The sequence below is a fragment of the Mus caroli genome, unplaced genomic scaffold (assembly GCF_978045245.1).
Source record: "Mus caroli unplaced genomic scaffold, Mus_caroli_1 scaffold_8, whole genome shotgun sequence".
Taxonomy (NCBI): domain Eukaryota; kingdom Metazoa; phylum Chordata; class Mammalia; order Rodentia; family Muridae; genus Mus; species Mus caroli.
The window spans coordinates 113,196,269-113,268,357 of NW_028227263.1; the positions used below are offsets into that span (position 1 = coordinate 113,196,269).

General features: G+C 41.5%; 2 protein-coding genes and 1 pseudogene across 2 annotated transcripts; 1 reads left to right on the forward strand and 2 right to left on the reverse strand.

Moving 5' to 3' along the window:
* Positions 1–11,242: 11,242 nt before the first annotated feature.
* LOC147003337 (glyceraldehyde-3-phosphate dehydrogenase pseudogene) lies at positions 11,243–12,251 on the reverse strand (annotated as a pseudogene).
* A 21,444-nt stretch (positions 12,252–33,695) lies between these two features.
* Positions 33,696–34,883, reverse strand: LOC147003338 (major allergen I polypeptide chain 1-like). Its single transcript, XM_085840944.1, has 3 exons — positions 34,820–34,883; positions 34,512–34,699; positions 33,696–33,725 (listed from the first exon to the last, which is right to left on the reverse strand). The coding sequence occupies exons 1-3, from the start codon at positions 34,881–34,883 to the stop codon at positions 33,696–33,698; spliced, it is 282 nt and encodes a 93-aa protein (XP_085697070.1).
* Positions 34,884–41,788: 6,905 nt separating this feature from the next.
* On the forward strand, positions 41,789–43,577 carry LOC147003339 (secretoglobin family 2B member 20-like). Its single transcript, XM_085842463.1, has 3 exons — positions 41,789–41,849; positions 42,312–42,493; positions 43,485–43,577. Exons 1-3 carry the CDS (start codon positions 41,789–41,791, stop codon positions 43,575–43,577), a joined length of 336 nt encoding a protein of 111 aa, XP_085698589.1.
* Positions 43,578–72,089: the final 28,512 nt, after the last annotated feature.

Below are 72,089 nucleotides of genomic sequence, written 5' to 3' on the forward strand. Positions count from 1 at the left end.
TGAGTTTCTGTCTTATGTTTCCGGAAACGAAATTGTGCTCGTTGTGTTGGTTTGTTGTCTGTGTTTCATCCTGTATCTCTGAAACATGGCACAGTATGAGCTTAGATCTGCCTGAGTTTGGTTTCTCTGGTGTTTATAAATGATGGGGTTTTCTGAAATGTGTGCTTGTAATAAAAAGTTAGCTTAAAATTGATAACTCAGAGTTGGAGTCATTCTAAACAATATGTGGCAGGAGCAAACACAGGAAAACAGGTCTTTAAAGATACTTCAAAAGATGGATAATCTTTGGGCCAGGACTCTGGCAGAGTGGTCAGATTGAGAAATGTTTGAGCTTGGGTAGAGGTGGAGCTCAGCTTGGAGCAACCTCAGGGAGGTTTGTGTGGCATTTCTTTTGTCTTGCAAACTGTGACTGTGGAAGTTCCTGGGACCTAACCTCTCCCTGCCTTCAGGGAAGATTCCTTAAGATTCAGAGGCATTATCTTTTAATACTTAGGTTTTTAGATATACTAGAAAATCATGGTCTAAGAAAGAAAATCTAAGAAAGAAAAATTGATTTGCTTCAAAATCTTCCAGGAGATGTTAATTGGCTAAGACCTCACCTTAAACTTGCCACAGGAGAACTTAAGCCTTTGTCAGGTGCTATTAAGTGAGACACAAATTAACTGCCAAAGAACAAAAGACCTTGCAGAAATTAAAGAAAGCTTTTATTCTTGTTATCAATTACAATCAATGGTAATTAAATATTAGCTGCCTATTTTAGTTATTGGTTATTAAATGTGCCCACAACAATTCCTTGCCTAGAGAAAATATTGTTGTAAAAATCATCCATCTTTACCTCGAAGTAAAGTTTCAGCATCCTATTGAGGCTTCTGTGATGCTAACAAAGAATTGTAAGATAAATTCATATATTTTAGAATAACTATAACAAAAATTGCATCTTAAAAACCTGACTAAGTGCCTGTTCCTTGTTCCAAAGGGCAATTAATTTGGTTGTTACAGAATATTAATATTTGATCTATTGCATATCATCATTTTAAATAAAATTCACAATCATTATCCCAAAGATAAGTTAAATATTGTCTTTAATGTATGCTTTTGTATCTTCTATAAATTCATGCATGCATGCATCCCATTTACTGTGTTTAAAAACAGCCCTCTTGTGGGAGGAAAGTATATGTGAATTGGATCACATGCTTATTCTTTTGAGCTTCCCCCTGCTTCAACACAGATAATTAAATTGTGTGCTGTAGATGATGTTATAAAATGTTGAATAATCAAGCTTAATTTGTATCTTTATTAACATATATATCTCAGAGCTTACAATTGCTTAAAGTTGTTCATCACTCAAATGCTACTAATTCTCAAGCTTGCAATTACTTATGCTACTCATAAGAACAAATACTGTTCCTTTAAAAGAACTCTTTTTGGACAGTTAAGAAATTGTCCTCGGTTGCCTGGAAATGATCCCCAGGATTTGCCTTTGCGTTATACAGATATACAAAAAGCTGTAGCTGAAAAAGGATTGCAGGTAGCTCCTGAAAAGATACAAACTCAGCATCCTTATAATTATTTGGGCTTTAGGCTTACTGATCAAACTGTTTCTATCCAGAAGATAGTTATTCGCAGACACAACATAAGGACTTTGAATGATTTTAAAAAATTATTAGGTGATATTAATTGGCTTTGCCCCTATTTAAAGCTCACGACAGGGGAGTTGAAACCTTTCTTTGATATTCTAAAAGGGAGTTGTGATCCTACCTTCCCTAGACCCCTAACCTCAGCAGGATTGTTGGCCTTACAACAAGTGGAAAAAGCTATTGAAGAGCAATTTGTCACTTATATAGATTACTCTTTGCCATTACTTCTGTTAATTTTTAATACGATTCATGTGCCTATAGGATTGTTATGGCAAAAGTCTCCTCTAATGTGGATACATTCAAGGATTTCTCCTAAATGGAATATCTTGCCATATTATGAAGCAATAGCCCAGATGATTATCATTGGAAGGAAACAGGCACTAACTTATTTCAGCAAAGAGCCAGATATTATTGTTCAGCCTTACATCGTAAGTCAAGACACTTGGCTGAAACAGCATAGTACAGATTGGTTGCTTGCTCAAATAGGGTTTAACGAAACTATACAGCCACTACCCTCAAGATAGGTTGATCAAAATTTTAAATGTACATGAGGTGATATTTCCTAAAATGACTTCCTTACAGCCTTTATATAATGCTCTATTGATTTTTACTGATGGCTCCTGTAAAGGGCGAGCTGGATATCTTATAAATAATGAACAGGTAATCATAAAGACTCCTAGCCTCTCAGTTCAATTAGCAGAATTAACAGGAGTACTGAATATCTTTGAGTCTGTGCATGAGGCTTTTAATATTTTTATTGATAGTTTATATGTTGCACAATCGGTACCCCTATTGGAGACCTGTGGTACGTTTAAGTTTAATACGCCAGCAGGATCCCTGTTTTCACAATTACAAAACATCATTCTTGCCCGAAAACACCAGTTCTATATTGGTCACATACGATCTCATTCTGGTCTTTCTGGACCTTTAGCTGAAGGCAATGATTGCATCGACAGAGCTCTAATAGGAGAAGCCTTAATTTCAGATCCTGTTGCTTTGGCCAAACATGATCATGAAAAATTTCATCTCTCTAGCCAGACCTTAAGGCTCCGACTTAAGATCACTAAGGAGCAGGCAAGAATGATTGTAAAACAATGTCCTGAATGTATTAAATTATCTCTAGTACCACATTTAGGAGTCAATCCACGAGGTCTTATGCCTAATCATATTTGACAAATGGATGTAGCTCATTATGCAGAATTTGTAAAATTAAAATATATACATGTTTGTATTGATACTGGTTCAGGATATTTTTAGCTTCTTTGCATACTGGAGAAGCCTCCAAAAATGTAATTAATCATTGCCTACAAGCCTTTAATGCCATGGGATTGCCTAAACTTTTTAAGACAGATAACAGGCCATCCTATTCTAGCAAAAATTTTACTTCATTTTGTAAAGAATTTGGCATCAAACATAAAATGGAATTCCTTATAACTCCATGGGACAAGAAATAGTTAAATGTGCTCATCACACTTTAAAAATTTGGCTTTAAAAAACAAAACAGGGGCAGTTATATCCCCCAATGTCACCAAAGGCACATCTTGCTTTTACTTTATTTGTTCTAAATTTTTTGCAAACTGATGTTAAAGGTCAGTCTGCAGTGGATCGCCACTGGCATCCAGATACTTCTAGTTCTTATGCCATGGTAAAGTGGCAGGACCCATTTACTAATGAATGGAAGGGTCCAGACCCAGTCCTAATCGGGGAAAGGGGCTTGGTCTGTGTTTCCCCCCCCCCACACACACACACACAAAGATGGAGTGTGATGGCCTCCTGAGAGATTTGTTCCACAAGTAGACACAGATCCTGAATCTTCTAGTAAGTAGGACTCTAACCTTGATTATGGCTAAAAATCTTCTTTAGCCAAAAAGTTAAATTAGAGCACAGCTATCCGGAGTTTTTGCCCATGCCGGCAAGAACACACTCAGGACAACCGGAATCTTCTGCGGCAAAGCTTTATTGCTTACTTCTCAGGAAGATCCCGACCCCAGAAAATGGAGTCCCTTATATAGCACTCAGCCATGTCGTTTCAGCACCTGATGTGGCGTGACAGCTCTTGATTCATTGCTCGCCCATCACACCACTATTACACCCCGAGAATGGGCAGTGACTAGGAGTGAGTTCACTCTCGCACTTGCGCACAAGGCTTATTTACTAGTTAGTCACAGCGGAGGCCAGCGCCATCTTATAATGGTGATTGCTCGCAGCACGGGCGGCTCTCCATAGCGATTGCTCGCTGCACGGCTTTCCACACACAGCCTCCACTCCCAGGGAAGCTGTAAGCATTTCTACAATTCTCAAAGTCACCTCTCCCAAACCGGGAGCTCTAAGTCTAGCCTGATCTTTGCTAATTGAATGGAGTACCTGGACTTCCCCAAAAGAAGCTTTGTCCTGTGCCTTTCACTGTCTTGACTTTGTTTTTCAAGCAGGTCAGTCAACGCCCTTCAGCCTGACTGCAGCAGGCATGCATCCCAGCCCACAACAGCACACAGGTGGCAGTTATTAATTTTTATCAAGAAGAATTCTAAGTACATATTGTGACTTTGGTCTGATTTGGGAATAAGTTGCACTATGAGGGCCGGTTAGTCAATGATGGGCAACCAGATCCCAGATCATACCAATCTAAGACAGGGGTACATGCCAAAAGGCCGTGGCTGTTAATAATACACCACAAAGCCATGCAGAATTATAGAGCATAAATAAATTTTATGCATCAGTCCAACTTTTATTAAATATTAATAACAGGGAGGCGATGTAGCCTCCCACAAGCCTGAAGCAGGCTGAGACAGAACTTGACATTCCTGCCACTAAGGAGGTTATCTAGGGTGGAGCCTTCCTCCCTAGATCCCTCTATTGTTCAGACACTGTCCCTGTTCCTCTTCAAGATACTGCTACATGCTGAGGGGCCCCAGAGCTATTCCGGAGGCTACACCCTTTTCTGCATGTCATCACCTGCAGCTGGTTCAGGGTCCAAGGATGAATTGGCAGCAATGGACTTTCCCCCCTCTTTTACAAAGTGTGTCTGCCTTTAAACATTTGAACCTTGAGCAGACTAGTTGTCTTGGTTTCATTATTTATCAACCTGCCTAGGCTCCCTCTTTTCTTTCAGTTCCAAGATGCCTTCCAGTCTCAAACCCGGACATGAGAGCCACAGGCCGACCTCAACAGTTTGGTAGGCTCAACTTCATCCTAACTTAGAATCACACATGCCAAATTTGTATTTTTGTCCTAGTCCTCCCACCCCTAACACAGCTTCAAGGAAATCTACAGAGCTAAGAAACCAGTTCTCCTGACCACCTAATCTTAAGATGACAGTGTATGTTTTCCATTTGGCAATCTGACACTAATTTTTTAAGTGAATTTTTGATAGATATTGATGTTCCAATATGTTATAGAAAAATTTAATCTCAACCTGGGGTTTCCACCCAAGCTTTGATTCTTTAGTTCTTAGATAAAACACACACAGAAACTTTATATTTCACTAAGCTTTAATCAACATAAGAACTGGATAGATAACTCTATGCTATTAGAATATATGTCCCTGAATTATTAACTAATATTTATTGTGTTTCATTTGAATCACCAATTGGCCAGCCGTCAAGACCACATTTTTTCTGGTTCACTTATGCCATGGTGGTTTCTCCTTCTTCCTCCTGTACCTTCTTCTCATGGTCCTCTTCTAACCCCAAGCCTGAGAAACCTATACTCCATCTATGTCTGTTATGTTCAGCTATTGGCTGTTGGTATCTTTATATACCAATCAGAAAGCACTTGGTGCAGAGTCATAGGTCTAAGTGCAGATTCCAGGTCTTGGGGGACCACATTTAGCATTAAAATAGACAGGAAGGCCAAACCTCAACAAAACCCCCACATTTAAACCAAGGTAGAAGCCTCCTGAAATATACAGTCCTACAATATCTGATCACACAATTTATCCTAGAGGGTGTATTTCCATGTACTTTTGAAAGCACATTTACCATGCACCTCAATTTGCTTTATCAGAGTAAAACACAGAACCTATGAGGGGCAAGTTTCTCTCAATGGAGCTCAGAACTGACTTGTAGACTGTCCCTCAGTGTAAGTTATGACATCTACAGTTGAATCATAATTTAGTGCAGTCCAACCAAGGAATGGGGTCATAAAACATGAATTCATGTGGTCTGGCATAGTAAGAAAGATCCTTTTACTTTTAACCAGTAACTCAGAAGATAAACTCAAAAGTTGTGTTTTATTTTTATTCAAATGGTTATTTTACTATTAGTAATAGGTATAAAGATGGATGGGTTATGTACTTGAGAAGGTAGGTTCTCTGAGAGGCCAGAAGAGATCATGTTTTACAATCATAGCTATCCAGTGTTCACCCTTATGCCAACAACTTTTCTTGCACTTTTTCTATATCAGAGCCCCTTGATTGCAGTATGGAGATTGTAGATTTTTATACATTTCACCAATAATGTTGTCTCAGGACCAATTTGGGCATAATTGAATGAATAACTGTGTTTCTAGTTTCTTTGTATTGCACAACTGATTTTCTTAGATAAGCTTTATTCCTGATATAGATTTTTTCAACCACAATTGCCAGTGAATGTAGAGTCACTTACTAGTGGGGAAAATATCCTGGTATGCAAAAATGCATCAGTGGTTAAGAGCTCTACCAGAAGACAAGGATTCTCAGTACCTACTACAGCTATATGTCCAGTTCCAGAGGATCCAAGGAGACCCTCTTCTGGTCTCTATCTCAAAGAGACAGTCTCATGGTAACCAGACATTCATGCAAACATGATAATAGAGAATTAAAATAAATATACTTTTTAAATAGCATTTAACACAACCCTACACTCTCACAGTAACAACTTACTGCTTTGCACACATTCTGCATCAGCAACTCCTATGAATACCTGTTACTTTGAAAATGACTGACTACAGAGATATGTTTTCTTTGGGAATCTAAGATTGCTTAGAGTTGGTGTCTCCATCTACTCAACTCAACAGCATTTGCCCAATCTTTCCAATCATGAAATCATGATCCTACTTGGAATTTTTTTCATTGCCCTAACATAAATGACCCTACACAACTGCCTTTAATTTCTCTCTCTGTCTCTCTCTCTCTCTCTCTCTCTCTCTCTCTCTCTCTCTCTCTCTCTCTCTCTCTCTCTCTCCATCTCTCCCTCACATCCCCCTCTCTCCCTTTCTTTCTCTTTCTCTGTCTTTCTCTCCTCCCCCTCCCCATCCCCCTCTCTCCCTCTTTTTCTCTTTCTCTGTTTTTCTTTCCTTCCTTCCTTCCTTCCTTCCTTCCTTCCTTCCTTCCTTCCTTCCTTCCTTCCTTCCCTCCCTCCCTCCCTCCCTCCCTCCCTCTCTCTCTCTCTCTCTCTCTCTCTCTCTCTCTCTCTCTCTCCCCCCTCTCTCTTTCTTTCTTTTTTTCTTTCTTTCATGTTTATGAGTCAAGAACAAATGACAACCTATAGGAGTAGGTTGGTCCTCTTCTACCATGTAGGTCTTGGAGTTTAAACTCAGGTTGCCACGCTGGGGAACAAATGCCTTTAGCTATTGAGCAACAGTACCAGCCCCATAGCTGACATATTAAAAGGTCAGCCCACATGCATCTGAATAGAAATAATGGAATAATAATAATTCCAACGTCATTAGGTGAACATATGGTTTCCTTTGTCATCTGGTTTTGTAGCATTAAAAATATCAGAAATAAGGTTTCCTGTGCAATGTTACAGTCCTTTCTATGGTAATCTCTGTACACCACTGTAGCAAGAGAAGGAGCAGAACTTTGGAACACCAGCAAGTATGGCCACCAAGGATCTGTATGTGTCTGTTGTGCAACATGGTGATGTTCATGCCTATGAAGGGTCATGCCTTGAGAACGTCATTACCCATAATACTCAGCTTGGTGTCCGAGGGTGAAACTTCCAGCTTTTGTCAGGCTGAGGCTTTGTCTGTATGGGATTTGAAGAATCTGAGTTTGGGCTACTGCAGTGAGTTAAAGAACTCAGAAACTCAAGAAAACTATGTAAGCCAGGCTCAGGAGGATGCTGCTTAAGTGATTGTGGTACAGGCTGACAGGGCTTCGGTTGGGACATAGCCTGGAACTACCTTGCTCAGCCCCTGGTGTGCAGGTGGCTGCCACGTGGACACCCTACCTGGGAAGGTGCTGTGGCCCCAGGAAGCACTTGAGTGCAGCCAAGTGCACATTAGAAGTCAGAGCTGTGCCTGCCCAGGTCTTTTCAACCAGGCCCAGATGATCAGGACCAGGGAGACTCCCTGAGTAAGTTTCTCTGTTTCTCTCACCAAGTGCAAATAGGGCCTGAGAAGTTTTCTCTGCATGTGGAGAGGCTTGAAGATTCTTGTGAGGAGTGATGGAAACTGCACTTTTGAGCAGAGGGACTTTAATTCTGAGGGAGCTGGTGCCATCACGATGAGCTGAGGAGACTCCTTCCTAGACAGGATTAGAAATGTCTCTAGAGTTTGCTCAGAGGGAAAAAGGACTTGGAGTTGAGTGTGAGGGAGGGCTACAGTGTGGAAGTAGTTTTGTGAACTTTAGTTGTAAATTTATTATTATTATTATTCTAGTTATGAGATTTTTATGGGCATATGGTTGTATATGTTTTGTTCATATATGTATTGATGTATATGTAAAACACAGAAACTAGGCTACTGTGCTGCAGGTCAGGGATGGAGGTACATGCGGGATTTTGTTGCCCCTCACCTTGTGATTGTACTCTCACAATCTCTCTTCTACCATAGATTTTTATAAAATTCCAAATTTTCTGACTTAGGAGCCAGACACTGTGGTGGAAACCTGCTAGCTAGTAGCAGAGAAAGCAGCTAGTTGACCTTCCTACTCCACTGATGTCCCAGAAGGAAAACTCACCATCTCTTTCCCCATGCTCTCTTAAATCTCCTTCAATTCAAAGATGCTCCTTCATCTTTCCTGAGTTTTCCTATGTTTACTCCCTGACAACTTGTTGCTCTTACTGCCTCTTGACCTATCGTTGACATAATTTACCTCTTGCTTACAGAAAGCCCTTGGTTTAAAGATGTGTGCTAGAGCTGAGCCATGCCACAACAAGAATTTTTTTTTTTTTAAATTCAGTCTTGTTGTTCACAGTGTGATCAGATATACTGCAACAACTATGGGTTCTCTCAAAATGTCACTCCATCACAGGTCTCTATAGCTTCAGAGACACTCATGAGCTAAGCAGATATAATGAGAGTGTATCTCATGCTATCTTGCCATAAATATCCCACTCATTTGTTAACTAGAAATTAGTCTTGAAATAACTTGCCTTTATCTCTGATTATTAGACCTGTATTCTGATCAGACATAGATTCTCAGTCCAGAACAGCAGATGTATGGACACATCCCAGTTTCTGACTACCAGTAGCATGTACTTTAGAAAGTATAACAGGTACGTGAATTGATGTGTGCACATCCTGAAGTGAGACAGCTGGCAGTCGGTTGTAGTTCAGCATCATGTCTTGAAGGATTAGAGAGCTAAGATACAGGATCCAGGACTAGAATGACAGCTGAGTATCTGAGGCCTTGTTTGTGGGGTATTAGTGACTGTGGAAGCTTTATAGTTTGTGGGGAAGTTCTTCAGAATCAGGTTTTATTGGACATCTGTGGGACCAATGGAACTCTGGAGATGTGAGAAGCAAACCTGGAGCAAGAGTGGGTTCGAGGCATGTCCAAATCCTGGAAATATTGTCCTGAGATGAGCAGGACTAGGACTGCATGTCCTAGACTGCTTAGAACTGGGCCCCCACATTTGCCCCACCGGTGAAAGTCACATAGCCCAGTAGCCAGGTTAGACGTCGTTTGTTTCCTCTTACAAGGTCATGTTCAACTGCAAACGAGGCATTTCCAGTACCATGGCTCCAACCACTGATATACACTCACCGTCGAAGCCACATCTCACACCCAAAGGTTTAAATACCTATTTTTCCACCCAATTAAATAGGCTGTCTCAGTGAATCATGTCTTCCAAGACTGTTCTCAATGCACTCACTGCTGCTTGAGATTTCTCTCACTTTCTTCCTCTCCTTCCCTCCTCTCTCACACACATACACACATCAGCCATTCCCACCACTATAAGTGAACAGAGTGGGAACATCATATACACTGGCACAGGAGTGGAGAGCAGAAGATAGGCTTAACACAGTTCCTTTTGGGAAAGTGCCAGTGAAGGCCAAAGTCCAGGGCTCTGGATGGATCACCATTGTAATTTCAGGTTCAGAGAAAAGGAATATCTTCTGTTGGTCTGGGAGAGTCCAATGGGATTAGAGGCAAAGAGGGGACACAAGGCCACCTGAGGCTTTTGATGTCTATAGGTAAACAGAAGAAAATGTTGTCTGCTGATATGGACAGATTAGTTGAATCATTTTTTATAAGGAATGTTAAGAAGTAGGTTTGGAGCTTTGTTGAATCTGAGCTGTCCTAGAGAAGTCTGTGTGAAGGCCTTGAGTGTATGTCTGCACACAAGTCTGGAGAAATTCAGGACCAAGTTTCCAAATGAAGACCAACTACGTATTTTGGTGATGTATATGAGGATGGAAGTAGAAGTTGGTTATTCTTAGGGAAGGAAACATTCATAGGATTGTGGCAGTGGTGCTAAGTGTAAGGAATGGGGTGGTCCAATTAATAACACTGGACTTATCTCTCAGACTGACATGGCTGTAACAATGACAGATGAGGTTTTACCAAGTATATGGGTTAGAACGATGTTTGGCAAGGGACCACGGCTGCCAAGAGACACACATTGGGTTGAGTATGAATCAGAACAGTCATAAAGGTCGGTGGCAATGATGCAGGTGACTAACTGGGAGGCAGGTAACTAACTGTGAGGAAGGTGACTAAATGTGAGGAAGGTGACTAAATGTGAGGCAAGTGACAGGGACTGTGATGAAGATAACTGTGAGGTTGATGACAGTGAGTCTGAGGGAGGTGACTAACTGTGAGGAAGGTGACTGTGAGGCAGGTGACAGGGGCTGTGAGGTAGGTGACTGTGAGACAGGTGAATGGGAGGCAGGTGACAGTGACTGTGAAGCAGGTGACTGTGAGGCAGGACCCCATACCTGTGAATATTCCTCTACTTTTATGGTGTCCCTGGGTGGAATGTGGAGATCTGCACTTGGGCTAGTAGAGAAGTTCATGGGTAAATAAAAAAATTACTGAATTCTTCAGAACCAAGGAAGCTGGGCTTTTTGTTAATGCAATTTTAAAAGGAGCTATTTCTTGTATATCTTGACTATCTTCCAAATAAATGAGACAGAGGCCATTCTATTTATTTAATCAAGCATTATAGCAGAAAAAGTGGGCAGCCATTGATCCACTCTATTTCTTTAAGCTAAACTGCCTATCTTCCAATAACATTCCCCAAGATACTTACTTTTTGGGGGAGTGCAGCAAACTTTATTGATAGTATTCAAGAGAGTAGGGAGGGCTCCCTAGGCCCCTCCTGTTATGGGGGCTTTGGGTGAAAATTGTGAGGGAGATGCTCAGTGTTGGGGACCAAGTTGGGATAGGGACTCCTCAGCAACCAAGGGCCTCTCTCTTGCTCTCAGTGCCCTTGCTGGGGTGGGTGGTCCAGTGTCTCCTACTCCTTGGAGGCCATGTAGTCCATGAGGTCCACCACCCTGTTGCTGTTGCCATATTCATTGTCATACCAGGAAATGAGCTTGACAAAGTTGTCATTGAGAGCAATGCCAGCCCTGGCATCGAAGGTGGAAGAGTGGGAGTTGCTATTGAAGTTGGAGGAGACAAGCTGGTCCTCAGTGTAGCCCAAGATGCCCTTCAGTGGGCCCTCAGATGCCTGCCTCACCATCTTCTTGATGTCATCATATTTGGCAGGTTTCTCCAGGCAGCACATCAGATCCAGGATGGACACCTTGGGGGTAGGAACACGGAAGGCCATGCTAGTGAGCTTCCTGTTCAGCTCTGGGATGACCTTACCCACATCCTTGGCAGCACCAGGGGATGCAGGGATGATGTTCCCTGCAGCCCCACGGCCATCACGCCACAGCTTTCCAGAGGGGCAATCTACAGTCTTCTGAGTGGCAGTGATGGCTAGGACTGTGGTCATGAGCTCTTCCATGATGCCAAAATTGTCATGGATGACCTTGGCCAGGGAGGCTAAGCAGTTGGTGGTGCAGGATGCATTGCTGACAATCTTGAGTGAGTTGTCATATTTCTCATGGTTCACAACCATCACAAACATGGGGGCATCAGAAGAAAAGGCATAGATGATGAACCTTTTGGCTCCACCCTTCAAGTGGGCTCTGGCCTTCTCCATGGTGGTGACTCCATAGAGAAGACTCCATAACATACTCGGCACCGACCACACCCTATTTGATGTTAGTTGGGTCTCGCTCCCGGAAGATGGTGATGGGCTTCCCATTGATGACAAGCTTCTCATTCTCGGCCTTGGCTGTTCAGTTGAATTTGCCGTGGGTGGAGTCATACTGGAACATATAGACCATGTAGTTGAGGTCAATGAAGGGGTCGTTGATGGCAAAAGTCTCCACTTTGCCATTTGGAGAGCAGATGGCAGCCCTGGTGCCCAGGCAACCAATATGGCCAAATCTGTTCACACTGACCTTCACCATTTTGTATACGGGACAAGGCTGGAACTACACTAGAAGATGCAGCTGTCTCTGGAATAGGGAGGAGCAGAGAGCCGATACTTCCATGTTACTATTAATCTGGCTATCTCTGCTCCAAGTGTTTTCCCGTGGTGTCTCCTTAAGACCCTTTCCTGGTAACTGAATTCTGTTTTTCTTTTTCCTCCTTTCCCCTGGCTGATGGAAGTGCATCTCTGTTTTCTCTTCTACCCAGCCTTTGGTACATCAATTTTTATTAACAAATCAGAGTATAAATTGTTCAATAAGAGACCTGTTCTCAAATAATTAGTTGAAGACTGTTGAGATAGCTCAGTGATTAAAGGTGCACTGATTGAAGGTGAACACCTGAGTTCAAATTTCAGAACCCACCTGGTAGAAGAAGAGAAGTAACTTTTCTAAATTGTCGTTTGACCTTCCACATACACACACACACATACACACACACACACACGCACACGCACACGCACACACACACACACCCCTTGATACCTCTGTCCATACACAGGCACACACACACAAGCACACAAACACATGAACACACACCTACAAATGTCTGTGAAAACTGGCATTAGTAAGCATTAAGAAGCTCCTAATGGAAAAATATGAAACAATTTGACAAACAAACTAAATAACACATTAGATTGTACTATAATGGTGAAATAACCTATAAACCCATGCTGGTGTGAATGGTTGCATGGCAGGCAAATGAACATTACTGAACCGGGCGGGACCTGCGAGACCCAGAGGTCTCTCCACTCCGCAGGACTCCTAGAAACCCAGGACCTCAGAATCATGGGTGAGTGGAACAGAACAACAGCACCAAAGAATCCCAGAGGGTCTTGTGCCAGCAGAAAGAACTACCAGAGGCTGGGATTCATTCTGGTTGGGGCCGCCCTGTCATCTTCTTCCTGAACCCAGCAGAGGGAGCCAAGGACCCATAGGATTCTCCACAATGGAGGACCCCTAGCACACCCAAAACCTAGGCATTATGGGACTCAGGAAGTAGATCGGAGCTCCAGACTTCTGGACACCTGCATTGCAAGAGGAGAGCTTGCCTGCAGAGAGTGATCTGACCACTATGACTCAGGTGAGAGTTGGAATCCCAGGATTGCTGACAGAGGCTAACAGAATCAAAGGAGGAACAAGCTTCAGTCAGAGACAGCTAGATCTTCTAACACCAGAGATTACAATATGGTGAAAGGCAAGCGTAAGAATATTACTAACAGAAATCGAGAACAGTGGGTATCATCAGAACCCAGTACCCCACTACAGTGAGTCCTGGATACTCCAATATACATGAAAAGCAAGACTAGGACTTAAAATCATATCTCCTGACAGTGGTAGAGGATTTTAAGAAGGGCATTATTAACTCACTTAAAGATTACAGGAGAATACTGTGAAACAGGTGTACGGTCTTTAAAAATTACAGGAATTCACTGCTAAACAAGTAGAAGTACTTAAAGAGGAAACACAAAAATCCCTTAAAGTATTATAGGAAAACACAACGAAACAGGTAATGGAATTGAACCAAACCACACAAGATCTAAAAATGGAAGTAGGAACAATTAAGAAAACCCAAAGGGAGACAACTCTGTAGATAGAAATTCTAGGAATGAAATCAGGAACCATAGATGCTGGCATCAGCAACAGAATACAAGAGATGGAAGAGAGAATCTCAGGTGCAGAAGATTCCATGGAAAGCATGGACAAAACAAAGAAAATGCAAAATCCAAAAAGACCCTAACTCAAAACATCCAGGAAATCAAGGACACAATGAGAAGACCAAACCTACGGAAAATAGGTATAGATGATACCTACTCTGATAATAGAACCACATATAGACCCAACAAAGAAAGAGAACTTCAGACCAATTTCCATTATGAACAGCGATGCAAAAACACTCAATAAAATCCTCAAAAACTTAATCCAAAAAGACATCAAAATGATCATCCATCATGATCAAGAAGTCTTCATCCCAGGCATGCAAGGATGGTTTAATATATATAGAAACCAATCAATATAATCCACTATACAAACAGACTCAAAGACAAAAACCACTTGATCACCTTGTTAGATGCTGAGAAAGAATTTGACGACATCCAAAACAACTTTATGATAAAAGTTTTGGGAAGTTCAGGAATTCAAGGCCCTTACCTAAACATAATAAAAGCAATATACAGCAAGCGAATAGCTAACATCAAACTAAATGGAGAGAAACTCGAAGCAATCTCACTAAAACCAGGGGCTAGAGAAGGCTGCCCACTTTCTCCCTACCTATTTAATATAGTACTTGAAGTCCTAGCCAGAACAATTCGACAACAACAGGAGATCAAGGGGATACAAATTGGAAAAGAAGAAGTCAAAATATCACTCTTTGCAGATGATACGTTAGTATATATAAGTGACCCTAAAAATTATACCACAGTACTCCTAACCTGATAAAGAGCTTCAGTGCAGTAGCTGGATATAAAATTAACTCAAACAAATCAATGGCCTTTCTCTACACAAAGGACAAACAGGATGAGAAAAAAATTAGGGAAACAACGCCATTCACAATAGTCACAAATAATATAAAATACATTTGAGTGACTCTAAGGAGGTGAAAGATCTGTAAGATAAAAACTTCAGGTCTCCATCTTGTGTCTGGGGTCCCTCAGAGACCACTCTGCTCAGGGGAGAGTACAGACTTCAGAAGTGACACAGCTTCTGGTACAGGCAGAAGCATACAGCTTCTGGGACAGACCATGTTTTGCACTCCAGATATCTGGGCACCTTCCCTGCCAGAGGAGAGCTGTCTGGCTGGGAGGTTTCTGACTGCCTTAGCAGGTGAGGGGCCATCTTGGGTCCTGGGTTCCTTGGAGACCAGTATGCCCAGGTCAGCTCTCGGACTAAGGAGGATGATTGAGTGGTCTGCAGGAGTGATACAGCTTCTGGGACAGATCCCATTTCAGGCTCAAGATATCCGGTAACCTTCCCTGCCAGAGGAAAGCTGTCTGACAAGGAGGGCACGGACTTCCTGAGCAGGTGAGGGAGCCACCTTTTGCCCTGGGTCACTCAGAGACTTGTCTGCACAGGTGACAGTGCAGACTGCAGAAGTGACACAACTTTTGGACAGGCAGAAGCAACACAGTTTCTGGTACAGACCCCCATTTCAGGCTAGAGACATCTGGGCACCTTCCCTGCCAGAGGAGAGTTGCCCTCCTGGTAGGCTTCTGAATGCAGGAGCAGGTGAGGGAGCCATCTTGTGTCCCTGGTCCCTTGGAGAACAGTCTGGGCAGATCAGCTGGCAGACTGCTTTGGCAACACATCTTCTGATACAGGCCCTGTTTCAGGCATTCATCTGCAGCCAGAAGGCAGGTCAGAATGCCAGACCTCTGTTCACCTTCCCGGCAAGAGGATAGCTTGCCTGCAGAGAGTACTCTGACCACTGAGACTCAGGAGAGAGCTGAGCTCCCAGGACTGCTGACAGAGGCTAACAGAATCACAGGAGGAACAAGCTCCAACCAGAGACAATTCTAACAACTAATGCCAGAGATTACCAGATGCCGAAAGGCAAATGTAAGCATCTTACTAACAGAAACCAAGACCACTCACCATCATCAGAACCCAGCACTCCCACCTCAGCCAGTCCTGCATACCATAACACACCTGAAAAGCAAGACTCAGATACAAAATCATATCTCATGATCCTGATAGAAGACTTTAATAAGGGCATTAATAATTCACTTAAAGAAATACAGGAGAGCACTGCTAAAGAGTTAGAAGTCCTTAAAGAATTACAAGAAAACACAATCAAACAGGACATGGAATTGAACAAAACCATCCAAGACCTAAAAAGGGAAATAGAAAAAATAAAGAAACCCAAAAGTGAGACAACTCTGGAGATAGAAACCCAAGAAAAGAAATCAGGAACCATAGATGCGAGGATCAGCAACAGAATACAAGAGATGGAAGAGAGAATCTCAGGTGCAGAAGATTCCATAGAGAACATGGGCAAAACAATCAAGGAAGATGCAAAATGCAAAAAGATCCTAACTCAAAACATCCAGGAATTCTAGGTCACAATGACAAAACAAAACCTATGGATAATAGGAGTAGATGAGAATGAAGATTTTCAACTTAAAGGGCCAGCAAATCTTCAAAAAGATTATAGAAGGAAACTTCCCAAACCTAAAGAAAGAGATGCCCATGAACATACAAGAAGCCTACAGAACTCCAAATAGACTGGAACAGAAGAGAAATTCCTCTTGACACCTAATAATCAGAACAACAAATGCAGTAAATAAAGACAGAGTATTACAAACAGTAAGGGAAAAGGGTCAAGTAACATTTAAAGGAAAACCTATTAGAATTACACCAGACTTCTCATCAGAGACTACAAAAGCCAGATGATCCTGGACAGATGTTATGCAGACACTAAGAGAACACAAATGCGAACCCAGGCTACTATACCCATCAAAACTCTCAATTACCATAGATGGGGAAACCAACGTGTTCCATGCCAAAACCAAATTCACACAATATCTTTCCACTAATCCAGCCCTTCAAAGGGTAATACAGGGAAAACTGTAACACAAAGATGGAAATTACACCCTAGAAAAAGCAAGAATATAATCCTTCAATGATCCTAAAAGAAGACAGCCCAACTGTCTTCTAATGATCCTAAAAGAAGAACAGAACCCCAACTCTAATAACAAAAATAAAAAGAAGCAATAAACTTTTCCTTAATATCTCTTAATATCAGTGGACTCAGTTCCCCAATAATAAGATATAGACTAATAGATTGGCTATATAAACAGGACCCAACATTATGATGCATCCGGGAAACCCATCTCAGGGTCAAATACACATACTACCTAAAAGTAAAAGGCTGGAAAACAATTTTCCTAGGAAATTGTCTGAATCAAAAACCTGGAGTAGCCATTCTAACATCGAATAAAATCAACTTCCAACCCAAAGTTATCAAAAAAGACAAGGAGGGGCACTTTATACTCATCAAAGTTAAAATATTCCTAGATGAAGTCTCAATTCTGAATGTCTGTGCTCCAAACGCAAGGGCAGCACATTCACTATGGAAACTTTAGTAAAGCTCAAAGCACACATTGCACCTCACACAATAATAGTGGGAGACCTCAACACTGCACTCTCAACATTGGGCAGATCCTGGAAACAGAAACTAGACAGAGACACATGGAAACTAACAGGATTCATGAAAGACATGGATTTAACAGATATTTAGACCATTTTATCCTACAACAAACGGATATACCTTATTCTCAACACCTCATGGTACCTCCTCCAATATTGACCATAATTGGTCACAAAACAGGCCTCAACTGATACAAAAATATTGAAATTATCCCATGCACCCTATCAGATTACCATGGACTAAGGCTGATCTCCAATAACAACATAAATAATAGAATGCCAACGTGGAAGCTGAATAACACTCTACTCAATGATACCTTGGTCCAGGAAAAAGTAAAGAAAGAGATTAAAGACTTTTTAGAGTCAAATGAAAATGAGGCCCCATAATAAGGAATCTAATGGGAAACAATGAAAGCCGTCCTAAGAGGAAAATTCATAGCTGTGAGGTTTGCCAAAAAGAAAATGGAGAGAGCATATGCTAAAATCTTGACAGTACAGCAAAAAGTTCTAGCATGAAAGGAAAAATATTCACCCAAGAGGGATAGATGTCAGGAAGTAATCAAACTCAGGGTTGATATCAAACAGGTGAAAACAAAAAGAACTATTCAAAGAATCATCCAAATCAAGAGCTGGTTCTTCGACAAAATCAACAAGATCGATAAACTCTTAGCCAGACTAACTAGAGGGCACAGGGACAGTATCCTAATTTAAAAAATCAGAAATGAAAAGGGAGACATAACAACAGAACCTGAGGAAATTCAAAACATCATCAGGTCCTACTACAAAAGGTATACTCAACAAAATTAGAAAACCTGGATGAAATGAACAATTTTCTAGACAGATACCAAGTACCAAAGTTAAATCAGGATCAGATTAATGATCTTAAAGGTCTCACATCCCCTAAAGAAATAAAAGCACTCATTATTAGTCTCCCAACCAAAAAAAAAAAAAAAAAAAAAAAACAACCCAGGACCAGATGGATTTGGTGCAGAGTTCTATCACACCTTCAAGGAAGACCTAATCCCAATTGTCCTCAAACTGTTCCCCAAAGAGAAACAGAAAGTACTCTACCCAATTCATTCTATGAAGCCACAATTACTATGATAATTAAACCACATATAGACCCAACAAAGAAAGAAAACTTCAGAACAATTTCCCTTATGAGAAGCGATGCACAAACACTCAATAAAATCCTCGGGAAACAAAATCCAAAAAGACATCAAAATGATCATCCAACATGATCAAGAAGGGTTCAACCCATTGATGTAGGGATGGTTTAATATATGGAAATCCATCAACGTAATCCACTACATAAACAAACTAAAAACAAAAATCACATGATCATCTCATAACATGCTGAGAAAGCATTTGACTAAATATAACACAACTTCTTGATATAAAGTCTTCGGAAGTTCAGGAATTCAAGGCCTATACCTCACCATAATAAAAGTAATATACAACAAACCAGTAACCAACATCCAACTAAATGGAGAGAAACTTAAAGCAATCCCACTAAAATCAGTGATTAGAGAAGGCTGCCCACTCTCTTTCTACCTCTTCAATATAGTACTTGAAGTCCCGGCCAGAGCAATTAATCAAGAACAGGAGATCAAGGGGATACAAATTGGAAAGGAAGAAGTGAAAATATCATTCTTTGCAGATGATATAATAGTTTATGTATGTGACCCTAAAATTTCCACAAGAGAACTTCTAAATCTGATAAACAGCTTCAGTGAAGTAGCTGGATATAAAATTAACTCAAACAAATCAATGACTTTTCTCTACACAAAGGATAAAGAGACTGAGAAAAAAAATTAGAGAAACAACACCCTTCACAATAGTCACAAATAATATAAAATACTTTGGTGTGACTCTAACTAAGGAAGTGAAAGATCTGTACGATAACAACTTCAAATTTCTGAAGAAAGAAATTGAAGAAGATCTCAAAAGATGGAAAGATCTCCTATGCTCATGGATTGGTAGGATTAATATAGTCAAAATGGCTATCCTGCCGAAAGCAATCTACACATTTAATGCACTCCCCATCAAAACTGCAACTCAATTCTTCACTGAGTTAGAAAGGGCAATTTGAAAATTCATCTGGAATAATAAAAAACCTAGGATAGCAAAAACCAGTCTCAACAATAAAAGAACCTGTGGTGGGATAACCACGCCTGATATTAGCAGTACTACAGAGCAACTGTAATAATAACTGCATAGTACTGGTCCAGCGACAGATAGGTAGATCAATGGAATACAATTGAAGACCCAGAAATGAATCCACACACTTATGGTAACTTGATCTTTGACAAGGGAACTAAAACCATCCAGTGGAAAAAAAGACAACATTTTCAACAAATGGTGCTGGTACAACTAGTCGTTATCATGTAGAAGAATTTGAATTGATCCATTCTTGTCTTATTGTACAAAGTTCAAGTCTAAGTGGATCAAAGACGTCCACATAAAACCAGACACACTGAAATTTATAGAGGAAAAAGTCGGGAAAAGCCTCAAAGATATGAGCACAGGAGAAAATTTCCTGAACAGAAAATCAATGTCTTGTGGTGTAAGATCGAGAATTGACAAATGGGACCTCATAAAATTGCAAAGCTTCTGTAAGGCAAAAGACACTGTCAATAAGACAAAAAGGCCACCAACAGATTGGGAAAGGATTTTTCCAATTCTAAATCTGATAGGGGACTAATTTCCAATATATACAAAGAACACAAGAAGCTGGACTTCAGAAAACCAAATAAGGCCATTAAAAAATGGGGCACAGAGTAAACAAAGAATTCTCAACTGAGAAATACCGAATGGCTGAGAATCACCTGAATAAAAGTTCAACATCCTTAATCATCAGGGAAATGAAAATCAAAACAACCCTGAGATTCCATCTCACACCAGTCAAAATGGCTAAGATCAAAAATTCAGGTGACATCAGATGTTGGCAGGGATGTGGAGAAAGAGGAGCATTCCTCCATTTTTGGTGGGATTGCAAACTTGTACAACCACTCTGGAAATCAGTCTTTGGTTCCTGAGAGAATTGGACATTGTATTACCAGAAGATCCAGCAATATATCTTCTGTGCATATACCCAGAAGATGGTCCAATGGATAATAGGAACACATGCTCCACTAAGTTCAAAGCAGCCTTATTTATAATACCAGAAGCTGGAAAGAACCCAGATGTCCCTCAACAGAGGAATGGATACAGATAATGTTGAACTTTTACACAGTGGAGTACTAATCAGCTATTAAAAACAGTGAATTTATGAAATTCCTAGGTAAATGGATGGATCTGGAGGGTATCATCCTGAGTGAGTTAACCCATTCACAAAAGAACTCAAATGATATGCACTCACTGATAAATGGATATTAGTCCAGAAATTTAGAATATCCAAGATACAACTTGCAAAACACATGAAACTTAAGAAGAAGGAAGACCAATATGTGTATGCTTCAACTTCCCCTTATAATGGGGAACAAAATACCCATGGAAGGAGTTACAGAGACAAAGTTTGTAGCTGAGACCAAAGGATGGGCCATCAAAAGACTGCTCCAACTGGGAATCCATTCCATAATCAGCAACCAAACGCAGACTCTATTGCATATGCCAGGAAGATTTTGCTGAAAGAACCCTGATATAGCTGTCTCTTGTTAGGCTATGCCAGAGCCTTGCTAATACAGAAGTGATTGCTCACAGTCATGTATTGGATGGAACACTGGGCCCCCAAAGAAGGAGATAGAGAAAATACCCAAGGAGATGAAGGAGTCTGCAACCCTATAGGAGGAACAACAATATGAACTAAGCAGTACCCCCAGAGCTTGTGACTCTAGCTGCATATGTAGCAGAAGATGGTCTAGTCGGCCATCATTGGGACGAGAGGCCCCTTGGTCTTGCAAACTTTTTATGCCTCAGTACAGGGGAACACCAGGGCCAAGAAGAGGGACTGGGTGGCTAGGAGAAAATGGTCAGGGAAGGGTATAGGGAACTTTTGGGATAGCATTGGAGATGTAAAAAATGAAAACATCTAATAAAATTTTGAATCAATATACAAGCTCAGGTTCCAGCTTTCAAGAAACACCACTGCAGGAGCTGTATTTACAACAAGAGCTGTATAAAGTGGAATAACCTCCTATCCAGCCTCTCCATCCCTCCACCCTTTCAAAGCTATGTGGTTCTTGATCTCCCATGTTTCAGGATACCTTTCCACTGGGATATATTTTCCCTATGGCTCCTAGGCTTCCTAGTCCCAGGATACCCACATATGCTAACAGAAACACTTATCACCCCCTCTACCGTGGCAACTTGCATTTACACTCAACAATCGCACATGTTTGGAAAACATTTAGCTATTGCCTGCTTCTCTCACCACTTTCCAGAGCCTAGTCTCGTGAAGTCTTTCTATGTTTGTGTGTGTATGAGTGTGTGTGAGTGTGTGTGTGTGTGTGTGTGTGTGTGTGTGTGTGTGTTTGCAGTATCAAGGGTCCATACCTGAGCTAAATCATTCAGTATTTGTCATTCTGAGTCTGAATTATGCACTGTTAAAACACGGCATGCATACACAATAGACTTCTGTAAACCATGAATGAGAAAATTATCTCATTTGCAGAAAATGAGTGAAACTACAGATCACACTGAATCTGGTAAGCTGTTTTATCTGCCTAGTAAATTTCCTTATAAATTAACTCATTTCTAAAGTATGCTTTGGAATATTTCTTTACTATTTTTTATGAAGTTATTTTTGTGTACAGGTGTTTCACCAGCACGTATGTATGTGCACCATTTGATGCTTGTGAACTGTGGAAGAAAAGAGAGGCCATCAGATTCATTGGAACTGGAGCTATAGTTGGATTGGTATATGCTGCTTTGCTAAATAAGAACAAATTGTACCAATTTTGTGCTAGCTTTCTGGGGCTCAGTGCAATATGGAGGACTCCCTTCACTGGAGTGGCTTTTCATTTTCTGACCTTTGTCTTGGGAATTCAAACTTCACCCAAACATCTACTTGCATGGCTAATTCCACATAGCCATGGTTAAGATTGTAAGTTCAACATCCTTCTGATAGGAATCCATTCATGTAGAACCTGAGATTCCTGAAATTACCCCCATGCTATGAGGTATTTCAGTGCCTTCAGCCTTCTGCCAATGATATTTGCCCATGCTGGATGTTTCTGCCCCTTCTCTTCTAAAACTATGGAATTCTTAAATCACCCCAAGTAATATTGATCTATTACCTGGCAGTTGGTCCTGGTATTTTTCCACTACCAAACACACTCACTGTTCTTCTGAACACCCCAGTTTGTCACATCTGCACCTTTTGCCCTCATGGACCAATAGTTGCCGATATCCCGATGGTCAGAGAGAGTCAAAATTGTGTATTATTTATTATTGTGTATTATGATGTATTATATCAACTTTTTCACAGCAGGGTGTAAGCTGCCATGTAGGAGCTGGGAATCAACCTGAGTCTTCGAAATGATCAGCCTGTTCTCTTAACCACGAAGCCATCTTCTTAAATTCACAGACTGAGCTTTCTAAGAATTAATTATTTTTTAAAAAAGACAAGTTGCTCCAGAACAGGGTGTCCTCAAAATTACTATGTGGCTGAGGATGACGTTGAATTTCCTATCTTCCTTTTTCCACCTCTAAGTGTTGATTATTCTGGTGTGTACCAACATCATCATAGTTTTGTGCTCTGCAGAGCATCAAATCCAGGGTCTCAAAGATGCTCAGCAAGCACTTTATCCATCTAGCTACATTTCTAGCCCAAGAGTTAAATAACATCTGATGTTAAATATATGTATATAGTAAAATATATTATAATTTATCTAATATTTGAATATATTAGCGTTATATTTAAAACAAATAATAAATAAGAGTTAAATCATATATTTATACACATACATATACACATACAAATAAATACACACAAATGTGTGTGCGTGTTTGTGTGTGTTTGTGTGTGTGTGTGTAATATCAGGCTTATCTCCACCAAAACATAAAGTAATTTGAATGTCCATAGGCAGATAATATGGTTTCCTTTATTTAAGGCCAACAAGAAATTCAGGGGATTCTAGTTCAACTCCCCTCATTATCCATCAATATACAAGTATCATTTGCTATTTTCTACTGCTTTCTGAAGGTTTTGTCCCATTTGTATAACTCAGTATCATGGTCGATTTTGCAAGGTGGACAAGGATACACAGGGCTAAATTGAGCTGCATTTAGGAGGAAATTATCAACACAGACATTTCCAATGAAATACATTCTTTTTTAGTTTAGTGCCCAAGGTTTTCAGGAGACCTCCAATGCTCAGTTCTAATCTTTATGAGTTTTGCTGGCATCCACATCTTTTCATTTCCCGAAGAAATATAAGGACATCTGTGTCCCTGATGCAAAACTTTTGAGGAATTTCATTCTGATGTTAACACATCTTTATAGCATAGAATGATTTAATTCCACCATTTTTTCTATAACTCATTGTCTCTTTGGTACTGTTGTTTCTTTCTCATTAGTATTCAAAAATTTATATTTGAGAAAGCACTATATGTTCTGTCTCTGAGGGACTTTATTTTTTCCTTTTGTTTTATAATCATTCATGAAGGTGTGATTAGATCTTTCTACAACTGCTTGCCCTCTATGATTGCATGGTGAACCGCCAATATGCTTTATATTTTAATAAGCAAAGAATTGTTTCATCTTATTGGTGATATTTGTCAGTCTTTCTTTTACAGGTAGATTCACAATAGCCTTACTTGCTGTAATGTGCAATTACAGAATCAGCCTTCTCAGAACTCAAAGCAGTTACTCATTGAAACCCTGAATATGAATCAATGGTACACAACAACAGAATTTAGTTTTTCAAATTCTGAAAAATAATACACATCCATGTGCAATATTTTATTTTATTTTATTTGGAACCTGTATGGTTACTCCTGGCAGGACCTCTGCTGATGTCCACCCTCCTTAGGTGATTCTACATTGTATCAAATTGACACCTGAAGCTGACTATGACACAGCCCTCCAATGCAATTTCATCAGGCAATAAGGCACCCCACCTCATTTTGCTGTTGTCAATTAATTTCTTCTATAATAAACCCATTGGTTATGGTGGCAGTAGCTTTAAATATGGTAGTGGCAGCAGCTATTGCCAATTAATTTTTTCTCTAATTGACCCAATACAGTGGCAGCAGAAACAGGATTTCTTTGCTAACTTTCCCAATGTTCTGGATTGCCTAATGAAACACACACACTCACACACACACACACACACACACACACACACACACACACACACACAAATGGGGCCTTCTATTTTAATATGTCTTAATGAGCTCAATGGCTGGGCCACTTCCAAACATCTGCATGGCTAACACACTCCTCCTATATTATCAATTTATTATTAAAATCTACATTCCATTTCTGTTCATGTAGACCCAGTTGGTTAGCATCCTGGGGCTGCTCTTCCCCAGCCCTTTCTTGTTGGCTGACTCTCTGTCCTTTATGTCTCAGCTATAGCAGCTGCATTTTTCCTATCATGAGGGCTAACTCCTCCTTCTCTGTAGCTGTCAAGCATCCATGGATTAGCTGGGTTAACTGAAAGGGGGACTATAAAAGAAAAAGAACCAGTGTGAGAGAAAGATGAAGCCAAGACAAAATTTCTGATCAAGGCAAAGTTCAATTTTTAACACTGTGTTTATACAGAGAAAGCCTACAGAACCCATCCTTTGTTTCAGCTGGATTGAGTTGCAAAGCAAGCTCAGTGGGCAGTCAACTCCTCAAAGCTCCTGTAGGAAATTTCATAGGTGGCAAGGCCAGATGACTCCAGCTAAGTTGTAAAGCCATCCTGGGTTTGCTTAGCCTACTCAAGATGGGAGAAGAGCATAATTCCCACTTTTTTTGTTCATTAAAGATGAGCAGTTCATCAGTAGCTGGACAGGGCACAAGATTTACTTTTTTCCATAATCCTGAATATGGAATAGAGTGGATAAGCGATCATGCCTCCCTTAGATCTGTGTCCTAATTGCTCCTTCTTACCCATCATGGATGACAAACATAGATTTTAATGTATGTCTCTGGTTTAGATTGCTAGAAGCAGGGCTAATATCCACTTTTCAGTGAGGAGCCAGAGATATTCCCAGGAAGATGAAGGGGACGGAATCCCCATAGAAGGAACATCAATACAAACTAAACAGTATCCCCAGAGCTCCTTGGTACTGTATCACCAATCAAAGAAAATACATGGTGGAACTTGTGGTTCTAAATATATATGTAGCAGAGGATGGCCTAGTTGGTCATCAATGGGAGGAGAGGCCCTTGGTCCTGTGAAGGCTCTATGACCCAGTATAGGGGAATGCCAAGAACAATAATGGGAGTAGGTGGGTTGGGTAGCACGGAGATGGGGGAGGGGATTGGTGATTTTAAGAGGGGAAACTAGGAAACCTTTGAAATGTAAATAAAGCTCATGTCAGGTATTGTTTTTCTTTCTTTCTTCTTTCTTTCTTTCTTTCTTTCTTTCTTTCATTCTCTTTCTTTCTTTCTTTCTTCTTTCTCTTTCTTTCTTTCTTTCTTTCTTTCTTTCTTCTTTCTCTTTCTTTCTTTCTTTCTTTCTTTCTTTCTTTTCTTTCTTTTTTTTCATAAGATTTATTTTTTATGTTATTCATATGAGTACACTGTATCTATCTTCAGATACACCAGGAGAGGGCATCAGATCCCATTACAGAGGGTAGTGAGACACCATGTGTTTGCTGGGAATTAAACTCAGGATCTCTGAAAGAGCAGTCAGTGCTCTTAACCAATGAGCCATCTGTGCATTTCCATGTTGTTGTTCTGAATGACTGCAAACCTGAGTTACCAGTTTTAAGCCAACTTTCTCTTACCAACATTACAAAATATTAATCATCCCCAATAATTTATCAGCCAATGATATATAGCCAAGACATGCAGAACATATTTTAAAATCAGTCAGATGTTGCAGGATTTTCCCTGTCCAGACACATTAGGGCAGTAGCAGTCCTGTGATTAGACAGGAAAAGGGAGGCAGAGCTAGGAACTGGGGAGAGAGATAGAGAGCTAACAGGAGGAGGGAGAAAAGCCAACATGGAAACAGATGAACACGAAGAAGATCCTGATTTTTTAAAACTACCTTCTCATGTTTTTTTTCTGTTTTTTGTTTGTTTGTTTGTTTTTGTTTTGTTTGTTTTTTGATTTTTTGAGACAGGGTTCCTCTCCCCTGGATTTCCTGGAACTCACTTTGTAGACCAGGCTGGCCTCCAACTCAGAAATCCATCTGCCTCTGTATCCTGGGTTTTGGGAATAAAGGTGTGGGCCACCATGACCAGCAATAGAGAGGTCCCACCAGGAATGGTTTTAAAAATCCACTAGTAGTTAAGATTTTCACAAGGTTAGAAAAATTGGGTTAAAGCTTTATCTTTATCACTTGGCTCAGAAATTGTTGTATTGACATCTAGTAAATTGTGGTTTTACTATTATATAAATCTGATTGGATAATTAAGCTTTGAGAGTCATGTTTCTATTGGGAAATTAGGTGTTGAGATGGCTGATTGTGGGGTGTATGGGCAGCTGTGTAGAAATTAGATAAACTCGCTAGATGGGAGAGATTAGCTCAGAGATGAGAATACAGGGAGCATGACTCTGCATAGTGTTGTGTCCTGCCAGCACCAGTACTAGAGTGGGAATGTGGACCCACGGGGCAATAGATATGGTAGGTTGACATATTAAATATTTCCTGCAACACTCAGAAATAAACCTGAAGTAGCTGAATATATTTACTTATTTAGACAAAATAAAATTTTCTTCCTTTTTCTAGATGTAATTTCAAGAGAGGAACACCTTGTCACATTATGAACCCAATAATGATAGTTACAAAGGTTTTTGTAAAGGAAATAGAGATCAGCTTCAATACCATAGAAGCTGAGAAACTGCTGGTCCTTTTACACTTTAAGAGGGCTTGTGCAGATAATCAGCTCCTAGCCGGGCTTCTCCAGCTGTGCTAGACACCTAGCTGCAGGTTTAAGGGTCCAAAGACCAACTGAGATTATTATTTTTTTCAGTGAGTTAAAAACAAATCAAGGGGTGAAAAACCAGCCGTTAAGTTTTAACAATGTTTTTTCTTTTGAACATGAAACACAGTGCAACAAACAATGACACAAAAACACAGACATAAACTGAAAGACACGGACAGATTGGCATGCCAAGGACAGACAACAGACAGAGCAGAGAGAACTAGATATGCCAAAGGGACTTAAATATCCTACCTAAAAGAACCAGAACCAGAAATAAGCATTCCTCCAGTAGGAGCCAGAGAGGAGCACCATGTCTCCTGACCTCTGTCTGTCCTTAGACGAGCTCTGAAATAACTTAAATTTATTGTCAAACCATCCTTGGACAATTGGAAAGGACTGCTTTTCTGAAACCTATTCTCTCTCATGTCCAGGGTGTAAACTATCTCTACTCAGGGTCCAAAGACTAAGAGCATCTATGAGAATTATCTCTGCACTTCCAATTCCCAAGGTGTCCTTCACTTTATACCACTTAATAGAGCTCCAATGTTAAGATGAGATCTGACGAAGTCAGCTCAGTCAGTCAACAGGTTCTCCAGGGCAGGAGCAAGGATTAAAAAGAAAAAAGAAAACTAGACATCATTTTAGCATGACCCCAGCCAGTTCTGAGACTGAAGCAGGTTTGTTTTTTTCCCAACTCTGCTTGTATATCATTTTAATTACAGGCAAGTAATAAGGTCAGTTCTAGGTTAAGGAACAAACAAGGCAATACACACAAATAATTAAGGAATAAGCAAGGCAGTAAACAAAGTCCCATAATCACTGTTTCTAGGGGCTTACCTGGATGACCAAGATATTGGAGCCTACTTCCCTATCCTAGCCCAAAGTCAAATACTTGCATGAAGCCTACTTCCTTCTCCTGACTCAAGGTCAAATTCCTACCAAGTTACAAGAAGTGGGTCTAAAATTTCTCTACATCTTTCTGAGTCTGAGTTATGCACTGGTATAATGTGGCATGTATATGCAATAGGCTTATAGTAGCCCTTCTCTACCTTGTCTTGGGAATTCAAACCTCACCTATACCTCTGCTTGCAGAATTCCATATGACCATGATTAATATTGCAATTTTAACTTCCTTCTGATAAGAACCCATTCAGCTAGCACCTGAGATTCCTGAAATTATTTCCCATGCCATAGGGTATTTTGGTTCCTCCACCTTCCACCAATGAATTTTGCCATTTCTGCATATTTCTGCCCTCTCTCTTCTAAATCTATGTAAACCTTAAATCACCCCAAGTAATGTTTATCTATGTCCTTGGACCTGGTCCTGTTATTTTTCTATTTCCAAAACACCTCCATTGGTTGCATCTGCTCCTTTTGCCATCATGTACCATATCAATCTAAATTCCCAAGGCAGACAGAGTCAAATCATGTATTATGTATTATTGTGTATTGTGATGGATTATGTCATTTTTATCATAGCAAGTTGTGAGCTGCCATGTGGGAGGTGGGAATAAACGTGAGTCCTCTGAATGACCAGCTAGTTCTCTTAACCATTAACACATCAATTTAACTCGAAAAAGTGAGCTTTTTAAGAATAATATTTTAAGTGGAGCTCTGCTGTAACTCAGGGTACCCTCAAATGTGGTATGTTGCTCAAGGATGACATTGAACTTCTGATCATCCAATCTGTACCTCCATGTCCTGGTTACTCAGATGTATGTCACCATCACATTTTTGTGAGGTTCTGAACATCAAACGCAGGGCCTAGTGCATGATATATGAAGCATCAGGATTTATCTGATTCTAAACGTAAATAGTGTGAACATCCATAGGCATTTTGTGGTTTTCCTTTCCCTAAAGGGCACCCAATAATTCAGGGGGTTCTAGAACAACTCATCTCTATATCCACAATATACAGGTGGCATTTGCCGTTTTCTTCAGCTTCCTGAAGATGCTGACCAATTTGTATAGCTCAGTATCATGGCTGCTTTTGCAAAGCTGGAAGAGGATGTATAGGACTAAAGCTTACCCAGGAACAGAAGCAGAGATCCAGCAATGGATTCTCTCTGGCACAGGATGTTGTCTATGGAAAAAGGTCTGACCATTCTAAGGCAACTTCCAAAACAGTCAAAAAAAATGATCTTGTATGATGTCACTGAAAGGTAGGAACATAGCTAGGCTTTTAAGAAGCTACAGTGGAACAGCTGTTGCTTCAAAGTTTCATGCTCCTTGAAACTTTCCACACAAAGTCACCTCTAATGGGATAGTTTTGGGAGATGGGGCTATTGGTGTGTGATAAGAATTCACTGTATCTTTTGTTAGCTACTTTGTGAGTTTTTCTTTCTTCCACCCTTCCACATCCTCTTTCTTCCACCATTTCAAACTCCTAACACTAGATGAGAGATTTTTTGTTTGTTTGTTCCTTTGTTTGTTTGTTTTGAAAACAACATGGAGGGGAAATGAAATAGATCCTAGAATATAGTCAGGGGTCAGAAAGAGGGCAATATTATCATTAGACTACTTCTTGATAATTTGTGCAATGAGCTCCTTGGAGCCACGTTGATCTTTCTTGTCAGGATATATAATTTCTTCCTACTGTTTCTATTTTGCACCTGACTACTTAAAAGGCCATGACCAAAAACTATCAACCAACCCTCTAAGGACCATAGCAATTATACAGCCTCTAAAATGTCCCAGAATTCTACACATCACAAATCACATAAACTATCTGCAGCTGGAAAAATTATGCCTGTGCTAGAGAGTGAAGCAAATAGTCAAAACAGTGGAAAATGTGAGGCTACCCTCACTTCCTACACCTGGGATTAAAACAAATCCATATTCCAGTATAACTATGTAGTTTTTTTCTAAAGGAACCAAATTTCAAAATTCTCACGACATTTACCTGTATCTGTTTTAAGCAATTGATTCTGCAATATTCACAAAGAATTTGTAAACAGAGATGCTTTCACTGAAATAAGCACTTTTTTGTTTTACTCATCAAGGTTTTCAGGAGACCTCCCCCACTGAATTCAAATCTTAATAAGTTTTCATTGCATCCAAAGTTTTTCATTTCCTGAAGAAAATATGAACAAATCACTGTTCCTAGTGCAAAACATTTGAGGAATTTCATTCTGTGGTTTACATATTCTTTATGTGTATAGGAAGATTAAATTCCGCAGTCTTTTTTAAAACTCACTGTCTCTTGGATGCTGTTATTCCTTTCTTATTAACATTTGTAAAATGTAACATAAGCACAGAACTTGGTCTGTGTCCATGGATAAATTACCCTTCAGAAAGAAGAGAGCAGAGTAGACTTTTGTTTTCCCATTGCATTCATTTTTACGTTTCTCAGATACCCATTTCCACTAGCAATTTTTCCAGTTGCACAATCATTTCCCCCAGTCTTTCTTGACACAGGTTTAGGAAGAAGAAAAAGAACAAACAGAAAATCCCCTCTCTTAGTAGAATGGGAGATACACTAGAAGTTGTGGCCCCAGTAAATTTTTAATGGAATCTCAAAAAAAAAAAAAATCCATCCCTTCATCTCTTCATCCCTCCATCGCCTGCTTTTTTTCTCTACTGCATTTGAAATCACATTTCCCATTCTGCCTTACCTCTATGCTGGGCATCACTATCTATTGCTAGTTTATGGGTTCTTCTTTATTCCACTCTTTTCCCCTTGCCTTCTTGCACTGTTCCAACCCCATAACACTAGAGAGGAGGAAAAAAAAAGGAAAAAGAAAGGAAGTCATCCCCAAATAAAGTCAGGGGTTTAAATGTGATGATATGGTTTGTGTATTTCCTGCTGATCAAGAGTATGGAGCTCCTTAAAGCAACTTTTGTTTGTTTGTTTCTTTCTTAGTTTTGTGGGAAAATCTGAGCTCCTACCATTTCTTAGTCTTTTACAGTCCTTGATGCCAAGTGAGTATTTCCTGTGCATTCTAGGTGCAAAACAGTAATAAAACTGTTATAAGCATGATCAAATTATTAAAAGAGAAGCTGAGCAAGGGAGGGAATATCTATAATCCAAGCAGTCATGGGGCAAATACATGTGAATCTAAGTAAGTTCGTGGTCAGCATAATCTACACAGCAAGTTCCAGGCTGGCCAGGACTAAATGTTGAAAATATCTGAAAAGAAGAAAGAAAAGGAGATGAAAAACAGATGCATGAAAGGAGGAGGAAGGAGAGAAGAAACAAGAGGAGGAGGAAAATGACTAAGAGGAAGAGTAAGAGGAAATTTAAAGGCTGGGTCTTGGTGGTACATTTCTTAAATCCTAGAACAAAGGGACACTTGCAGGCAGCTCTCTCCACCTTTGAGCATAGACAAGTCTATATCGTGAGATCCCATCTCAAGCAAAAGACGATTAAAAAGGAAAATATCAAATAATATCAGGAAGGAAGGCAAGAATATCACTGAAGTCCCAAGAGTCAAAGAATAAAAAGTGAAAATAAACACCTTTCTATGATGAAAATGAACACCGGCCAATCAAGTACATTAGGACAATACTTCACTAAAGTTAAATTCTTTCAATGAATGGATTAAGGAAGCTTTCTACTTAACTGTCTCAGGGACACAAGAGTTAATACACCTAACAATAAACTTATTTGCAGATGAATACCCTTCATGAAAGTATATATGAAAATCCAGTAGAATATTAGGAAATCCCAGCTAACCAAGTACAGCTGCTCATCAGATGGAGGGGCTCTGGGTTTTTAATCTGTAGAGAGAATCATGGTAGAAAAGCCTTCTCTGACTTATATGTGTAGTGTGAAGAGTTAGGTCACAGCATCTACATAGTCCCTAGAGCACCCTTAGCTTTCAGAAGGCAGGAGTCCTCCTTCAGATGCAACCTCTGGCTAGACAAGGGTTACTTGGAGGCCAGGGCCACAGATGTCAGGCCTCAGTCTATGTAAGATGACCTCCTAATGTGCTGTGTGATTTGAACCTGATTCCTTGTGTCCTGTGCTGTAAACATGGTAACCATCATAAGGTCTCAAGATATGATGTGATGGAGAACAGGAGCAATTGGAAAGGTGATTAGGTCTCTGGGGTGTTGCCATGGAAAAGGACAAATGCTATAGATTGGGTGAGTACTGAAGACAACCCACACACTGACTTGGCAACAAGTCTCATACAATTTTCTGTGCCTCAGATGGTGAGGGGGTCCTCAACAGAAGCTAAGAAGTTAAGATGCAGGAATGTGGACCTGGAGCCTTCAAAAGGATCAGATTTTCTTTATAAATACACAACCATAGTTATTTTATCATAGTCTTATGAAAAAGAATAATACCTTTTACTCTTCTCAGCACATACTCTATAATGAGAAAGCCTGTACATGTTGGGCCTTCCATGAGCCTCTGCATCATGAGGAACCTATATATTCTTCTGGATATGCCTGCTGGTGTGAGCCTGGGACCTATGTGATATCAGACCTATTGATGGAGCAGTAAGGCACATGGCCTTGAGACTGGCCACAGAACAACTATTTGGTGACTGGTGTGGGAAAGAACTTCCTGCCATGTCCACTAAGAAGAGCCACAGGACAGGTCCTAAAGCCCTAGGACCCTGGGTCCCCACTCCATGTAACACCCAGTGGGGATATAACTGTTCAGAACTGGGTAAGTGATATTAGGATAACCTGAATTCTGTTCTGGCCAGGTCCCACTCTGATTTCCAGCCTGAAATTCTGTTCACTGTGAGGGGCAGGAAGCCTCACAACATCCTTTGAAATAGGTACTTTTATTTTATTTTCTACATGGGACACACTGTGACACACAGACACACACAACTGGATCATGTACCAAACTCTAGGGAGCAAGGACAGATTCTGCTATCTAGAGCCTGTGCACTCCTCAACAGACCCTTGGTATTTCTGGTCCTACTCAGTTCCATGTTCCTGGGGAGTTCAGCCTGGGAGATCATGTATGTTCCCTGTGGACCCTGTCCCATGAGGGTGACAGACACTCTAGTGTAGTGACTATGGTCTCTTAGCATTCTCTAATGCATTCTGCAGGGCATTTTGGCAGTACCACGATTGAGCTGTGACACCTCAATGTCCCAGAAGTTGTCCCTGCAATATCCTTCAACCAAATCAGACCCAACCTTGAATTCAAAAATCCAGACTCCCCTCTGAATTGCAAGATTTTATTGTTGGATTCCTGTTCTTAGACACCTGGAGCAAAGGACTATAGCCTGCTACATCGATGCAGGTGAGCAGGCAAGTGGCTTCCTTGAGAGCAAAGTTGTAGCCATCAACATAGCGGGCTGGCTTCTATTTTTTCCTGAAAACAGAAAGCCAAGTGAGACCTTGAGGGTGAAGGAGACCTCATGCCCCACTGACCATGCAATGAGACACCTCCTAGAAAGATCTGCATCCAATATGCAATTGCTCTTGTATTTGACCAGGAAGAAAGAGCCTTGTCTCCAATCTGTTGAGACAACTTTGAAAAGAGCCTCAAGTCTAGCCAGATGGGAGGAACCAACTTGTGAGACAACATAGTCCCAGTGGCACCAAATGCGGAGGAACTCAAAGAGCACCCTGTGAGCCTCTGGGCAGCTGGAACCACACAAGCAAACTGATTACTGTCACATGTTGATGATGACCATCAAATAACTTCTGCTAAAGGCAGGGCCTTAACACACCTGTTCTAGGGACATGAGGTGGTTCATTTTAATCCTACCCTTCAATGTCCAAACGTGGAGTCCACAAAGTGGCCTTCAAAGTTCAGAGAACAGGATAACATATCACTTTTTTGGAGATGGAGTGGTAGGTTTGAAAATTTAGGATAAAAGACCCAGGCTAGAGAAGGGTGCCAGGTACCAAGAATCTGCAGCTAGACTTGGAAGGCTGTGTCAGGAAGGCTGAGGGAGGCCAAACTCGGGCAGGGATCTACTGTGGCTTGGCTGATCTGAGCAGCCAGGGCCGGCTCAGGCAGTCTGAGAGTTCCTTCCTGTCCCATCCTCCTGACATCCTCAATCAGGTGTGTCACATTTCTTGATTCTCAGCGCAGCTTCAGTGGTGTGTAAGAGTGCAAGCCCTGCCTCTAACCAGACACATAAACACTTACTATGAAAGTAGTTGCATGTGCCTTGTCTTCCTCTGTCAAGGTGCTATCAACACATTGCTTGATTTTTTCAGTATTTTCCAGTATTTCAGGATCATCTTTGTATTGTTTCACGTACTCAACATACTCTTCTGGGGTTCCGTGTAAAAATAGACGAACATCCTCTTTTATAGCTGGGCAAATGCCACAATCTGGAACACAAAGACAAGGTGACCCTAACTTGAAAGACCTGCATCAGTATATCCCAGGGGATGGAGGGTTGTGAGAGCCTGGATAGCGTGCATCCCTGACCCCCACATGGTAATACCCACCTCCCCCTGAAGTCAGGAGGAGCAGGGCAGCCCCGAGGATCACCACAGCACCAGCAAGCTTCATGATAATGGTGGCAGGTGATCCTACACAGCTTGGTCCCCTTCTTTAACTGCCCTGTGGGAAGGGAGGGGCCCGTGTCTGAGCCTCTCTGTGCCCCTCCCAGTACATGTCTTAGAACTTCCTGAGGGTGTGTGTTTGCGTCATTGGGAGATATGTATTTTGGCAAGATCCTTGTCAATAACCTATCTCAGCTTGTTTGCCTTCTTAATAATCTTCTTAAGATATGAAAAATGTCACTTGTCATTTGACAGCCAAAGGGAAAGTATGAGTAGGGAGAGGATCAAATGGTCTCTCAATCAGACCTCCAGAATGAGACCTGTGTCCTCCTGTCACACTGGGAGCCTCAAGGGCCTTATTCATAGTCAGTTCTAAACAAGCCAAACTTCAGACCACTGGCCATGTAACCCCTGCCCTGTCTTTGTTCTGCCCTTATCTTCCATATGCTTCATGCCTTCTGTTGAACCAGTCGCTTCAACCCATACTTATCTTGCTTTTGTAGGCATCCTTCAATTTGACCTTTTTGTTGTTGGTTGTAAGTTTTTTCTGAGATAGGGTCTCTCTACACAGCCCACACTTCCTAAAGAAAGACAAAAGAGCTGTCAAAAGAACACTTTCATGAAACCTAAAATGGCAATGCCAGGGGGGCCAGTGTATCTCCTATCTGAGTGACTGGGCTTAAGCAGTCTGTTTCCAAGGTGGGTGGAGCAGGAGGCCTACCTTCTAGTACCAGGCTGTCCTGGAAATATGTAGATCAGGTTGGCCTTGGACTCACAGAAGTCTTTGTGACTCTTTCCCATGTGAATAGTGGAATAAAAGGCAAGTACTTTCACTTCTACCTAAACCTCACTTCTTAAACCCATAGTTGAGGTTTTCTGTTTTGTTTGTTTGTTGTTTTTTTAGTTTTTTTTTTTTAAAGAAGATCTTGCCGAGGTTGGTCTTGACCTCATAACCTTCCTGAGAAATGAGTGTCTGGTCCTGCCTGCCTGCCTAACTATTTGTATCTGTCTGTCTGTCTGAGGGCCTGTCTGTCTGTATGTCTGTTTATGTGTATGTGTGGTGGATTAAACATTTTTGGGGCTGGTGGAAATCATTGTGAAAATCTGTTATCAATGAGCAGGTATGATAATTCTAAACTTTGATCTCAGTATTTTGGAAGAAGTGCCTTCCTTTCTTTGTGAATTTGAGGTCAGTCTGGTCTACACAACGAGTTCTAGGCTACCCAAAATTACACAGGAAGACCCTGTTAATAAACATCATTAGTGTGTTCATTAAGTTCTCACTTCATATGCCCTGTGCTCATTTTCTTATAACTAAGCCAGGGCACTTCAGTTCAGATATACCTGGACCCTTAATTGGTCACTGCCAGACTCTATATTGCTGCTATAGCTATTCTGACTACTGATAAAAAAGCCTGCATGATGGCCATTTTCAATATTCTACAGCTACCCTGTAAAAATTAGAGTCCAATCTCAGCTGGATTCCCAAGCTCCAGAACACTCAGCATTAATCCATCTGTGCCAGTGTGTCCAGCTGATTTTTGCTACCACAAAATTCCAGATGACCCTTCAACCCCCTCTATCTGGGCCAGAGTGGAACCATCTCCCACTGCACAGGGACATAAGGGGACTGTTGGGAAGCGTGCTAAGTGGCAAGGCTGTTGTAGGGCCCCTGCTCCACCCACCTTGGAAGCAGACTGCTTAAGCCTTTTCACTCAGATAGGAGATACACTGGCCACCCTGGCATTGCCATTTTAGGCTTCATGAAAGGGTTCTTTTGACAGCTCTTTTGTCCTTCTTTAGGAAGTGTGGGCTGAACATACACCAATGGAGGAGGCTGAAGACAGCAGAGCATAGCCTAAGGCATACAAGTGCAGGTTGAAGGGTCAGCAGGATGAGCTGTGAAATAGGCCAAAAGTCTTACTGCTCTATGGTAGCTGAAGCATTTGACAGGGAAAATGCAGGAGAGAGATGTAGGGTCATGGAATGAAGAGAGGGCAGAGGCAGACTCTGAGGAAGAACACAAGGGATCCAGAGGACAGGATAATTAGTCTACAATTGCCAGAAGAGGTCTAGGAAGCTGTACAAACTTTGGAGACTACACTAGGGCCTGGAGACTCATTATGGCAGAGTGCCAGAAAGGCTTAGCTTCCTGTCCATGCTGTGAAGGATGTGCAGCACAGGTAGGCCTCAGGGTCACATGCTAGTAAGAGGACTGCTCAGGATAGTATACCACTGCTGCCTCTACCACCTGCTACCTGTTGGAGTTATTCCCTTGCTGATGTGTATTCAAATGCTAAGTACAGGACCCCAGGGAATGGAATCTCCCAAACCTCCAACTACTTGCCAATCTCTTTAACAAGTTTCAAATACACCAGATGGTGCTTTTAAATCAGTTCACCTAAATCTCTGACTATCTAAGAAAATGTGAATGCCAGGCAATGATGGAGAGAAGAGAGTTATTCTGGGCTCTTTTTTTCTGGGCTGAATGTCACAGGTAGGGATCAGAAGGCAAGAGAAGAGGAAAGAGGAAGAGGAAGAAGATGGAGAAAGGGGAAGGCTGCCATGGGGCCTGATGTCTCAGGAGCACAAGACCAGGAGCTGTGGACCATGAGTACAGGCTGATGGAGCAGAAATAACCATGGGCAACACTTAAACAGCAATTAGTATCGGGCTTATGGATTGTATGCAAGTCAAAATAGTACAACACCTGTCTGATCTAAGTTTACAGCTCATCAAATAATATACAAATCTTCGTGCCTATTGTAGAAGCTAGCTAAAATATATATTTCATTTATAGGACATTCTGCTCCTTGTTGTGAAACACTGTGGGCAATGAAGAAGCTGAAGCCAGCCTGTGAGAGCATCCCCCTACCTGAGTACAATTTTTTCTTTGTGATTGAGGGGATCCCACACAGGTAACTGGGATACACCTGCCTCAACTTCCCACAAGTGGGGACCACAGGTGAGAAGCACTATGTCTTTATCAGATTGCTTTGGACTTTGCCAGTCATCTGACTGCTCTGTGTACACCTGAACCTGGAATTTACCATTTAACCAGCGTGTTTATTATTTATAGAGTCTCTACATTAGGTTTTTTCCCATAATTTTTTTCCATAATTGTGACCCAAGAGAGAACCAGGGCCTTCATATGCTCTGCCCTCAATGCCTGAAATGCTTTCCCTTCAACTTCCTGGGAAATTTGTCACCTAAATCCCCAGACTTCATCAAAAAACCAACTTATCAGAGGGATGGGGCAGCTCTAGCTTTCACCATGTTTAAGGCAAACACCAAATACCCACATTGAGCCTTTGTCCCTGTAGTGCGGGAACTGAGGAATGTATGGTAGGTCTTTGAGAAAGAAGTTAGAGCCTCTGCTCTCAGTATTACACAATCCCCTGTTGCCTTTCTGCAGCACACCCTGTGTTCAGATAACACAAATCCCTGGCTACCTAAAGTTGCCCTATTCTCTACCTTCAATTTTCCAGACCATGAAGCAAGTTAAACTCTTTCCAATATACATGACTTAGTCTTGGGTAATTTGTCGTAGCAGCACAACATGAATTACAACCCTACAGTCCACATGGATCCCTTGTATATAAGAACACACCTAACCTTCACCATAGCAAAGGCTCTGAATCCCATTTCCTCTTCTATAGCTCCTCTTTCCTTGGCTGACTTTTGGTGTTCTTTAGATGTCTTAAGGCTCAGTAGAGCAAAGCCTTCCCCTCTCCCAGAGTCAGCACACATAGCAGGTCTTCACAAATGCTAGTTAGACTCTCCAAAGGGCTATCTCACTTCTCTCAAGTCAATAAACAAGACCCTACTTAAAACAGGCAACACTGTCTTGTTATATAATGCCGCCTTGGTTTCAAACTATTCGTCCCACATGCCCATGTTACATAAGTGTTTGTGCTTAAGTAATTTGGTTGGTGTTCAATTTTAAAAGTAAAGATTATATGTGTTTTGATAAGGCACAATTAAGTAGTTTGTTGTAAAAGGCACTTGACTGTCACATTCTGTACAGAACATGGTGACAGAATGAAATTTGCTGAAGACTTAAAGAGTTCAAAGCCTTTGAATTTTACTGGTTATCTGAGCCAAACAGGATTTACCTCCTGTAACTGTTTGGTCAATTAGGTGCCAAGTACTGAGATATAATTGTGAGCTCTCTGCTTGGTCCACTGGTCTTTGTTTTTATGACCTTGCATGTCCTGAAGCCTGAGATGGCCTGTAGAATGTGCCCACTGGGGGCTTCTCTCTTCTGCACAGGGTTGGGAATGGATACAAGGGCATCATGTGATTAAGTAAGTGTCTACTGCCCAGTGACTCTATGCTACTCTGATTTGATCTTGGTATTGTATCACTGTAACAGTAATCTTAACTAAGACACATGACATTTATATCTATCTCTACTAAGTGTCCAGGGAAAGACAGTGAGGGCCTTCAGTTGCTCTCCACCATATAGATGTGTGTATATACATTATATCTGTGTATTCATACATATAGGCATATATGTGTGCTTATTTGACATTTTATTTAGTTTGAATGTATGTGTATGGGGATTGTGCCTCCATGAGAGTCTTATGCATTACTGAATGCTTTCCCTGTGGAGGTCACAGGAGAGCACTGGATCCTCTGGAACTGGAGTTACAGATGGTTGTTAGCTACCATGTCATTGCTGGGACGTGATTCTGTGTCCTTTTTATAACTGAGACAACCTTATATTTTTTTGAGACAGGGCCTCTTACAGGAACTTGCTAATGGCTAGATGCATTGGCCAGTAAGCTCTCTGGTGCTGGAGTTACCAGGGGTCACTTTGTGCCTAGCTGTCCTCACAAGTTCTGAGGGTTAGAAACCATGGATTCAAGAGTGTATGCTAAGCAACTACTTCACTTACTGTCTTGTCCCCCAAGCTCACTCTGCTGCTTTCTTGAGAACATATAGCTCACAGTGAAGGACTGAAGGGGGAGTCTATTCCAGGAGAAACATCTACAGAACCTCTGGAATTCTTATGAACACTGACTTTCATCCATGCTCATTTATATGCCACACAGCCATTCACAACAGCATGGTTTTATAGGTTATTTCAAAATTCTAGTATAATCCAATATCATGTTGTTTAGTTTTTTTGTTGAAATTGTTTTATATTTGTCAATTAGGAGCCTGTTCATGCTTACTCATACCAGTTTACACAGAAAATTCTAGATGTCTGTTCATGTGTCTGTATATTTGTGTATGTGCCTCTGTATGGACAGTGGTACTAAGATGTGTGTGTGTGTGTGTGTGTGTGTGTGTGTGTGTGTGTGTGTGTGTGTGTGTGTATGCTTGTGCACGTGAAGGTCAGTCAACAATTTGGAGAAGTTAATTCTCTTCTTCTACCAGGTGGTTTCTGGGATTTGAACTCAGGTCTTCACCTTCAATCACTGCACTTTTAATCACTAAGCTATCTCAACATCCTTCCACACGATGTTTTTGAGAACAAGTCTCTTATTGAACATTAGACCCACATGGAATTAGACATGTATGCCACGACTCTTATGGGTCCTAGGGATTTGAACCCTGGTCTTTCTGCTTGCAAAAGAAGCAATTTGCACACTGAGCTATCTTTTTGGTTTCTCCTGTTTATGTGTGCACTGCTGTAGGATAAACCTAGGGCTTTCACATGCTAAAAAATTATTCTTCCACTGTTGTAGGGAACTAGTGACAAAATGGTTTGGTGAGGAGCAACATTTCTAATCACAGTTTGAAGAGATACAGATCATCACAGTCACTTAGACACAGTGAAGAAACTTGAGGTGGTTGGTCACATCTATAATCAGAAAGCAAAGAGGCATGAATGGTTCTACTCAGCTTGTTTTACTCTGTCCACCCTATTTGTAACTATAGTACATGCTTCCACATAAAAGTTAGTTTACCCACCTCAATGGACCATGCCTAAAAACACCCACTCAGAATTTGTTTCTATGGCAACATTCAACCCAGTCAGAATGATCATCAAGATTAACCATCACACACTGCAAACAGGGCGAGCCTAAATTTAAGACCTTCCTGTCTTAAGAAACATGAATTACCACACAAAGCTGACAATCATATCTGTGCTGGAAATGTCTTCCTTAGGGTAAGTATGTTGTTCTGAACTTGAGACAGTCTATACACACAGCACTTCCTGTGGCCTGTGGAGCAGTTTAGTTTACAGGCAGGCAGTTCACAGTAGCTTGAGGGGTTGTGGACAGGAGAGTTCATGTTCAGGGTTGAATACCTCACTCTACCACTCAGTGCTCTCACCAGATGGACAATACTGTTCAAACCTCTTTAAGACATGGTTCCTAACAGAGCTGAGAGTGGACAAGGTAATCATGACAACAGGAATGGGCTACTGTGGAGTGAAGCACAATTTGTGGTACAAAAGCATCATCAGCCCCAAAGGATATCCACCCTCACAAAGAGCTGGGGACTACCCTGGCTGAGAGTCACAAAGAGGTAGATGGTGCCTCCTTGTCCTCAGCCTTCCAATACAAAGGTCTCAGTAGTTTGGACAATGGGATCAAGAATAGGTAAGAGTTTGAAAAGGAAGCACAGGTGACAAGTAAAAAAGTATGACAGGTCATTTTGTTCAGCACTTGGGCTGCTTGCAAAGATCAGCTCTAAACAATCTTTGGCAAAGGTACAAACAACTTCTCTCCAGAAACTGATGACATCAGGCTGTCTCAGGCTGTTTGTTCTTCAGAGTGGGAGGGGCCCCCATTCTGCTGCCTCTATGCAAGTTGAAAGGAGATGCACAGGTGCTAGATTCTTGCCCAAAATGTGTTTGGAACTTCTGTAGGCATGTTTGCAGATGGGTGTGGCTGGGCTCAGAGCTATAATGGTTTATAAAGAAGAGGATCTGCTCTGGGAGGAGCATTTAGCACCATGAAGGGGACACTTCTTCTGCTGGGCTTGCTGGTGACTGGAGAGCTGAGCTTCCAGACAAGTGAGAGTGGTACCCTTGTTCACCCCATCTCAGTCTCATGGAGATATCTAAGTGGGGCCCTGAGACAGACCTAGGTGTACTCAGGAGGTTACTGGCAAGGAGCTTCAGAAGACAATTGATGCTTTCTGCACTGAGTTAGAACTGTGGATTTGTGGGATGTGGGGACAGTGGTGTGCTGGTGATGATACTCATGATAAAAGGACCTTAGATGCACAGTTGAAGCTGAGGCAAGTGTTGGGCTTAAGTGAAAGTCAGATATCAAGAAATCAAACTCATGGATGTTTTTCTGCTAGATCTGTGTATCTCATGTAAACCATGTTGTATCTGGGAGGCTGAAGCCTTTGGGAGGGTTTGACTATGAGGAAAGTCAGTTAAAGCATTTGTAGATGCTGCAAGGAACATTGAGCCTCTGTTTGACCATCCCATTGTCTTTCAATGGTGTTTTTCTCTCTGTGTTTGCAGCAGAAGCATGTGTGCCTTTCTTCGAAGGCTATGCAAGTGTTGTCTCTGGAAGTAAGGTGTGGATGTATCAAGAACTCCAGGCATTCAATGCTACTGCAGAGGAAAAGGTGGCCTTTGAAAAAATCCAGGGCTGCTACAGAGAGGATAGATTAAGAAACATACTTCTGGAACCCAAAATTATGGTAATTTTCTCCCTACCTTCACTCACCCATGCAACAAATGCTGTAAGTCTATGTACAAGTGATAGATGCAACCATTACTACATGTCCCATGACCTGCAACTGAGAACTGAAACCCTTGCCCACCCTAGTACATGTAAATCAGCATGCAGGGTACACAGCCAGTCTGTTCCTTGCATGATCCTGCAGATCACTCCCACATGCTGGGTAAACATGGGGTTCTCACCCATAGTAGGAACAGGGGAGTCCTTGGAATGGCCTCTGCACAAGTTTGGTACTCACAGTTCTACTCTAAGATGCTTGAAATTTCTCTCCAGTGTCTTTTTGGAACCTCTCTGGGGTCTATTTTTCCTCAGCCATCGATGAATCCCTTTTCTGGGGGCATCATCTGTGCTAAAACAAAACCTCCCACCATGTCTGAAATGCCACCCTCACCCCAGCAATTGCCTACAGTTGCTCACCACTGTTGTCTCCTGTCCTCTTGCTTCAAGCATAACTGTATTGCAGAGATGTATATTTTGAACAGTGAAGCTATCACCCTATTTCCCAAAGTATTTTACTTGAGTACCATGTCTCGAATAACCACAGTGCTATCCAAAATGATTTTCCTCTAACAAGTCCACATGGAGGACATATTTTTAACATGGCTACACAGCCAATGTGCCTGGTGAGAGGTGCTCAGGTGTGGGAGACATCACCACACTCATACTCACCTTTACTCTCCCTCATTAGACCTAGCCCCCATCATGCTTTCCAGAAACTTCTCCCCTTCTTCCCTGCTGGCTATGGTGATTTTCAGACTTCCTCCTGAAGGGTGTGAGTGGGCTCCAATTCCCTTGAGGCAGATTCTGTTGCTGGACACCTGTATCACTGCATGGGATTTTCTTCCCTGTGGATGAGGAGCGATCACTTTGTGGGTGGATGGGGAGCCCTACTGAATTCTTATACCTTGCCTGTAGCCAACACTGTCCCCCTCTGCCTTTTTGTTTTCCAGAAAGCCATGGTTGCCAACCCAGAATGCAAGCCATACTATGGTCTTAAAAATATAAAATCCATTTTACACCTTTTTGAAAAGTTATTAGAATAGATGTTAATGTGTTTTGGGCACCCAATCTTTGCAACATGTTTGATCCAAGTGCCATCTTGCTGACCTGTCCTCTTTCTCTACTGAAGTTGGATTCCTGATCCTGTTCCTTTATCAATCAGTCTCTTAGACTGATTCTAATAAAAGCTTGCAACTCTGTTCTGTGACCTGTGTCTATGTGCTGAACGAGGTCTTTAGGGGATCCAGGAGATACTGAGAGAAATGACTTATAGTCACTGAGAGCAGGGTGACTGCTCCTGGTTAGCCAGGTGATCATGAGAGAGCCTTTCTGGTCTCGTTTTTTGTTGTTGTGTAGACCAGACTGGCCTGGAACTCACAGAGATCCATGTGTCACTTCCTCCCGAGTGCTGAGATTATAGATGTGAGCCCCCATGCTCAGTTAACTGGAGCTCTGTGAGACTCTGGAGACTGGGATTTTCTGAGGGAAAATGGCATGTAAATAGCCACAGGATTCACCAGATTGTCAGGATAGAAAAGAAGTGGAGAAACACTTACCTCATGTGTTGTCTCCAGGCTATATCACAAGATTATGAAATCCTTGTGTCCAGTTATAACAGGAGAGTAATGCAGAGATCACATAGGTGTGCTTCTCAGATAATCTCGGTCTGATAGTGACATTTACCATTTGGCACGCCCTGGCCAATATAGCAGTTTCTAAGACAGTGATGGTTACACTCTGAGACCCTACCTCAAAAACAAAACCAAGGGGCTGAAGAGATGAATCAGCAGTTAAGAATGCTGGCTGGTCTTACAGAGGTCCTAAGTCCAATTCCCAGCAACCACATGGAGCATAAAAACCATCTGTGACCCACTTCAGGTGTGTCTGAAGACAGCAACAGTGTACTCATGTTCACAACATGAATAAATAAATCTTTAAAAGAAACTCAGAACTTAATAATATATAAAAAAAATCAATGGGGAAAGAAATAGGAGTTTATGCCCAACATGAAGAAAGAGTGAAGTTTTTGGAAAAAGGTTCAATGGGTAGAGTGCTTCACTGCATTATTGGGAACCTGAGTTTGACTCCCAGAACCCATGTAAAGCCAGACTTGTTAGCATGTGTCTAGAGTCCTACTGCTCCTGTTGAGAGTTCGAGGGGCTCAGGTAAATTCTCAAAAGTTTTTTGACCAGCTACCCTGTCATTCAAAATTTCAGAAAGCCAGAGGTCTGTACTAAACAGTGGCTCAGGATTGTCCTACCATCTCTACATGCATGTTTTGGTATATGCATACCTGTTCTCCCTTATACACTGAAACACAAAACAGCAACCCAACAGGTAAAAGAGAGAGAGGCCTGGAAATCCATGTAAATTAAAATGATGAACACCATTTGTTAAAATGGACATACAACATAGTAACATGACTCATTCTGTATATTAGTGGCAAAAATTGAAAGACTCATTGAACACAGCAAGTGTCTTTGAGCAGGCTGAGGGAATGAAAGTCATACAGTCATACATCAATGTGTAAGACTGAAAAGAATGGAGCCATTGCTCTGTTCATCTGTTTCCTGATGTGACAATACAACACCTAGGGTTTCCTAAAGAAGGCTGACTTGTCCTGTGGAATGACAAATGGCCTTCCCAGTGACAAAGTTCTCACAGGCAAACCAATGACTCTGAGAAAACAGAACATCTTCACCTCTTAAGACCCTAGACAGTATTTGTCCAAAATACCATTTCAGGACCAAGCATGCTCCTGAATCTGAAACCTGTTGAGATCATTCAAACCAGTAAATCCAAGAACTGTTTCCCGTTCCCAAGTAGTCCCCAAGAAAAGGGTGATGCCTCTTCCTCATGTTTTTCTTTCTCCCACTCACCAATGGTCTGTCTGACATAGCTTTGTATGTCATTCCCTGTGTGCCTTCTCTTGATACAAGTAGGTAGTATGTTCCTTCGTGTTGACTTTCTTGTTCCATCATATATAGACGGTAAAGACTCACATGTAGAAATGAGACATGCCTCAATGATAATTATTTTATTTACAAGATCTTCTGAAAGGGGAAAAGAAATCAATGAACACCCTGATGGTCAGTTAGGAAAGGGGTGAATATAAGGGGTCACATTAGAAGCAGTGAAGGTGTTTATTATCATGCCTACAGTGATATCTTGGTTTTATACATTAAATAACATCTACCATGAGGGTCAGTGGTGGAGCAGACCTTTAATTGAAACACCTTTGAGGCATAAGCAGAAATATCTCTGGGTTGGAGTCCAGCCTGGTCAACAGAGAGACTTCCATGGCAGCCAGGGCTACACATAGTCACCCAGAATCACAATACAAAACCACCACCACCAACATCAACAACAACAAGTCTCTCACATTTTATAATTTATGCACAGTAGAGGGCACAGAAATTCTACTTCAACCAAGCCTTAATAAAAGAAATGGTCCAGTACAAAAGAAATTATTTTTAAAACCATCACAAGAATCTGATTTCTTCTATATGTTATAAATCCAGAGTTTGGCCAATGCCTACTCCTAGTTTTTGGAAGAGATTCTTACTTTGACCAGAGCATACCATCATGAACAGTAATAACTGACTTTTAGTTCCAGGTTAACGGACTATCATCTCTTTCCTCTTTCTCCACTTTCTGCTCTGTGTAGCCAGAAAGTTTTGAATATTTCCCTACAAAGACATAACCAGAGAAGGTTGGATACTGCCTGTGTGCCCTCATCTATCACAGAACAGTACTAAGAGCCTTCTGTTGCAGGAAATCTCCATCCCAAATATGCCTAGGCAATAAAAACACAAGACTATTAATATGAATACATGCTGTGTGCCTAGATTGGTCAGATCTACTACTACACTACCATCTTCCACATCAAGTGACCCTATATAACTTGTGGTTTCTCCAGGCCATTTGCTTCTGCTCCTCTTCTTCCTCCTCCTCCTCTGCACCTTCTTCCTCTTCCTTCTTATCCTTCTTTCTCTTCCCCCCACCTTCTGCTCCACTTTCCCTTTTTCTTTTCAATCATCAGCTATCCTTTATTTTACAAAATAAGGTGGGAAGCAGGTATACAGGAAATCATCTACGTGCTGACTCAGTCCTCCTTCCTAAACTCTCACAGGAGAAAAGAATTAACATCAAGGATAATTAGCCCCAGGGCTATCCATAACAACATCCTTGGGTTTGCTGCCCTCAATTTTTACTAATTAAACATCGTGTATGGATATATTTGTGGCAATTTGTAATGTGCTTATTCTACACCTGATATCCTTGAGGATTATACATGAAGTCCTACATATTAGGCTTCGAATACTATGCGACATGACACATACTAGCTCCCAGGAGTGAGCAAGCTTCAGTCACAAGGACTACTAGTGATAGACCTCTTGAAAGGGATTTATGCAGATTACAAGAGCAACATGGCTAATGACCCCTCTCACATATCTGTCCCCCAAAGCTTATATCTCCATTATTATGTCAACATATGGGTAATGGCTATATCACAAAGGCCACTATGGCAGTCATTTCTGCTGTCAGGCATTAAGCTGTCTCTATAGCTCACACACTCCATGAACTTCAACTTTTTACTCCAAAGTAAATTTTCTCCCATTGAAGGAGGGAGAGCCAGTAGCTCAAGGTCTCCTTCTGTATGAGCTCTTTAATATATGAAGAGGATGACTTTTTTGATGGTTTGTATATGCTTGGCCCAGGGAGTGGCACTATTAATAGCTATGGCTCTGTTGGAGTAGGTGTGGTCTTGTTGGAGTAGGTGTGTCACTGTGGGTATAGGCTTTAAGTACTTCATCCTAGCTGCCTTGAAGCCAGTATTGTGCTAGCAGACTTTAGATGAAGGTATAGAACTCTCAGCAACTCCTGCACCATGTCTGCCTGCATGCTGCCATGTTCCTAAATTGATGATAATGGACTGAACTTCTGAACCTGTAAGTCAGCCCCAATTCAGTGCTGTCTTTATAAGAATTACCTTGGTCATAGTGTCTGTTTACAGCTGTAAGACCCTAACTAAGACACTTTTAAAATAGAGACATGGGTGCGATGTGGAGATGGAGCAGAGACTGAGGGACTGACCAACCAATAATGGGTCAAATTTGAGATCCATCCCATGGACAAGTATCAGTCACTCACACTATTAATGATATTCTAATGTGCTTGCAGACACAAGTCTAAAACAGCTGTCCTCTGAGAAGCTCAAATAGCATCTGACTCAGAAAGATGCAGACACCCACAGCAGAAGAGTGGATGATGCTTGGGTACTCCTATAGAAGAGGGGGAGAGAATGCTGGGAAGGTACAGAATTGTAAACTCATTAAGTTAGCACAGATGAGAAAATAAATACCTTTTCTAAATTGCCAAATATAATGAACTGTACATTATACGTGTATATCATACCTTATGATTTTCATAATGTTATTCAATTTATATCTATGAGAAAGGAGCCATTATTGGACTAAAAAGGGGAATTTTTGAGGTTTTGTCTTGCTGTCTGTTGTAATTCGAAAGGTAGACTCCCCACCCATCCAAGAACTGGAGTCTGCATGTAGACCTGTGATTCTGCCCCCACGTCATTTCTGATTGGTAAATAATGATGCCAAAAGCCAATTACTGAGCATAAGAGACATAGATGTGGTTTAGGTTTCATTGGATTTGGATTAGAAGAGGACCATGGGAGAAGAAGATGGTGCAAGGGAAGAAGTCAACACATCCAAGTTTTGGGTTTGGTTTCAATTTTTCCCCAATGTATGAGTAGGAAACTCAAACTCACTGTCCTCTTAGAGTTCAATAGAGAACATCTTTGCTGACTGAATAATTTAAAACCAACTAAGAAAAAAATCTGTTTTGTTTTGTAACACTGCTTGCCCCTCATATTTTTGAAAATTAATGTGAAAAAAAAAGCAATCTGAAAAGAAGTCCAGAAGACATCCTTGTGGAGAGCTCTTAGGACCACTTCTAGAAACTTGGCAGTAATTTTACATTGGACCAGGACAGAAAAGTAGTCTCAGATATGTTGATCATCCTAATATGCCCCTAGAAACAGTGATCGTTGTACTTTTGTTTATTACCTTACTATTTCCTTAACCTAGAATTTATCTTATTACTTGCATATCATTAAAATGGTATAAAAGCAGACTGGGAAAATATAAACTTACTTAGGCATCAGAATTGGCTGGAGTCAAGTTATAATGTTGTCTAATTGTCTCTTGTTATTTTTTGATCATCACTCCCTCCCTGGAGAACCCATTGGCTGTCTGAGGTGGCTTGGTCATGTACTTAGACATAGTATAATTCCAAGACACCATGTTCCTCTTTGCTAAGCATTGTCTAGAAACAACTGTTCTGAGGACACTGGGTCTGCATCTTTTTTAGTTTCCCCTTTTCTTTATTGAGACAGGTTTTTTTTTATGTAGCTCAGGCTGTCTTGGAACTCACTACAGATACCTTGATGGCCTCAAACTCACAGAGATGTTCCTTCCTCTCCATAATGGTACTGGGACTAAGGGTGTGTACCAGCACTGCCTGCCAGAAGCTTTTTTATATCAAGGTCATGATAACATTGTATACAGGACACTGACCCTGACATATTCACTTGATGTCTGTAGCTTTAGTTGACATTTTGTTTCTTTGTTAGTTTGCCTGATGTATTTTCCTTATTGATTTTCAAAAGATTTTTTAACTATATGTTTGTCTAGGTGGTGGTGGTATAAGCCTTTATACCCTGCACTTGGGAGGCAGAGGCAGGCAGATATTTGATGTTGAGGTCAATCTTGGTCTACAGAGTGAGTTGCAGGACAGACATCCTTTGCAGCACCAGGAAGGGTCCCTTCCAACAGGAGTCCAGCAACTGTGCTGATGCCTCCTTTTGTAGAACTATTCACCAGTCTGGAAGTGGTAAGGGGTCTGGGCATTCCTGGAACATTTAAGGTAGACAATTTGGGCCAAATCTCATATTTTATTGACTGAAGGGCTTTGAGCCTTAAGAAGATATTCCTATCAGTGAGTTGGAATAACTGCAGGGAGGTCCCAGTAAACACCAAGGGAATTGAGGTACCATCAGGATCTCAAAAGGGAACAGGTTAAAATGGGAGGGGTGTTCAGGGCTCAGAACTGGGCCAGGGGAAAAGGAACCTCCCAGTCAGTGCCAGTCTCCAAGGACAATTTAATCAACACGCAGATAGATCACCCCTGTCAGGGACAGAGACAGTCCAAGTCCTAGAACACAGAGCAAGACAATCAACTCAGTTTTCCCCTTCCATGGGTGCAGATACCAGGTTATAGGGTTTCAAATACTGGGTCAGCTATGGCTGATACTGTGCCTGGCCATTTCCAGAAGGAGCAGAGTCCTTTAGATTCACTAGGATTAGTAACCAGCATCTTTTTCCACTGAGCAAACTTTATAATTTTAATATTTTCTTTTCCATGGTCTTTCACTTTTCAAGTTTCACATTTCCTTTTCCATGGTCTTTCACTCTCTTTTTACATGTCTTACCTTCCCTATGAACATACATGTAACTACCCAGAGTTCCTGTAGTTGTACAGTGCAGCAAGAGAAGATGTGATATTCAACAGAAGGAGATGGGCATGCACAGAGCCTGTCTTTGGTGATTTTGGAATTAAAGGGTTTGAATGTGTTGTAATACTACCAGAAACCTTTCCAGTGTCTGTGGTTTTCATGGAAAAGCAAAGGTGGGGCCATAAGTCATTTTGCACCTTCAAACCTCATTTGAAGTAAAAAACTTCAGGGTTCTTTGGCAAGTCAATTACTTTGGAAGGTGTTATGCTTGGGCAAACACCTGAAGGAAGATTGTGCTGAAACAAACATAGATTAAAGGCTAAGGCAGACTCATGAAGGAACTTTTCACTGAAGCAGAAACAGATGAAAGGATGTTCTACTAAAGAAAGCATGTGAAAGGACAGGTGACCAAGGATACTTTGTTGACTATACACATGTATCTTTTTGCCTTATATAATGTAGTTGAGCTCCATTTGTTGGGTACCCCTAGAGAGAAACACCAAAAAACTTCTGGTGGTGTTCTGGGCCTTTATTTACCAATCAAAGCCAACTAGGAGCAGGTTCCCACAGTGTCTTACATGTGGATGGACATGCAGATTCTTGTGAAGTTTTTGGGACCAAAGGAGCATAATAGAAGCAGCATAGGTCAAATCTAAAAAGTTGGTCCACCTTTCATTGTATAATTGAGCTCCATTTATTGGGACTCCACAGAGAGAAAGGAATCAAAAAACTTCTGCTGGTATACTGGTGCTTCTTATTGCTTCCTAAGACTCAGGATGATTGGCAGACTGATGACAGCCAAGTCAGACTCAGATGCTGAGGCAAGACACCTGGCAAGGCAAGATGCATGCATGACAAATGAAGTTTGGAGGGAGCATAAATAGGCCCCAATGGACTGTGGGAGGAGATTGACTTGCTTGCATAGCTATACACTTCTTGGTCTCATGTCTTTGCTGACCTTCACTTTGATGTGAGAGGCACGGATGTGAACTTCTCCTACTTTTCCTCCCGACCCTGGTCTCACCTGATGGATGACTCATGCAGATTCAGCCAAGTCCTGACAGTTCCTGCTATGTAGTGCCACCACCTCTGGTAAACCAACACTTCTGAACTGGACTTCTGGTATAACCATGAAGCATTTGTGAGTGGATTGAGCTGCTCCTGCTACTTGGGAATTGGATTGGTGATTTCCTGACAAAAGTTATTGGATTTCTTCCAAAGAATCATTTTTAAACAGGTCTATTTGCCCTTTATCCTTTCTTTTCTACTACCTCTGGTTGAGATGGGTAGAAAAGAGGTTGAAACATTTAAGAACCATCATTAAAAGGAGGCATTGGCAGGACAGTGGTGTCACACACCTTTAATCGCAGCACTTGGGAGTCATAGGGAGGAGGATTTCTTAGTTCAAGGTCAGATTGGTCTACAGAGTGAGTTCCAGGACAGCCAGGGTTACACAGAGAAACCCTGTCTGGAAAAAGTAGTTGGCATTACATAAATTAAAGTCACACTATTTGTGGTGGTTTGAATAGTAATGGCCCCCAAAGATACATGTGTTTGAATGCTTGAACCACTTCATTATTATGAAGTTTGGCCTCGTTGGAGTAGGTATGGTCTTACTGAAGAAAGTGTCACTGTGGAGCCAGGCTTTGACATCTGAAATGTACTCAAGATATGCCCATGTTATTCCCAGTCTTCTTCTGCTGCCTGCAGTTCAAAACAGACATCTCACCTTCTTCTCCAGCAATATGTCTGCCTGCACACTGCCATGCTTCCTGCCACGATGATAGTGATCTGAACCTGGAAATTGTAAGCCAGCCCCAATGAAAAGTTTGCATTGATAAGAGTTGCCTTGGTCATGGTGTCCCTCCACAGCAATAAAAACTAACTAAGATAAAAGTTGGATGCAAGGACTGGGATACTTGTGTACCATGCTTTTATTTGTAGGAATATGGACTTTGGAATTTTGAATTAGGGAAGAAGGGCTTAATGGGTAGGCTATGTGGTGGGATATCAAAGAGTGAAGTTCTAAGTGTAATTTGAAAGGTGGTGCCTTGTTTCAAGTGGTTTCAGAGAATATGAATATGTGACCTATAGATGGTTCTTAGGATATTTTCTTGAAGAATGAGGCTGCTTTCCACTCTTGTCCAAAAAAAAATCAGATTGAGGCTAAAGTAAAGTCTTTTTTATTAATTCTGTAAGAAATTAGATTGAGAAATCTCAAAACAGCCTAGAATTGATTTATTGTGTGGTTATTAGTGGTTACTGTTATTAACATTTATAACAAAAATAAGTAAACTAAGCAAGGAAAATTAGAAAATGTACAGTACAAGGAGAAATGGGGCAACAAGAAGTGTAATGGAGCTAAATCTTGTATTAAGGTAGGTAAACAGATTATTGAAGGTCTGATATTAAATGGAATAATGGGTGTGGTGACTAGCTAAGCTTCCAACTTGTGAAAAGGAAATAAGAAATACTTAGGGTGGAGAATGATGGCATACACCCTTAAAGGACAGGAATATGTCAGAGTTCAAGTCCAGCCTACAGTGTAAGTTCCAGGAAAGCCAAATGTATGCAGTGAAGAAGAATATCGAAAACAAAAAGCTGGTGAAGTTGTGATTGATCAAGTGAGTAATGTTTCAGCCCCCACAAACAGCAGACCTTAGCAGCTTCAGCCATGTGGTTCTGGCTTCAGGGAAAGCAAATGGGTTATAGGATCTACCTTTTCAACTCAAGAAAGCCTCTGAGGTCTGGCATGTGTCAGCAATGTCTTTGCAAGGAAACCAAGAGAGGCCTTTAAATGAAGGTATGGAGGTGAAGCTTGGATTGACTTGGAGACCCCAAGATGTTGGCAGTACCAGGGCAGTGGGAAACCTGTTGATGAGAGCTGTTAACTGGGAGTGGAACCAGCCCAAGAAAAAGAAGTGTGTTGCAGTCAACAAAGTTGAAAGAAACTGGACATCTGAAGAGTGCTTTGACATCGCACATCCGATTGCAGAATTTGGAGCTATCTCAGCTGCTTTTCTGTTTGGCTTTGGTCCAGTATTTCCTTACTATGCTCCTTTTGGAATGGTAAGATTTATCCTTTGACATATTTGTGGGAAGAATGTGATGTACTTTTTATCTTTATTTTACATGGAATTACAGTTAAGAGATTGCATGAATCTCAGAAGAGACTGAACTTGTAAGCATGTTGGAGACTATTACAGACTACAGGGTAAAGCTGTCTTTTTCCTTCCTTGTGTGTTCTTCCTTGCACCCTTCACCACCTCTTTCCTTGTACCCTTTTAAATTCCTAACAGTAGATAGAATAACAGAGAGAGAGAGAGAGAGAGAGAGAGAGAGAGAGAGAGAGAGAGAGAGAGAGAGAGAGAGAAAGAGAGAGAGAGATCCACGAATTGATCCAGAGGTTGCAAAGTGGGTGATTTTTATCATTTGAATACTTCCTGTTGATTAAGGGTGTTGAGTCCTTTGGGACAAGTTTGATCTACATCATCAGGATATAAAATGTTATTCTTGTTTCTTCTTTGAGGATGACTACTTAACAATCTATGACCAACAACAGCCAGCAACTAACAAGAAAACACCCAACTCGGGTGGTCCTAGTGTTTATATACCTTCTGAAGGGTTCCCAGAATTCCAAATATCACACATTCACAGAAACTATTTGCAGCTGGTAAAATTATGCCCTTGCTAGAACACAAGGCAAATCACAGTGAGTTACTGTTAACTGCCAGCAAAGAGCAACACCCTCCCTAAGTAATTAAATAGGGTAAAAAATGAAATAAATTGATAAACCCTAATCCAAATCCATTGGGAAGTTAAGACTCAATACGAAACAGGAGAAGGAAAGAGGATAACATCACAGATAAGCAGGAACTAGCCTGCCTCCATCTTATGCTTAAAAGCCATCTTATAGTAAAGAAAAACTAAGTTCATTCATGTTAATGATTAAACAAAGCTCTGTATCTGAAGAATTGGGTTAAGTCCTACCTGTAACCTTAACTACAAGTGGCTCCATACTACCTGTTCTAGAACTGACAATCATGTCTTTGTTTCAAAAGTTGTTTGTAATCATCTTGCAACCCTATCTTTGGTTCAGAAAGTTTATATGGCTCCTTATGCTACCTCTTCTGACTATGAACACCCTGTTACTCACAGCTTGCAGTCATCTTTGATTCAAGAAGTCATTAGTACTAATTTCTTTGTTCTCCCTATTTGGCCTGCCAAGTCCCTTATCTCCAAATTCCCTACCCATGGGCTGTATAGGTCTTGTCTTCTTCGTGTCCAATGTGACATATCAAACCCCTACTTAGGGGGAGGCAGAATGTATACACAAATAAATAGCTCGGTTTAATAAATTGCATGTTTTAATTAATATGATCATGATTACTTGGCTGGGTGTTTTTCCCTCCCATCTTTTAGGTTAACAATACCTACAATATTAGAAAGATCATAAAGACACTCTTTAAACCCAATGTCACACTATATTGGAAAAATCTAAAGAAATAGATTTTATGTATCAAAACTACAAAGGCCAACCCAATGCAAGAGATGTAACATGACTAAAATGTCACTTATAAATTCAATGTAATTTATAACTACAACACAACTTATGACTACAGTATATCTTAAAACTACAATGTAACTTATAACAGAAATGAGATTGAACCAGTAGTGAAAAGTTTCCCAGGTTATATTAGCTGGGTTCACTGCTGACTTCTACTAAGCCTTTAAAAAACTAAGATTAATGAGTCTCCAATGGAAGACTGTGAGCATCCACTTCTGTATTTGACAGGCACTCACAGAGCCGCGCAAGATACAGCCATATCAGGTTCCTTCAGGGTGCTATTGTTGGCATCTGCCAAGTGTCTGGGTTTGGTGGTGGTTTATGGGGTGGATCTCCAAGTGGGGTAGTCTCTGGATGGTCTTTCCTTCTGGCTCTGCTCCGAACTTTGTCTCTGTAACTCCTTCCATGGGTATTTTGGTCCCCATTCAAAAAGGAATGAAGTATACTCACTTTTGTCTTCCTTCTTCTTGAGTTTCATCTGTTTTTCAAATTGTATCTTGGGTATACTAAGTTGCAGGGCTAATATCCACTTATCAGTGAAAAGCTAGAGAAATACCCAGGGAGCTGAAGGTGACTAAAGCCCCATAGAAGGAACATCAATATGAACTAACCAGTATCCCCAGAACTCCTTGGTACTGTACCACCAATCAAAGAAAACACATGGTGGAACTTGTGGCTCTAAATATATCTGTAGCAGAGGATGGCCTAGTCAGTCATCAATGGGAGGAGAGGCCCTTGGACCTGTGAAGGCTCTATGACCCAGTATAGGGGAATGCCAAGACCAGAAATGGGAGGAGATGGGTTGGGGAGCACGGGGAGGGGGGATATAGGGGATATATAGAGGAGAAACTAATAAACTTTTAAAATGTAAATAATTAAAATATCTAATGAAAACAATAAAAAAGATTAATGAGTCTCAAGTTATTCCATGAAGTAGATAAGGAGAACTCAACTAGTGAAGCCAATCTTACCCTGATAGCAAAGTCACACAAAGGCACAACATGAAAAGAAAGTCATAGGCTACTCTCTATGATGAAAGTAAACACAATATTCTTAGTGAAGTCAGGTTGAACACAATTCAAGAACACATCATTCCAGAGATGTGTCAACATACACACATCCCAGTGCATCATCACCAACTCAAAGACAGGAATAAAAAAAACATTTAAACTAATGCAGGGGGAGGCATCTGTTAATATCTACTGGAAAATTTTCAGTGGAGTCCATGAAAAAATCCACTTATTAAGGATAATAACTGAATAGGAATGGATGGAATATATATATTCCATCCATTCCACTATATATATATATATATATATATATATATATATATATATATATATATATATATATATATATATATAGTGTGGGGTGTATATACGAATGACAAACTTGCAGGCCAGTTGAAGAGAAATGTAAAAGGAAAAATAAAATTATATCCACTAAGGTCAGGAGTAAGACAACAGGGTCCCCACTCTCTACTTCTATTCGATATCATGTATGGACTCTTCATCAGAGCAATAAGGCAAGGGCAGGAAAAAAAAATGGGAAAAAAGAAGAGAGGAAGAAACCTAAGAATCTCTATTTGCAGTTGATGTGATTTTACATCAGGAATCTGTTAAGTACTAGGTGACTCTTCCCTGTGTAAGCAGCCTTTCTGTGCCATTACTAATGGTATAAGGAAACTTTCTCATGTGCTGTTATGAGGAAACTTCTCATGCTTGAGGTGGTTGCATATTCTGTTATGTTCTTCGCTTTGTTCTTCTTGGAAATTCATCACAGTAGAAGTCAGTTAGAACTGCTCTGTATATTTAACCACAATATGTTTGGACTAGTAACAACCACCTGTAGAACTTCCTGCACCTCATTATGCCCTCTTTTATTTTCATTTTAATCGCTGCCCCTGGGATCGAACCCACCATAAGAGAGATACCTACACCAATATAAGAAGCTATTTGGAATAAGACTTCTATTTTAGCTTGGGGTAAAATAAAGTTCCTAACACCTCCCTGGGAATTGGCATCATACTATTAGGCCGAAAGAGACATGTGTATGGGTAAAGACATCCTGATTAGAAGTTAAGACATATATGTTAGGTAAGGCAAGACTGCTTCCACATTTCAACACCCCAAGAAATAAGAGCAGAATAAATGTACAACAAAGACATGTTCTTAAGGAAGTGGCCTATCCCTTGATCCTGATTGGTGGAGATAGTAGGCACAGATTTTTATGGATAGCAAGACTCAAAAGCTATGAAGGATCCTGCCTCATGGTCAGAGCTAGCTCCTGAGTCTGGCCTACATCCTTGATCAACCAATAAAGCTCAATAAACTATCCCTGTCTGACTGAGATCCATATGCATGTGGTATGTGAGGCAACACCTGGACCCCAACATAAACACATAGGGATAGACACTTTCAAAAGTGGCCTTCCAGTGGGGCAGAATATAAAATAAACATACAAAAATCAATAGCCTTTTTATATACCCATTAAAGACATACTGAGGGGAAAAAAGAAACAGAAAAGTTATCATATTCAAAATTACCCAAAGATGATCACAATGCCTTGGAATAAACCAAAGCAAGGAAGTGGAATACAAGCTTGCAATACAAGCTTTGAAACAGATTTTAAAATGGAGAAAGACAGTAGAAGATAAAAAGATTTCCCATGCTCAGGGACTGAACAGGCAAATATTGTGAAAATGCAATTTTTATCATAATGCCTGTATTATTCGTTAAAGAAATTTAAAAAGACACCCTAAAAATTCAAATGGAAACATAAATGGCAATGAAGTTTTGAGAACTAGTGATATGTCTGGAGGTATCACTAATCCTGATCTCAACTTATGCCAAAGATCCATACTGATAAGAACACTTCAGTACAACCCTAGAAACAGTCATATAGGGCAATGAGATAGAACAGAGGATGTGGATAGAAACCCATACCAATTACCCCATTAAAAAATGGGGCTCAGAGCTAAACAAAGAATTCTCACCTGAGAAATACCGAATGGCTGAGAAGCACCTGAAAAAATGTTCAGCATCCTTAATCATCTGGGAAATGCAAATCAAAACAATCCTAAGACTCCGCCTTACATCAATCAGAACAGCTAAGATAAAAAATTCAGGTGACAGCAGATGCTGGCATGGATGTGGAGAAAGTGGAAGACTCCTGGAATGTTGGTGGGATTGCAAACTTGTACAACCACTCTGAAAATCAGTCTGGCAGTTCCTCAGAAATTTGGACATAAAACTACCAGAGGATCCTGCAATACCTCTTCTTGATATATATCCAGAAGATGTTCCAACTGGTAAGAAGGACACATGCTCCACTATGTTCATAGCAGCCTTATTTATAATGGTCAGAAGCTGGAAAGAACCCAGATTTCTCTCAACAGAGGAATGGATACAGAAAATGTGGTACATTTACACAATGGAGTACTACTCAGCTATTAATAGGAATGAATTTATGAAATTTCTAGGCAACTGGATGGAACTGGAGGGTATCATCCTAAGTAAGTTAACCCAATAACAAAAGAGCTCACATGATATGTACTCACTGATAAGGGGGTATTAGCCCAGATTCTTAGAATACCCAAGACATAAGATACAAGTTGCAAAACACATGAAACTCAAGAACCAAGACCAAAGTGTGGACACTTTGCCCCTTCTTAGAAATGGGAACAAAACACCCAATGAAGGAGTTACAGAGACAAAGTTTGGAGCTGAGATGAAAGGATGGACCATCTAGAGACTGCCACACCCGGGGATCCATCCCATAATCAGACTCCAAACTCTGACACCATTGCATACACCAGCAAGATTTTGCTGAAAGGACCCTGATATAGCTGTCTCTTGTGAGGCTATGCCAGTGCCTGGCGAACACATGCGTGAATGCTCACAGCCAGCTATTGGATGGAATACAGGGTACCCAATGGTGGAGCTAGAGAAAGTACCCAAAGAGTAAAACGGGTTTGCAACGCTATAGGTGGAACAAAAATATGAACTAATCAGTACCCCGGAGCTCATGTCTCTAGCTGCATATGTATCAGAATATAACCTAGTCAGCCATTATTGGGAAGTGAGACCCCTTGGTCTTGCAAACTTTATATGCCTCAGTACAGGAGAATGCCAGGGCCAAGAAGTGGGAGTTGGTTGGTTGGGGAGTGGGGAGGAGGTTATGAGGGACTTTGGGGATAGCATTTGACACATAAATGAAGAAAACACCTAATTAAAAAAAATTTCACTTTACAAAAAACAAAAACAAAAACAAAAACAATTAGGCGATGAGAAGTGACTGAAGGAATTCAGACCAACAGCCTTTCTTCTTGCATGGAAGTGTTTAAGAAGAGCATATTTGGCGATTTTGGATGGACTCAGCAATCTGTATTGTGTTTAACAAAAATAATTATACATATTTTTACAAGTATGTATAATTAAATATACATATTTACATAAAATAAACAGCAACATTCTCTGTTACTATGAATTATTCATTGTATATGCCTGGCCATTATGCCTTTTTGTGTATGAGGTACTAGGAGACCCCGACTTAAAGCATTTCTCCCTGAAACGTAAAGCCCCTGAATGTTCCCCCAATCCTGTTTTTCCCAATCTCTAAAAATACAGCCAGAAAGAAGCTCTTTGTTCTCTATAGCCAGCAAAAACCTTTTTTTGTTTCAATACCTTACAATCAGAGATGCGATAATTGTAAAAAAAACCTAGCCAGGCGCTTACATGGATCCCTGTGACAAGGACACCCCTCCCTCCCCCTGCCAGAGAAGAGTGGTAGCCAGACTCTTCCCAACTCCTCCCAATTACTCACTTAACCGTTAAAAGCCCCGTGCTGTTGCCACTGGGGGTCAAACTGCTCTGCCCTGCATGGTGAAAATAAAGCCTCTTACAGTGTGCATCATGTGTGGTTTTCTCTCCAGTTATTGGGGTGCGGGCCAGCTCATCCCAGGACTTGAGCGGAGGTCCCCCCAGTTTCAGGGGGGTCTTACAGTACATGGCTACTTTGTCTTTTTGTAAATTGTACCATTTATAATAGCTAAATTTCTCCATATATCAACTATTAACAGATTTGTAGAACAGAATTTTAAAATAAACATTAGTTTCAGATTCAAGTTAAAAAGAAAAAGAAAAAGAAACCCATACCAATATAGCTATCCCATATTTATTAAGATGTCCATAGTATACATCAGAGAAATGGCAGACTCTTCAAAAAGGGCATCTTCTTGATTAATGATTAATATGTGTGAGACCAGCCCACTGTGAGTTTGTGTTGCTGCACTTGGGCAGATGGTTCTGGGTTGTACAAAAAGTAGGCTGAACAAACCATGCACAGCAAGAAAGAAAGGATTTTCCCTCTTCATTCTCTGCTTTAGTTCCTCCCATGAATTTCTCAACCTGAATCTGAGCCAGCTGAAAGTTGAACTCCTTTAACGCTGAGTTGCTTATGGTTATGGTCTTTATCACTGCAATAAAAAGCAAACTAAGATCAAAAGGTAGCCAGTGAATTTTGAATCTCTTGTACTTTGACATTGAACTAGGTATGTAGCCTGAACAATTTCTAGGATGGGACTTCCAATGGGGTATCATTCACTCAGGTTGATGATCAAACAAGATAATGCTACTCAAATTCACTACCATATCTCTAATAATGTAAGGCCCAGATCAACACAATTCCTCAATGGGCTCCATGTGGTATTAGGAGAATAAAAAACAAACATGGATGCATATGTTGTAGTCCTTCAGCTTCATAACACAAGAGCCCCCATGGAGCAAAAACCTTCAAAGTGGGGGCATGTACCTCCTTCCAAGCCAATCATCCAGCCACCTCAGGAAAATGCCTCACTGAAGCTGTCTCATTGGCAGCGCCTGTTAAAATGGAGCCATCATACCATCTCCTCATTTTCAGGCCTCACAGTAGTTGCAGAAGCTGTGTGCAAAAAAATGACATAGTAACTTGCTAGGATCAGCTAGAGAAGCACAGGAGCTATCCCAGATGACAGCAACTTCTTTCAGGGCTCAGGTTCTAGCTTTCATGAAACACCACTTCAGGAGCTGTACTACAGGAGCTCTCTAAACTGGCATAACCTCTTGTCCAGCCTTTCCCTCACCCCACCCCCACCAAAGCCTCAAAGAGATGGCACATAAAACAAAGTAGTCTGCAGACAGGAATTACTTCCAACCTTAACCCAAAGGCCTGTTGCAGGGATGAATATAAACCTATCATTCCAGGAAAAGGAAAGTCCACCAATCACTGGGCTTACCACAAAAACTCACTAATCCCAGAACAGGAAAGCTACAAATCCCTGAGCTCCCCAAGCTTAGAACTTGAAATAGCATCAATCCTTACTCCTGGAAACCTCTTCCCTTAGAAGCTTCACCACCTCAGAAATCACATATAGTCGTGGTACCTTTGCCTGGAAGAGACAGCATCTTTCTGGGATTCATGCCTTAACACCACGGACAATACAATAAATTTATTTTATGAGATTTCCTGCCTGGCGTGACTCTCATCAGAAGAAGGAATGAAGAAAAAAAGCAAAGAAGAGAGAAAGCAAAGAACTGGAGCAGGGCTTAGGCTCCTGAGCTCCTCAGCTCAGCTGGGGATACCTTTCCCTGGCTGTAATGCCTCTGCTGAGGAGACTTTCCTTCAAAGCACTGTGGTTCTTGACCTCCCATGTCTCAGGATGCCTTTCCACTGGGATACATTTTCCCTATGGCTCCTAGGCTTCCTCATTCCAGGATACCCACCTACGCTAACAGAAACACTTATCAACCCCTCTACCATGGCAACTTGTATTTACACTCAACACTCTAGCACATGTTTGGAAAATATTTACGTATTTCTGGCTTCTCTCACCACTTTCCAGAGTGTGGTCTCCTGAAGTCTTTCTACATTTGGGTGTGTGTGTGATTGTGTGTGTGTGTGTGTGTGCATGTTTGCAGTATCAAGGGTCCATACCTGAGCTAAATCATTCAGTATTTGTCATTCTGAGTCTGATTTATGCACTGTTAAAACATGGCATGCATACACAATAGACTTCTCTAATCTGTGAATGAGAAACTTATCTCATTTGCAGAAAAGGAGTGAAACTACAGATCATACTGAATCTGGTAAGCTGTTTAATCTGTCTAGCCTATTTACGCATTTCTAAAGTATGCTTTGGAATTTATCTATATTATTTTTTATTATTTGTACAGGTGTTTACCCAGCATGTATTTATGTAAACCCTTTGATGCTTGTTGACTGTGGAAGAAAGGAGAGGCCATCAGATTCAGTGGAACTGGAGCTATTGTTGGATTGGTAAATGTTTATTTTGCTAAGTAAGAACAAAATGTACCGAATTTGTGTTAGCTTTCTGGGGCTCAGTGCAAGATGGAGGGCTCCCTTCATTGGAGTGGCTTTTCATATTCTGACATTTGTCTTAGAAATTCAAACTTCACCCAAACGTCTACTTGCATAATTCCACATAACAATGGATAAGATTGTAAGTTCAACTTCCTTCTGATAAGAATCCATTTATGTAGCACCTGAGATTCCTGAAATTATTGTCCATGTTATGAGGTATTTCAGCACCTTCAGCCTTCCACCAATGACATTTGCCCATGCTGGATGTTTCTGCCCCCTCTCTTATAAAACTATGAGAGCCTTAAATCACCCCAAGTAATATTGATCTATTTCCTAGCAGTTGGTCCTGGTATTTTTCCACTACTAAACACACTCACAGAACTTCTGAACACCTCAATCTGTCACATCTGCACCTTTTGCCCTCATGGACCAATATCAGCCTAAATCCCCATGTGTAAGGAGCCGCCCTCACATTCGCCATTACAAGATGGCGCTGATGGCACTGGCACCCGTGTAATCAAACCATCTGTGCATGCGCCGGGATAGTTTCCCACCCCATGTGCTCTGCCTTCCCCGTGACGACAACTCCGGCCGATGGGCTGCAGCCAATCAGGGAGCAACACGTCCGAGGCGGAGGACAGTCCTCCATAAAAGGGACGGGTTTCTGCCATTCTATCGATCTCTCTATCTCTCTCTCTCTCTCTGGCGCTCTCTTCTCCACTGGCTCCTGAAGGGGTAAGCAATGAAGCTTGTGCCGCAGAAGATTCCGGTTGCCCTGAGCATGTTCTTACCAGGGGGAACAAAAGCGCGGGCAATAAATGGTCCTGAAACCCGGGAGCTACTACATCACGGGGAAGGAGCGGTTAATGAAGTGTTCCCACAAAACAGACTGTTGAGAAGGATCAGGCGTGGATTCAGAACTCTTCAGCTGGGGAACCGTGGTAATGAAGTGTTCCCGCAAAACAGACTGTTGAGAAGGATCCGGTGTGGATTCAGAACTCTTCAGCTGGGGAACTGTGGTAACGAAGTGTTCCCGCAAAACAGACTGTTGAGAAGGATCCAGTGCGGATTCAGAACTCTTCAGCTGGGGGACGGAGCGGAACCAGAACTGCAGCGAGACGCGTTACAGCTTTACAAGGTATGTCTGGTCTTGAATTTTCTCTAGTGTTAAAAGCCTTTTTGCTCCTTTTCATATGTCAACAAGTGGTTAAGGTGGGGTGGAGAATTCTGGACAAAATTCAAGACAGTCTATCAGAAGTAAAGCGGGGAGAGAGAGCAGGAAAAAAGAGTATACAGGCCTTTCCACGGGTCTTGAACCCGAGGAAAAGTTAATGTCAGGGAAAAATACCTGGGGAGAGATTAGAAGGAAAGAGGAGAAAAGAGACGAGTTTAAAGAGCCAGTTCTTAGTAGCTGTGAATCAGATGAAGAAATTAGCCCTTCTGAGGAAACTGACTTGGAGGAGGAAGCAGCTCGTTATGAGAGAGAAATGCGAGCTTATAGGTTAAGAAAGAAGCCAAAAGCGGCTGGCAAAGGCCAGCTTGCTACTCGACCTCTGGGCAGTCGGCTTCAAAGTCATAGTGCACCTCCGCCCTATGCGGAGCCCCCGCCCTGGGTAGTGCGTCAGCCCTGTGCAGAGAGGCAGTGCGCAGACTCATTCATTTCAAGAGAGGCACAAAGGAAGATACAACAGGCATTTCCGGTCTTTGAAGGAGCCGAGGGTGGGCGTGTTCATGCTCCGGTAGATTATACACATTAAAGAGCTTGCCGAATTGGTCTGTAAATATGGAGCCAATGCTAATTTTACCTTGGTGCAGTTAGACAGGCTTGCTGGCGAGGCATTAACTCCTGCTGACTGGCAAATGATTGCAAAAGCCGCTCTCTCCAGTGCGGGCAAATATATGGAATGCAGAGCACTATGGCAAGAGGCTGCACAAACGCAGGCCTGAGCAAATGCTGCTGCTTTGACTCCAGAGCAGAGAGATTGGACCTTTGACCTGTTAACTGGTCAGGGAGCTTATACCGCTGATCAAACAAATTATCACTGGGGAGCTTATGCCCAAATTTCCTCCGTGGCTATTAAGGCCTGGAAGGCGCTCTCCCGAACAGGTGAAGCCACTGGACAATTAACAAAGATCATCCAGGGACCCCAGGAGTCCTTCTCAGATTTTGTGGCCAGAATGACAGAGGCAGCAGAGCGTATTTTTGGAGATTCAGAGCAAGCCGCACCTCTGGTAGAACAGCTCATTTATGAGCAAGCCACACAGGAGTGTCGAGCGGCCATAGCCCCAAGAAAGAATAAAGGCTTACAGGATTGGCTCAGGGTTTGTCGAGAGCTCGGGGGACCTCTCACCAATGCAGGCTTAGCGGCCGCCATCCTCCAATCCCAAAAACGCTCTATAGGCAGAAATGATTGGAGGACATGTTTTAACTGTGGGAAGCCTGGGCATCTTAAGAAAGATTGCAGAGCTCCAGACAAAAAGGGGGGGACCCTCACTCTTTGCTCTAAGTGTGGCAAGGGCTATCATAGAGCCGACCAGTGTTGCTCTGTGAGGGATATAAAGGGCAGATTCCTTCCCCCACCTGATAACCAATCAGCTGATGTGTCAAAAAACGGGCTATCGGGCCCTCGGTCCCAGGGCCCTCAAAGATATGGGAACCAGTTTGTCAGGACCCAGGAAGTAGTCAGAGAGGCTACCCAGGAAGACCCACAAGGGTGGACCTGTGTGCCGCCTCCGACTTCCTACTAATGCCTCAAATGAGTATTCAGCCGGTGCCGGTGGAGCCTATACCATCTTTGCCCCCAGGAACCATGGGTCTTATTCTCGGCCGGGGTTCACTCACCTTGCAGGGCTTAGTAGTCTACCCTGGAGTTATGGATTGTCAACATTCCCCTGAAATACAGGTCCTGTGTTCAAGCCCTAAGGGCGTTTTTTCTATTAGTAAAGGAGATAGGATAGCTCAGCTGCTGAATACCAGGGAGAAATCTGCAGGACCTGAGACAAAGAAAATGGGCTCCTCTGGAAATGACTCCGCCTATTTTTTCAGAAGCTGTTGGGGGATATTAACTGGCTCAGACCTTTTTTGAAGATTCCTTCCGCTGAGTTAAGGCCTTTGTTTGATATTTTAGAAGGAGATTCTCATATCTCCTCCCCTAGGGCTCTTACTCTAGCTGCTAGCCAGGCCTTACAAAAGGTGGAAGATGCCTTACAGAATGCACAATTACAACGTATTGAGCATTCGCAGCCTTTTAGTTTGTGTGTCTTTAAGACAGCACAATTGCCAACCGCAGTTTTGTGGCAGAATGGGCCATTGTTGTGGATCCATCCAAATGTATCCCCAGCTAAAATAATAAATTGGTATCCTGATGCAATTGCACAGCTCGCCCTTAAAGGCCTAAAAGCAGCGATCACCCATTTTGGACGAAATCCCTATCTTTTAGTTGTACCTTATACTGCTGCACAGGTTCAGACCTTGGCAGCCACATCTAATGATTGGGCAGTTTTAGTTACCTCCTTTTCAGGACAAATAGATAACCATTATCCAAAACATCCAATTTTACAGTTTGCCCAAAATCAATCTGTTGTGTTTCCACAAATAACAGTAAGAAACCCACTTAAAAATGGGATTGTGGTATATACTGATGGATCAAAAACTGGCATAGGTGCCTATGTGGCTAATGGTAAAGTAGTATCCAAACAATATAATGAAAATTCACCTCAAGTGGTAGAGTGTTTAGTGGTTTTAGAAGTTTTAAAAACCTTTTTAGAACCCCTTAATATTGTGTCAGACTCCTGTTATGTGGTTAATGCAGTAAATCTTTTAGAAGTGGCTGGAGTGATTAAGCCTTCCAGTAAAGTTGCCAATATTTTTCAGCAGATACAATTAGTTTTGCTATCTAGAAGATTTCCTGTTTATATTACTCATGTTAGAGCCCATTCAGGCCTACCTGGCCCCATGGCTCTGGGAAATGATTTGGCAGATAAAGCCACTAAAGTGGTGGCTGCTGCCCTATCATCCCCGGTAGAGGCTGCAAGAAATTTTCATAACAATTTTCATGTGACGGCTGAAACATTACGCCGCCGTTTCTCCTTGATGAGAAAAGAAGCCCGTGACATTGTTACTCAATGTCAAAGCTGCTGTGAGTTTTTGCCAGTTCCTCATGTGGGAATTAACCCACGTGGTATTCGACCTCTACAGGTCTGGCAAATGGATGTTACACATATTTCTTCCTTTGGAAAACTTCAATATCTCCATGTGTCCATTGACACATGCTCTGGCATCATGTTTGCCTCTCCTTTAACCGGAGAAAAGGCCTCACATGTGATTCAACATTGCCTTGAGGCATGGAGTGCTTGGGGGAAACCTAAACTACTTAAGACTGATAATGGGCCAGCTTATACATCTCAAAAATTCCAACAGTTCTGCCGTCAGATGGACGTAACCCACCTGACTGGACTTCCATACAACCCCCAAGGACAGGGTATTATTGAGCGGGCGCACCGCACCCTCAAATCCTATCTAATAAAACAGAAAGGGGGAGTCGAGGAGGCTCTACCCCGAGTACCAAGAATGTCTGTGTCTATGGCACTCTTTACACTCAATTTTTTAAATCTTGATGCTCATGGCCATACAGCGGCTGAACGTCATTGTTCAGAGCCAGATAGGCCCAAAGAAATGGTTAAATGGAAAGATGTTTTAAGTAACAAATGGAAAGGACCGAATCCTATTTTGATAAGATCCAGGGGAGCTGTTTGTGTTTTTCCACAGAATGAAGACAACCCATTTTGGATACCAGAAAGACTCACCCGAAAAATCCAGACTGACCAAGGGAATCCTGATGTCCCTCATTGTGGTGATGCCCAGGGCGACAACAACAAAGGGAGAGCAGCATTGGGAGATACAGAATTGGACGGCTAAATTTGAACAGACCCTTCAAAAATTGAGACTTGCCCCACGCACTTGGACCTGTCCCTGACCTAAGGACTATCTTCTCAACATTTTTCTTCTTTAAAGAATGGGTGGGGGTGGGATTATTTGGAGCTGTTCTTTGCTGTGGATTAGTGTTGCTTCTCTGGTTGGTCTGTAAGCTTAAGGCCCAAACTAGGAGAGACAAGGTGGTTATTTCCCAGGCGCTTGCAGCACTAGAACATGGTGCTTCCCCTGATATATGGTTATCTATGCTTAAGCAATAGGTCGCTGGCCACTCAGCTCTTGCACCCCATGAGGCTAGTCTCATTGCATGGGATAGAGTGAGTGTGCTTCAGCAGCCCGAGAAAGTTGCACGGCTAAGCACTGCAGTAGAAGGGCTCTGCGGCATATATGAGCCTATTCTAGGGAGACATGTCATCTTTCAAGAAGGTTGAGTGTCCAAGTGTCCTTCCCCCAGGAAAAACGACACGGGAGCAGACCAAGACCCATTCGGGTGATGTGCCTGGGAGGAGGTTTTGTGTAAAGCCCCTATTTTGCACACTGGGGATTTGACCTCTATCTCCACTCTCATTAGAATGGGTGGCCTATTGCTCTTAAATAAAAGAAAAGGGGGAGATGTAAGGAGCCGCCCTCACATTCGCCATTACAAGATGGCGCTGATGGCACTGGCACCCGTGTAATCAAACCATCTGTGCATGCGCCGGGATAGTTTCCCACCCCATGTGCTCTGCCTTCCCCGTGACGACAACTCCGGCCGATGGGCTGCAGCCAATCAGGGAGCAACACGTCCGAGGCGGAGGACAGTCCTCCATAAAAGGGACGGGTTTCCGCCATTCTATTGATCTCTCTATCTCTCTCTCTCTCTCTGGCGCTCTCTTCTCCACTGGCTCCTGAAGGGGTAAGCAATAAAGCTTGTGCCGCAGAAGATTCCGGTTGCCCTGAGCGTGTTCTTACCAGGGGAAACAAAAGCGCGGGCAATACCCATGAGCAAAGGGAGTCAAAATAGTGTATTATCTATTATTGTGTATTATGATGTATTATATCAAATTTTTCACAGCAGGTTGTAAGCTGCCATGTGGGTGCAGGGAATCAACCTGAGTCCTTTGAATGATCAGCCAGTGCCCTTAACCATGAAGCTCTCCTTAAATTCATAAACTGAGTTTTCTAAGTAATGCTTTTTTATGACAAGTTGCTCCAGCACAGGGTGGCCTCAAAATTACTATGTGGCTGAGGATGACTTTGAATTTCCTATCTTCCTTTTTCCACCCCTGATTATTCTGATTATTCTGATTATTCTGGTGTATACCACCATCATCACAGTTTTGTGCTCTGCAGAGCATCAAACCCAGTGTCTCAAAAATGCTCAGCAAGCACTTTATCCATCTAGTTACATTTCTAGCCCAAGAGTTAAATAACATCTAATGTAAAATATATTATAATTTATCTAATATTTGAATATAATATTGTTATATTTGTAACTGATAATAAATAAGAGTTAAATCATATATATATATATATATATATATATACACATACATGTACACATGCACATACACATAAATATATACAAATGTGTGTGCGTGTTTTGTGTAATATCAGGCTTATCTCCACCAAAACATAAAGTAATATGGATGTCCATAGGCAGATTATATGGTTTCCTTCATTTAAGGCCACCAAGAAATTCAGGGGAATTTAGTTCAACTCCCCTCAATATCCATCAATATACAAGTAGCATTTGCTATTTTCTACTGCTTCCTGAGGATTGAGGATTCTGTCCCATTTGTATAACTCAGTATCATGGTAGCTTTTGCAAAGGTGGACAAGGTTATGCAGGGCTAAATTATGCTACATTTAGGAGGAAATTATGAGCACAGACATTTCTAATGAAATACATTCTTTTTTTGGTTTAGTGCCCAAGGTTTTCAGGAGACCTCCAATGCTCAGTTCTAATATTTAACTTTTCATTTCCGGAAGAAATATAACGACATCTGTGTCCCTGATGCAAAACTTTTGAGGAATTTCTTCCAGATGTTAACACATCTTTATAGCATATAGAATGATTTAATTCCACCATTTTTTCAATATCTCATTGTCTCTTGGGTACTGTTGTTTCTTTCTCATTAATATTCAAAAATTTATATTTGAAAAAGCACTATATATTCTGTCTCTGAGGGACTTTATTCTTCCTTTTTGTTTTATAATCATTCATTAAGGTGTGATTAGTCCTTTCTACAACTGCTTGTGCTCTATGATTTTATGGTGAACCACCAATGTGCTTCATATTATAATAAGCAAAGAATTGCTTCATCTTATTGGGGGATATTCGCCACCCTTCTTTTGTACAGGTACTTTCACAATAGCCTTACGTGCTGTAATGTGCAATTACAGAATCAGCCTTCTCAAAACACAAAGCATTTACTCATTGAAAACCTGAATATGCATCAATGGTACACAACAACAGAATTTAGTTATTCAAATTCTGAAAAATAAAATACATCCATGTGCAAGATTTTATTTTATTTTATTTTATTTTATTTTATTTTATTTTATTTTATTTGGTACTTGTATGGTTACTCCTCACAGGACCTCTGCTGATGTCCACCCTCCTTAGGTGGTTCTACATTGTATCAAATAGACATCTGAAGCTGACTATGACACAACCCTCAAATGCAACTTCATCAGGCACAAAGACACCCCACCTGCTTTTGCTGTTGTCAATTAATTTCTTCTCTAATCAACCCACTGGTGATGGAGGCAGCAGCTTTAGATGTGGTTGTGACAACAGCTATTGCCAGTTAATTTCTTCTCTAATTGACCCAATACACTGGCAGCAGAAACAGGAGTTCCTTGCTACCTGCCCCAGTGTTCTGGATTCCCTAATGAAACACACACACACACACACACACACACACACACACACACACACACACACACACACAGGGCCTTCTATTTTAATATGCCTTAAGCAGCTCAATGGCTGGGCCAATTCCCCTGCATGGCTAACACACTCCTCCTATATTATCAATTTATTATTAAAATCTATATTCCGTTTCTGTTTTTGTAGACCCAGTTGGTTACCTTCGTGGGGCTGTTCTTCCTCAGCTCTTTCATGTTAACTGACTCTCTGTCCTTTATGTCTCAGCTATGACAGCTGCACTTTTCCTGGCATGAGGGCTAACTCCTTCTCCTTCTCTGTAGCTGTCCAGCATCCATGGATTAGCTGGGTTACCTGAAAAGGGGACTATAAATGAAAAAGAACTGGTGTGAGAGAAAGAGGAAGCCAAGACAAAATTTCTGATCAAGGCAAAGGGTACTTTTCAACACAGTGTTTATACAGAGAAAGCCTATAGATCCCATCCTTTGTTTCAGCTGTCTTGAGTTGCAAATCAAGCTCAGTTGACAGTCAACTCCTCAAAGCTCCTGTAGGAAATTACAAATGTGACAAGGCCAGATGACTCCAGCTAAGTTGTAAAACCATCCTGGGTTTGTTTAGCCTACTCAAGAATGGGGGAAGAGCATACTTCCCATTTTTGTTCATTAAAGATGAGCAGTTATCACTAGCTGAACAGGGGCACAAGATTTACTTTTTTTCCTGTAATCCCAAATAGGGTATAAAGTGGTTAAGTGATCATGCATCCCTTAGATCTGTGTCCTTATTGCTCTTTCTTACCCATCATGGATGACAAATATAGATTTTAATGTATGTCTCAGGTTTAGGTTGCTAGAAGCTCAAGAACACTCGTACACATCCATGCTACCAGCCTTCAAAAGTACACTCTTTCACATTTACACCAAACCTACAAAGGACATATGATTAGACATTCAATGCATTTCTTCATAGAGATGAATAACTGCCATAGTGAATTGTGAGCTTGCTGACAGCAATCCTGTCTGAAGGCAACCAATCTGTTTCAAAAAGTTAAAAGCAACAACATTGAAATTGTCTGCAGGAATATCCCAGGTACTCAATTTAGTTGCCAATTAGCAATTATAAAACATGAAGTCTGGTCACCAGGTATATGGGTGTGGTTTTGAGAATTGATAGAATATACTTACTCACCAATAAGAGTGGATACTACTCTCCAGGTTAACTCAGCTGGCTGATAGGGATTTTGATCTGTCTTGATCATTGTTACCATAAACATTAGAAGGCTCAGGATCAGAGAAGAGGTGTCTGCCCAGGAGGGCTCTGATTGCTGGAGCAGGTGAGAGATCCATCTTCAGTATAGGTCCCTCAGAGTCTATTCTTCTGAGGTGAGTTGGGGACTACAGAAGCAACACAGTTTCTGGAACAGGCAGAACCAACACAGCTTTAGGGACAGACCCTGTTTTGGGCTCCAGACATCTGGGCACCTTCCCCACCAAAGGAGAGATATCCACCCAGTAGGGCTCTGAATGCTGTTGCAGGTGAGGGAGTCATCTTGGGTCCTGGGTCCCTCAGAGACTAGTCTGTGCAGGTGAGACTGTAAACTACAGAAATGACACAGCTTCTGAGATAGGCAGAAGGGACATAGCTTCTGGGACAGATCCCATTTCAGGCTCCAGACATCCAGGCACTTTCCCTGCCAGAGGAGAGGTGCCCTCCTGGGAGAACTCTGACTGCAAGAGCAGGTGACAGAGCCAGCATGGGTCCTGGGTCCCTCAGAGACCAGTCTGTGCAGGTCTGCTGTGCAGAGGGTGAGCAAGCAGACTACAGAAGCAACACAGCTTCTGGGACAGACATGGTTTCTAGCTCAAGGTATCTGGGCCCCTTTCAAGCCAGAAGAGAGGTGTCTGCCCAGTAGGGCTCTGACCACCAGATCAGGTAAGAGAGCCATCTTGGGTCCCACATACTTCAAAGACCAGTCGGTGCAGGTAAGTATGCAGACTGCAGAGGAAACACATCTTCTGGAACAGGCCATGTTTTGGGCATTCATCTTCAGCCAGGAGGCAGGTCTGAACACCAGATCTCTGTGCACCTCCCCTGCAAGAGGAGAACTTGCCTGCAGAGAATACTCTGAACACTGAGAGTCAGGAGAGAACTGGACTCCCAGGACTGCTGACAGAGGCTAACAGAATCACAGGAGGAACAATTCCAACAAGAAACCACCCTAACAACTAACACCAGAGATTACCAGATGGCAAAAGGCAAACATAAGAATTTAACTAACTGAAACCAAGAC

Coding starts and splice junctions, on each gene's coding strand:
- LOC147003338 (XM_085840944.1), bottom strand. CDS start 34,883: ATGAAGCTTGCTGGTGCTGTGGTGATCCTCGGGGCTGCCCTGCTCCTC. Junction 34,700..34,819: donor CCTCCTGACTTCAGGGGGAG/GTGGGTATTACC, acceptor TTTGTGTTCCAG/ATTGTGGCATTTGCCCAGCT. Junction 33,726..34,511: donor CACATGCAACTACTTTCATA/GTAAGTGTTTAT, acceptor TTCTGTTTTCAG/GAAAAAATAGAAGCCAGCCC.
- LOC147003339 (XM_085842463.1), top strand. CDS start 41,789: ATGAAGGGGACACTTCTTCTGCTGGGCTTGCTGGTGACTGGAGAGCTG. Junction 41,850..42,311: donor AGAGCTGAGCTTCCAGACAA/GTGAGAGTGGTA, acceptor CTGTGTTTGCAG/CAGAAGCATGTGTGCCTTTC. Junction 42,494..43,484: donor TTCTGGAACCCAAAATTATG/GTAATTTTCTCC, acceptor TTTGTTTTCCAG/AAAGCCATGGTTGCCAACCC.